This window comes from Centroberyx gerrardi, chromosome 6 (assembly GCF_048128805.1).
Source record: "Centroberyx gerrardi isolate f3 chromosome 6, fCenGer3.hap1.cur.20231027, whole genome shotgun sequence".
Taxonomy (NCBI): Eukaryota; Metazoa; Chordata; class Actinopteri; order Beryciformes; family Berycidae; genus Centroberyx; species Centroberyx gerrardi.
This window is the reverse complement of record NC_136002.1, coordinates 15,216,082-15,281,081: the sequence shown is the minus strand read 5'-3', so window position 1 is coordinate 15,281,081 and position 65,000 is coordinate 15,216,082. Positions and strand designations below refer to the sequence as shown.

The following is a 65,000-nucleotide window of genomic DNA, read 5'->3' as shown; positions in this document are numbered from 1 at the left end:
ATTCCATACCTACCACTTTTATTCTCATACCATGACATCTACACACACTCACCTAACACACAAATCATCCCACAAATATACACACACACAAAAACAAACACACACAAACGCACCTTGTCAGCAGGAGGCTGATGATGGACGGAGAACAGCGCTCCGATGATGATGTCACCAGGAATGTGCGCTACGACTCGCCGCTCATTGGACTGGGAAGAGTCAGCTTGGTCAGGCCCCACCCAGATGGGCAGAGCTAGCAGCAGCCAGAGCATTTTATTGGTCCGTTCAGGAAACACAGGAAGAGGAGATCTCGATGTTGCAGTTTAGAGCTGTCACAGAAAACTACTCGTCCCAGAAACACTGTTCCTTGCCATAGCAAGAGTTTGTAGCACACAAGAGATTTTGAAAATGGGTGACTTTACTCTTCCTTTCTTCTTACTTTTCTTCAAGAGTTCAAGGCGGGACCATCACTGCACCAACTGAGACAGGTGCTACAGTGCAACCTGGGAAATTCATAAGAAACTCTCATTGGCTGAAATAGCTGCTGGCTCCAGAGTTGGTCTCCATAGTAACAGGTGACAGAGGGTTCATATAACCTGTGAGCAGAAAAGAGTTTATTAGAGTTTGAACAACACCTGCGGAGCTGGTGCTAGATGCACAAGCACAATGATCGCCACAGAGGCTTGCACAATACCTTGGCCCATTTGCTTTTCTATTATCACCGTCTAGAGCCAGACACATACACTCGACCTCCTATCAGTATGTCTAGCCTTTATTATAACATGCAGTTTGACGGACCTTTAAGAACACATTCTTATTTATACACATTTATAAATGTATGCATTTATAAACCTTGATTAATAAAACTTGACATTAATTGAGTTCCTACATTAGCTCTATACCAGCTCCCAACCTGGCTGCCAAATGGGCACATTTTCACATGCCAGTGCTATTGTATTGTAGGCTTAACAGAGGTGTGATTGAGGCAATGCCACTATATATATCAGGATATGTTTAGTTTATGTATTGTACACTCCACTGCAGAATAGGAAAATCCTTGACTGATGACAGTAATTGTAGGACATTTATAACGTGGGCAAGTGAAGCCTATTCAGATGAAGTCAAGTGCAGGCACAAGGCTGTCTGCATACAGGTTTTTCACCTAAAGTGCTTTGTATACATCAGGTGGTTGTGCAATATTGAAAAGTCATTTTCAGTCAAGTTGACGATTAAATATATTTGGATAAATGGGAATCATTTCTTCTGTAATCCATTTCCTTAGCATAGCATTATGTTTTTCCAACTATTAGTATAGTTGTAAGGAGAAGTAAGGAGGAACTGGGTAATAAAAACCTGCTAGTATATCCTTCACTTCATGTGCATCCATTTCACAGCAGAAATTTTATGTCCCTCCTAGCAAACATGTTGTTGGGATGCAAAATAGTACAAATTAAAGCAACAACATGACCATTATAATGGCTAACATAATGACCAATTACCATTTTATCCAATTACCATTTTTTCAGAATGAAGTTTCATGTGATGACCAGACCAGTGACCCTAGACCAGTAGGCTTTACAAGCCCAGTTCTCCTCTGTGCCTCCTAGTGGCTCTAAGTGGCTCTAGGCTCTAAATCACGGGGACAAGGAAGGCTACTAGCCAGGCAAGGAACCATCAGTCACTACAATATCAATAACACAACCACCAACACCACATCACGCCTCACAGCATGGCTCCTGCTAGGAATAATTGGTCCTCTGACCAAGTATTTTACAGCACTCAGTCACGTGAAACCATGGCACCAACAAGATGGCTCTATTTTTTTCTCCTTTATTTCTTTTCTTTTTGGACTCAGAAGATAGACTCAGTTGTTAAAAAGCCATAATGAGCACCAAACATTCATTAGAATCTGTCAAGTCTCGGCCCCCAACTCCAACCAAATTAAACTTAATCTATTCAACCCTTTTCTCACACTGTTCTAACGGCATCCTTTTAATACGGACTTCTGGGGGTTCCCTCCAAACTGGGGGCCCCCCTGCATTGTTATCATTGCATTGTTTCAATTGTTTCAAAGATCGAAGCAGACAAAGAAGCCTCCTTCAGCAAAAAAACCTACATTCAGGGGTATTTTGTACTCCTTTTGTATTAGGAAAGCGGGTATTGCATGCGCCTTGTAAATTATGAAATCCATCCCTTTAATTAAGTGCAGAGGTAAAACTGAAGCATTCTCCTTGCAAAACGTGAGCAAATCAACCACTAAGTGTGTGATTAAAAAAGATTTGCAGCACACATCTAGATAGGAGAAATATACCGAGCAGACATCAGTTTCTTCCTCGTCCGTCAGCTACAAAACTTTCAAGTAACCATCCATGTGTTATGGACAAGTCTTCTAATTTGTTTAACCTCAAAGCTACACAAATACACTGCTTCACCACTATGGAGCAAATGAATTGACCCTAAACAGCAGGGGAGCTGGGACAGTTTAGACAGTAAAGGATGACAACCACCACAAACGGCTGACATCCACCGCTTATGCAAAACAGGATCAAGGTCATGGCAGGGATGATGGTGGTTAGCGGAGTGGGGGAAGGGGTGAGAGAGAAAGAGGAAGAGAGAGGTGGGAGATAGGGAGACGAAGGCAGAGATGGAGAGAGAGAAAACATATTAGAGAGGCAGAAGGAAGGAGGGAAGGGAACAGAGAGCAACAGAGAGGGACAGAGAGGGGAGACATGAAGAGAAAAGATGAAGGGAGAAGAAATGAGGAGAGAGAGAGGCGAGGGAAGAGAGGCACTGTAGCAAGAGAGAAAAAGAATGACAAAAAGGGAAGAGAGAGAGAGAGAGGGAGAGATAAGAAAGGAAAAAGACAAAGAGCGATAAAGAGAGACACAGAGAGACAGAGAAAGTCTCAGTGGACATAATTAACATGACAGTGTCACGGTGGTTACAAGGCCAACTGCTGCTCCAATAATGAACAAATCAGACAAAACTCAACTCTCTCTCTCTCTTTCACTGTCTCTCTCTGACTGTCTCTCTCTCACTGTCTCTCTCAATGACGCAAGGTTGTCTCTTACCTATCCTCTCTACCTCTGAGTAGTTTAGAATACAAACTATCCAGGTATATTGTCATTTGCAAACCATCCTCAAATATAATCCCGCTCTGAAATCCAGATATAAATTCAATTCAATTCAATTCAATTTAATTCAATTCAAGGTGCTTAACATGAACTTAACTCAACAATTAACATTCTCTCTCACCAAAAATCCTTTTACAACCCTGTTCTATCTCTCTAACACATGACACTCTCTTTCATTGGCAAACCTCATCTTTTTTTTATCTCTGTCTCTCTCTCTCTCTCTCTCTCTCAATTTCAACTTGCTTTATTGGCATGACAAGTACACTCCTGTGTTGCCAAAGCCAAAGGATGAAAAAGATAATCAATAAAAGACATTAAATAGATTTCAGGGAAAACAAAACTCTCTCTCTCTCTCACACACACACACACACACACACACACATACACACACTCTCTCTGTCGTGCTCCCTCTATGTCTTACTTGCTGTGTAGCTTTAGCTGAAAGGAAGAAAGAATCAAATCCTCATTCCCTAAACAAGCATCTAGCACACTCCATTAGGCGCTTATATCTCCAGTTCTATCAACACTTGGCACAAGAGCATTATACAACCTCCCACATCGACCTTCACTAGCAGAGACATAAACACACAACATAGGCATACGCAAACCTACTCACACTCTCTTTCTCTCTCTGTCTTTCTCTCTCTGTCACACGCACACATACACACAAACTCCCTCTGTCTTTCTCTTTCTCTGTCACACACACACACACAAAACACTGGGTTAACAGCTAATGATGGGGGCAGGGGGTAGCCTCTGCAGTCGTTAAAATGGATCGTATCCCCTCTTTTCATCATCAGAGCAGCTTAACTTTGACAGTAAAAACTTCACCGACTTCATAATTTGACTGGCGAAGAGTCAAACAGAGAAGGAAAGGAGCCGAAGACAGAGACACATAAGGACACGCATGCAGTACCTTCACCGCACACACACATTCACACGCACAGGCACACACTACGAACACTCTAACAGAAGCACATGCACACTGCATGACACACACACTAACAGATGCACATACACTCACTGGTGCACTCACACACTTATAAGAGTGAAGAGGCCACCAGCTCACTCTGCTATCACCAGTTTTTGCTCAGATCAACAACCATTGTCTCTAAGTGTGCACTTCTCTCAATGGTAGCCGATGCTAGCAGTAGACAATTTGAGGATATGTGTAATAACGACTATTCACACCTATATGGACATAACACAGTCTTTCTCTCGGCATGTAGAATATACACACATATTCCTCTGTGTATAATAGAGTACACTTACTTCTTTCTTTAGATATAATATAGAACATACCCACTCTCCTGTCGCTCTAATTACCATAAGCACATGTAATTTCCAACAAAAAGACACTATCAACAGATACCATATCATAGTGTTTCTGAAACTTTTTTTTGCTGAGAACTAAAATGAGGTCACAGGACTTTTTCTGGCATGTACCATTTTAGGAAAGCAGCAGTATTTTTTGGAACCTTCATTTATTCAGGGAAGGCTTTCGCTGAGTGTGCATGTGGCAATGTGTTTCCATGTGCCTTTTGATCCCCATAGGACAAAAGCACTGTTTTCATGCACCTGGGCCCCCGGAAAAAGAACACGTTTCGAAAAGTTTAAAGGTTTATCCTCACAGCCACCAATATGGTTCTAGTGAGGGTATTTGTCACTCTAGTGTGCGTGTGTGTGTGTGTGTGTGTGTGTGCGCGCTTGTTAGTACCGCTAGGAGCTGTCCCTGGTGCTCAGACCAATGACATCACTTAAAAGGCTGGTAGACGCCAACACTCACCACATTCAGGCCCAATTAGGCCGTCTCACACAAGGGTGAAAGATTTGTCCCTCCATATTGCTTGTCTGATAATGACATCTTGTTTAGTACATTTTTTCCTGTCTGCTACCGTCATTTTTTCTCCTCAGTTGGCCTGTCTGGTTAAATACGGGTCAGTAAATGGATGAAATATGGTGTTGGTCAACCTTAAGGGTTTGAACAGTTACAGTACAGGGCGTAAAGTTGTCAAACACCCCAAGAATCTGTCGACAATTTAGACCAATGACAGAACCAACACCTGCAACAGTACGATTAGGTCACTATAAACTCACTGTTGAGTAGCCTACCACAGACACACTAAGTCCCTATGGGAATATTATAGGAATACTGAAGGTCCCAGCACAGTGTCAGAAACGATACCTGCTGCAGCAGCGACTTCAAACAAGGTGTGATGAAGCAGTGCCTGCAGCCACAACTCCCCTAAAATATCTCTGACCAAAAAACACTAGGCTATGGTATTCATATAGTATTACTGTAATATTCCTATAGGGACTTACTGTATACTGTCTGTGGTACTCAGTAGTCAGTACGACCGTATTGTACAGTAGGGTACTTTATGATATTTTATCTACTATGGTATCGCCATGATATTCCCTTAATGTTCCTATAGGGACTTTGCAGAGCTATTTTTATAGTAACCCTCTAAAATGTATTATAGGATTGCTGTAGTTGTTGTCCGGTGACAAACACAACGTCTGGTCAATTGCCCCAAAAAACCCAGCGACAACAACAATGCTTGGCGCAGCGCTGCATACCCCATCACCCGCAATGGGAGATCAGAGTCCATCATTTGCACAGAACCAAACAGACACACAGACACGATATATAACGAGCGAATGGGGCAAAACATGACAGAGACACGGTCTGAAATAAGCATGGCTACAGCATGCACCGATGAAACCCCGGTTTCTGTTTCTTCTGTGTGTAAATGGCATGACTACTGTATATCAATGCCATATAGGCTGCCGTTACAAACTATAGAATCATATAGCACAATATATGTAAGGACAGCTACTATGCAAATATCACCGCAAAAAAGTCCGTACAGGAATTGTCTAGAAATATAATGGTAATATCACAGGAGATTCAAAAAAGAAATACCATAAAGTACGAGAAGGTCACTATAAACTGACTATAGAGTGCCACAGACACACTATAAGTCCCTATAGGAATATTATAGGAATACTACAGGAATATTATAAGAATGGTATATTTCTGCGAAATCTAACCAGTAAGTCTTACCTTATTGAAACCTATCTCTCTCTGACGTCACGGACACGGTCCCATTCGATAATTAGGTTGTAAGTTATTGTTGATATTAAGATAGCCTACTGATGGTGATGTAGGCTATAGTCCAATGTCAAATGTGCCGGAGCTGCCGCCGATTGCTGTGCAGCTTTACAGCTTCCTCCGTTTTCCAGTCACGCACACCTGAGCCTCTCACCAAACCCTCTCTCCTTCATCCCACCCCCTTTCCTCCTCTCCCGTCCTCTCCTCTCCTCCTCCACCCCCCCCCCCCCCCCCCCACTCCTCATCTCCTCTCCTCATCCCCTTCCCCTCCCCTCCTCTCATCTCCTTTTGCCCTCTTCCCCTCTCCTCTCCCCCCTTTCCTCCACTTCTCTCCTTACCTCACCCCTTCTCCTCCTCTCATCTCCCTTTGCCCTCTCATCCTCTTCTCCCCCCCTCCTCTCCTCCCCCCCTGTCATCCACATCCCTCCTTTCCCACCTATTTGACTGTTGTGTGTATATTTAGAGAATGGGCCTATACGTGCCGGGAAGGGGGGTGCTTTATTTTTATTTTTATTTTACCCTTTCTTCCACCTCCTCCTCCTCCTCTCTATCTCCCTCTCCTGTCTCTACCTCCTCTCCACTCCTTCGCCTTGTCGCCTCTGCATTGCTCTGCATGCAGCCTACCTGATGTGGTGACAAGAAGTGAAAACACAATTGGGAAAATCAGCCGTGCTTGGAAAACAAGTAAGCTAGTCTAGCCTAATAAAAAGGGGACATTAAAAACAATGGGTTTTGGCTGTATAATAGCCTTCAGGGTTTCCTAACGGGATACATAGCAAGACTATTGTGAAGGTGGATAATATTTGATTAATTGTTTTGCTCTTATTTCTTACCGTATCGGGATCATCAAGCCACATTGTCCCCATAGCCTACTGTCGTTCTAAGTCCTGTGATTTAGGCTATGTTGCTAGGTTAATTTAAAGAATACGCCACAAATGTTTAAAAAAAAAAAAAACTTTCACAGTAGGCTATGCGCCAGTTAAGTGGTGTTCTTCCGCCAAGCAATTGCCTAGGTCTAACAGTAGCTAAACAACATGGTTGCTAAGCGACACATAACCTAACTATGTAAGCTATACTGTATGCGGTATGAGTGTGGGTGATTGAGCGCGCATTAATTGCTGTCGCAGGTGTGCGTTTACTTTACAACGGTTTCGAACGTGACTCAGCCAATCAGAGATGAGGACTGGTTTATAAATGGACAGACTGTTGGGTCTTGGCGCGAGCTTTGCTGTCACTGCCCCATGAGCCTCGCTACATCCATCTAACTGCAAGGTGACTACCTCGTGTCCTTCTCTCTCTCTCTCTCTCTCTCCGTTCACACAGTCCGTGACCGCGCTTGTGTGTGTGTGTGTGTGTGTGTGCGTGTGTGTGTCCGAGAGGGAGAGAGGTGGAGAGAGAAAGACAGAGGGGGGAAGAGTGGAAAACAAAGACAAATTGATAGTAGAGAGAGACAACCGACAGAGGGAACAGCTAAGATAGAGACGCGGAGAGAGAGAGAGAGAGAGAGAGAGAGAGAGCGAAGAGAAACACTGGATGAGATAACGTGTGTCGGTGTCAAATAGAGCATATCGATCTGTGTGACTACCGTCTTTTTTTCTCTCTCGCCCTCTTTCCCCTCGCGTCCTTAGCTCTTTCTCTCTGTCTCTTTGACTCTATCTTTTGTCTCTACCTCATTTTTCTTTGCCCCCACCCCTCTCAATTTCAATTCACATATCATCCAGCAGGACATGAAAGGGACCAACAGGCTTTGTTGCAAATGTAATGTAATGCCCTATCAGTTGTTCCGTTCAATTCATTAGGCTATAATATCCTTCCTATAGGGCTAGATATGTAGGATGGACATGGGTGTCTGTCTCTCTCTCTCTCTCTCTCTCTCTCTCTCTCTCTCTCTGATCAAATATCAGACATCAGAGGTGATACTGTGGGCTGGAATAATGATGCCGTGGAGCAGGTCGATAACACTGAAGTTTCATAACGGTCACAGGAGTAAAGAGCCATTAACCTACAGCCTCGTCTAGCGTTCACCGAAGAGACCCACAAAGATCAAACCATTAAAGATTGATTAAAGTCAATACAAATCTAATGGAAACATACTGCGCCTCTACAAACGTCTCCAGCCATAACACTGCCACTAACTGCAATCGCAAGATATGACCGTCTGATATATTGATTACACTATAACAGCTTGTTTGGATTTTTTATGCACTGCAACAGAGTATGGTATTTATGGGCTGTTATTTTAAAGTATTAATTATAATATTTTATTTATATATGTTTTTGCTTTTTAAGCGAAATATTATGGACGCATGCGTAGCCTTGGGGAATTGTGGCATTAAAAGACTAATTCCGTGATGGCACAAATGATATAAACGGGCTTTGATGAGCTATTCATATTATCTGATATCAGCAAGCTCTCACTTCTCTCTTTCTTTCCCCCCTCTCTCTTTCTCAATGCTTTCAGTTCTCCATCTGCCAGTTGGGAAAAAGAAAGGAATGTGTTGGATGGTAAGGAAATGTGACTTTTATGACAGCGAATAGGTTACACCAAGAACTATCCCATTCCTATGCATTTTAGAAGGATGCCATAAATATCACAGCAAAACTATTAGTGACTACCGGAATATTATAGGAATGTTATTATGATACCATAGGCGATGAAAGATTAGGTCGCTATAACTCACTAGTGAGTACCACAGACACACCGCAAGTCCCCATAGGGATATTATGGGGATATTACAGTGATTTTTCGTTAGCCTACGGTTGATGTTCTCCTAAGTAGGCCTATGAGACGAAAAAGACAGGTTATCTGAGGTGGCGTCGCCCTTGCTGTCACTTTTAGATGCAGCCCCTCTGCGAACTTAAATGTCTTTTGGTAAAATGTGGGGAAATGTATTTATTTATTACCCTATCCTAATTTGAACGAATCCGCCCACGGCTGATAAAGAAGGGAAGTTGCAGTCACATACCTTTGCTTGCAGGACAGGTGAATGTTTTTGGAGAAACACAACATCCCTCACGCGTCCATCAGGGCATCATGCTGGCGGTGGTTAATCCACTTTTTCACCATGGCAACAAATGAACCCCCTCTCCTCTCTCTCCGCCGCGCCACAGCGCTCCAATAAGGAGGCTCCGTGCGCGTCACAGGTCATCCATCCTCTCTCTCTCTCTCTCTCTCTCTCTCTCTCTCTCTCTCTCTCTCTCTCTCTCTCTCTCTCTCTCTCAATATCACACCTACCTCCAAGATACCATCTGGAGATGGATACTGATAGAGAATAGCCTGAGAGAGAGAGAGAGAGAGAGAGAGAGAGGAGTATGGGATAGAAGGGGTTTTAAAGCTTGGCCATGACAAGGCTTGGATTAATTTGCCAGCCAAATGCATTTGGGATTAGTAGACCATTAAAAGAGTACACACACACACACACACACACACACACACACACACACACACACAACTGCACAAATTCACACACCCTGTTTCTCTCTCACACACGCACAGGTTTGATGCTCACAGCTTTAACTGATGCAGTGATAGCCTTACTAACCCTGACCTCTTTCTCTCTCTCTCTCTCTCTCTGTCTAGCTTGTATGATCTTGTTTTGACACGAGCAAATTAACACACGCAAACACACACGCAACATAAACAGTCTCCTACTCACAATTTAACCCCTTCTCTCTCTCTGTCTCTCTCTCTCGAGCTCAAGTTCCTCATATACTGTATGTATGTGTGTGTTGACAAAAAAATAGTGTGTTCAGGTGGCTTAAGTGGCCTCCTCCTCAGACTTCAGATAGAGAGCAATAAAACTTTCTGGACCTTAGAAGACTATAAAAAGACTAACTGGTGTGTAGCACATTTATTAACAAACAACCTTTCTCAATCACTAATTTTTCACAGTGCTGGTCATAAAATGTTTACACCATCTCACACTAGAAGATCATGCAGATTTTGTTCTGGTGAAAATCAAACTGTTATGATTTTATGAGAAAACGCAGGATGGCTCGAAACCTCGCGAAACAGCCATGAGTGACGAGCAGCTTTGGAGAGTAATTACATCACATCTACACTTTACACACTTTACAGTCCACTGGATTACACAAGTCTGAGCAATTTCGCTATTTACTCAGTCATACAAGGCTTTTTGATTGCCATCACACCAACAACTTAGTGTGCTGTTGTGTTTTTGAGTGTCATCAAAGTGTGCCATGGCTCTTAAAAGAAAGAGCATCGCAGGTTGAGTGTACACCCACACACACACACACACACACACACACATGCACACACACACCCACACACACAAAATACATGCTATAGCGTGGGATTTCAGCCTGAAACCAAAAGCACCAATACTTGGAACGCCTACAAGGATCGTCAACGCTTCACATGACACACAGATCTCAAAGGATCTCACCACATTGAAAGTTTTCTCCTTAGTAACTTTTATTATGGCACTTGTCTTCTCTTGTTTCATGCGGGACCCTGCCTGGGTTTGGCTATTTTTTAAGGCAGATTACACATGCAGACGTTAGTAAGGCGATAACAATGGGGCGACATCCTCTCACGCATGAATGTGTACAAAATAAATCTAGTGTGGCGTAAGTGTAGTGCAGGCGTCCATTACACGCTAAGATAAGGCTATGTGAATGTCACACGAAAATGAAGGACATCAGGCCAACACTGCACCTACTCTACATGTGCAAGTCTATGTAAATTCTTAATCTTGGAGGTTTGGTCAGATTTTACAGTCTTGATCGGACGTCAAGTATACGCATTCCAAGTGCTGGTTCTCTAGTATATTGGTGTGGCTCCCTCGTCATATTAAATGCATCCTTAAACACACACATTTCCAGGCATTTCTTCTTCACTCTCTCACACACACACACACACACACACACGCTGCATACCCACACTCCAATACACAGGAAGTTTCTGTCTCCTGTCACATCACATCTTATCCATGATTTCTAAATAGAGCTGTTTGGGCCAGAAGAAATGCCAGAATGATCTCCATGGTAACCATTCACAGCTGTTGTAGTAAAACGGAAAATTAACAAGCTGCCAATGGATCAGCTAAGCTCTATTTGTCCCCTCTGATGACAGTCAAACCTTCACACACACACACACCAGATTCCTCTCATTAATCACTATCAGGGACACTTGACGTTTGATTGATCCAAATTTGGATCAATAAGTGAATTAATTTAGATGGAGTTGAGCAGAATCCATGACATGTGATAGAGCAGGGTGAACAGGATCACAGGGAATTGGATTGGAAGGTTTGATACATCAAAAGTATCCAGTCATACTGTTTGTGCTTAATATCCAACTAGCATTGTCAAACAGAGTGTGTAGGCTTCAGTGGAGTGCAGCGCATACACAGATGGAAATATGAGTGTAGTGACATACAGTAACAATAGCTACAACAAGGACACCCTATGAAACACACCTGCGCGCGCACTCGAGTGTGTGTGTGTGTATCTGTGTTTAGTGTGTGTATACCTATGTACATGCGTGCAGCTGAAAACTGAGCAGCACGCACACATAGCCTAAACATCTATATGCTAAAATTTTCTTTTACACACACACTCCTCTGCAAATCACAAACACAACAGAGTCAGTGTCACAGTCTGCAAATCAATTATTCAACGGCATTTCAGAATAACATTGGATACCCACGGTTGCCATAGACACATAGCTGATTTACAGGGTTGTCACTTGTCTGTGATATTCTCACTCTAAGTAGGACAAATAGAGAAAAAACTACAACCACAAATGCCAACAGAGAAATGAGGACGTCAGTTATGAAACGTTCACTCTCATGTAATCTGATTCTCATTTCACTGAGCACACGTTGACCAGTTTTTTTGAATGCCACATATTTGTGTTTTAATTTTTTCCTGTATAAATAAATAATCTAAACTAAGCAAATAGCTTGGGACATGTAATAAGGAACATTAACTCTCTGGTATTCTAATCCTAATTAGCCTAATCAGCTTGATATCAACAAGCACATTTGCCAAACAGAAGTTTTCAATACTGGAAAACAATTTTGCTACAGTGGCTGGGGAACAATTTGGGTGTTTGTGCTGATGTCATCGTCATCAGAAGTAACATTTAGACTCTCTAACCCTTTTCATGAGAACTTACATTTACAAGTATGTGCATTTTAACACATCTTAACACATTTCATACTCAGTTTTAACATCTTATGTTTCCCAATTGGTTGAAATAATGTCATTAACTTCTAGATAAGTTAGTTTTTTCATGAGACATCTTGAGGTAGAGCAGATCATTCTACTAACTTCACTAAAATCAAGTGAAGATGTGAAGAAGTGAAGATAGAGATGGACATTATTTGCAGTGTTGGAACTCATTATTTTGCATTCCCACTGAAACACAATATGCAATGTACAGCAAACTCCTTCAGAAGATGAGCAGGAAGACAGCGCTGGAGCAGATGGAGGTTCAGTGTCTTTCTTAACTTTCAGCATGGGATGACAGGCTGTCACAGTGTGTCAAACCACCAGGACACCCTGCTGCTCTATTAGAGGGACAGAACACAAACTGTTGGATGCTACATCAGTATATGAAATATGAATATAGTCCTACAGCCAAGAAATCATAAAATTTGCACAATCTCAGTGAAAATTTAGGGCATTTCCATATAAAATAGACAAGACTGATTGATCTATCTATCTATCTGTCTGTCTCACTCTCTAACACAGATGAAGGGTGGAGCATTAGGTCAGAAGTCAGAGGTCATACCCTCTGACTCTTTCTGTGATTATGGAGCCTTCATGCCAAATCATGTCAGCCAGATCTATGAAGTACACCACACACACGCATACACACACACACACACACACACACACACACACACACAAACACAGGTTAAGGGTGAACACCTACGAACAACCCTTCTTCTGACCTGTGAGCCCCCTGGTAGTGAATGTCCAATATAAGACCAGGTCCGACTCAACATGTTTTCAACACTGGCCTGAAAAGCACCGTTTGCTCATTTGAAGCTACAGCTAAGAGACAAATCATCTCCTTGGGCATCACGATGCAAATTTTGGCTTTACTCTGTAGTGGAAATCAGGCAGATTTATCCTTCATCTGTGCAGGGAGTAGGGTAGTGTTTTTTTTAATGTGTAAAGCCTGCTTAAATGACAAAACCAACAAAGCACAGTCAAACAGCAGTAACAGGCAACAACAGCGTTTCAGACCATTAAGACTCTCCCTCCTCTCCTGCCTCATTACAACTGATGAGGAAACCTATTCTAATTGCATGCAATAACCATGCTGTGATAGGCAACTCGCCCTGTGGTGTCCTGCGGGCAAAACAGGTGTTTTATGCTATGAATGGGTTATACTGCCCTCTTGTGTTTCGTTGGATACATTTATGAGAAGGCCTCTATGGCTTCATTGTTGGAAATTGTTGTGTTTGTTGAAATATTCAGGAGGAGTTAGTGGGATGCACAGCTTGAAGTTGAACGTTTTTGGAACAGTTAAACGTCTGCAGAAACCAAGAGTTCAGAAAATACTCTCTCTCTCTCTCTCTCACACACACACACACACACACACACACACATTCTCTCTCAATTCAATTCAATTGGCTTTATTGGTGTGAAAGTTTAGAATATTGCCAAAGCATTGTGTGTGTGTGTGTGTGTGTGTGTGTGTGTGTGTGTGTGTGTGTGTGTGTGTGTGTGTGTGTGTGTGTGTGCTGGGTTGACAATCCACCATATGACTATCAACAGTCACAACAGTCTCTCTCTCTCTTTGTCTCTCTCTCTCTCTCCCTCAGGAGCCCTGTGGACTCGGTTTATCCTGTGATGGTCATTCCTGTGCGCTCCACTGCCTTCCTGCAGTGGGATAAGCTGCATCCCGTGCCCGGCTACGGTAGCATGTGACCGGCTTATGATCCCGAGGTTTGCGCAAATGACTCTCCGCCCTGGAGAACCCGACTGTACTATAGTCTAGGAAACCTGAGGCACTACAGCACATGATGAAACTCTCTCTCTCTCTCCCTCGTAGTTTCCACGTACTGTGCATTCTCCCCATTCATTGTTGTGTGCTTGTGATCAGTCACGCTGCTGCTGAGATGGAAGGATAAATGATAGAGAGCTTGGGTAACAATCAGGATACTCTGTCAAAGCCTTCTTGTAGTCTTAAGTTGTAATAAATATATATAAAAACATCTCATTGCATTTTGCATTATTTTAAAAATTGCTTTACAAATTTAATTTTTGTATGTAATTATTTCCCTTTAAGTGATTAGGTATGGCATTCATAAAAATCTAATTTAATTTATAAGTGAAGTTGCTCATAATTAGCTATAGCTCCAAACTAAAACCTTAGCCTCATCCCATTAAATGTGACATGGGTAGGGGAACTTCTCAGCCATACAAAACAATACAAAAACACAAAGTACAAGAGGCTCTTCAGCTGCCTAATGTCACGCCATAATCACCATTATATGTTAAACTAACCAGTTATGCTAATGAGGTCACCATGATGACATAATGGTGGGACATAAAAGAATTCAGAATACCAAATGCAGTTGTTAAGGTACCGAAAGCAGCACACATTCTGTAGTACACTGTCAGAAAAAAAGGTACACTCTTGTACTGTTATACTGTGATACTTTATTGATCCCCACAGGGAAATTCTCTTGTCCACACTTCTTCTTGTCCACATGACAGGGAGGTCAGAGGTCAGGCTCAGCAGAACAGCAGTCCTGGAGACCCCCTGCTGCTCACCCTTTTTGACTACATGGGACAGCCCCAGTGACCAAAAAACGTACAAAGGTGTAACTTTTGTTCTGACAGTACGAAGATGAAAGTTTAGAATTTTATCTTCAACATTTTAAAACCTGCAGTGACATCAAATGCTGCTTTGAGTGAGTGTAGAGCTATCAGTCATGGTTTATTCTGTCATTCAACTTGTGTTTGTTTCATTGTGTTGGTTTATATATGTGTCATATGTGTGTATGTGTCTATGTCTGTATTTGTGTTTGTTTCTCTCTTTGCATGTGCATCTGTCTATGTACATCTGATCGTTTTCTCAGTAATATTTACCCATCTTTCTGTGATGTAGTAAAATCAGAGGGATTTTTCTGTATCCTTTTCATTTATGTGGTGTGAAATGGAGTTTTAACCTATCAGCATGTACTACATGTAATGCCACTAAATCAAGTCTATAATGTGGACACGCTCAATTACTCTTGACAACGGTGAGCTGGTGTGTGGGAAGGCGGAGGTGTCCTCCCCTTAGTCAACACAAATTATAGCATGCATCCTCCTTATAGAAGAGAAAGATTAAGAGAATTCAACTCTTCCTCTCCACTATCGTTGTAGGTTTTTAACAAATTGTCCCATGTGTGTATAGCTTTTTTAACAAATTGACCACTGTGTCAATTGATGGAGGAATTTATACAGTTTCCAAAACATTATTGATCCAGCTTGTCCTATCCACTTTTAGATGCTATTTCACTCACTTCTACTCATTTGCTGTAAATGTATTGAAATGTATTGTATTGACTGAAACAATAACTGTCAACTCTCAACTTCCAGTCCTTAATCCGACCTAATAAAAAGGCAATCCCACCACAGAAAGCCAAAGCATGTGATTCGAGACATTTTTTCTGTTCATTCTCAAAGTACACAGACTTACACAATCTCAGCTGTGAACATAAGCTACAGCTAGGCTATATTTTGAAGTTTTATTTTTGAAGTTCCTATGCTATGGTCTATTAGCATAGCAAATATTCGTCAGCATGTCTGTTTTGTTTATACAGTACATTGCCTGATATGGCACCATGACTGATGTTTTTCAAAACCTCGGTATCCACAGACAGCACTGGTGTTCTAAAATGTCATTTATTGTGAAATATCAAAATGTTAGGGCCATGGCTGTCACTTCCCCATGAGGATCTGTGAACTAGTCAGCTGCCACGAATGGCTGCCCTTTAGTGATATAGTTGTTTTCATTTGTTTCCGTTAGTCTGAAAATCATTCCTCTTGCACATTAGTTGAGTGACATGTTCTGTGGTGCCTTTGTCATCATGTAATTTGGCTGTTTACGATGATCAAGGGTCTGGAAAAAGTCTGAATGCGAGTGGTGCATATGTATTCCGGAAGCAGCGAGTGTCCCTGTAGTTTTAAGGCCCATTCACATCTGCAACAATAACTATAAATATAACTATAAACTATAACGATACATTGTTGCTCAAGCATTCACACTACAATATCCGTGATCAGTTTCTCAGCAGATGAAGCTGATTGGTTGAAAATGTTGGTAACACTTTATTTTACAGCCCGCTAATTATGGTGTAACTAGTTTGTAATTATGGGGTACTAGTAAAATAACAATGCTGTAGTTACAGGGTAACAAAACAAGAAGTTTGGGAATTAAGTGGTAACAATTTTGTAATTATGAGAGATTTATAAGGTAATTATGGTGTAAGTATTTTTGTAATAACAGCATACTTAAAAAATAATTACAGGGTACAATAACGTAAGTAGGGGGGACAAAACAAATGTTATCGGTGCTTGTTCCCTGTAGTTATGGATTATGTATGTTCAATTAAGTCTGTCAGCTGATCTAGGGTCTCCTCTCCTAACATCGATTACCAGATGGACGTATGTGACTTTCTCTTAAACTGTATTTACTGTGGGGTTTCTTTTGGGTTTTTTTTACAGAAAACAAGTGGTATATTAAAAGCAAAATGGACTCTCAGTGAAAAAACAGCCACATTTAGAATAAATATTGATTATACTGTTAGTAATAGAGGTATAGAAAACATATATTTACTAATTCCATTACACTTTCACTGCTTTAGGCTACAGGTTACCCATAACTGCAGGAATAAAGGTGTGTTTTGAAGAAATGCGCAAAGACATTATAACAGTAGTGTGCAAATAAATGTATTCAAATAAAATGATTCAGTTGTTCAATTGTGTAAAGTGGATAGGAAGATGACAGGAGTTCAGAAGTGGACTGCAGATGAGAGGGTGTTCAAGCAGAGCTTTGGCTCTCCTGTTTGGCAGGTCTGTTGGAGCAACGTCTCTGCTGTTGCAGCCATGTTGTCAGCAGATTTCTTGTTCTTCCCCCGGAATATGCGGGATAGCCAAGAAAAGAAGCCACGCTTCTTCTTCTTCTTTGGTTTTGTCGACAGGCTTTGGCACGGGAACTCTGAGGTCCTGTAGGTTTGACCAGTTGGACGGGTGAACGTGTTTTTTCCAGGGTCAGACCGGACAGATCCTTGGTGTCCTTTACAGTTTCAACCACAAGGCTTGGTGGAGGTTTGACCTCAACCTGGATGGCTGGAGCCTGGGACTCCTGAAGGAGGTTGGTTGATCCTTCCTGAAGCAGGTGAATCAGGGTGTATTCAGCAGGACAGACGGGGAGAGCCTCCTCTGAGGTGGAGTTATTGTCAGGTCCAGCAGAGAGGACAGTGACTTTTGTTCCCTCACAACATTCAGGTTGATGCAGGACGGTGACAGAGCTTTCAGCAGCGGCCTCAGTCTGTGCACAAGGGCTGACTGTTTCACTCTTGATGATAAAAGGACATTGTTCTTCCTCCTTCTCCAAGTCCTGGAGGAACAGCATCAGTTTAGAATCAGCTTTGATGATTGGCTCCCATTCATCAAGATGATCTTGAGTAGGGGCATGGTGTGCAGCGCAGGCAGCCGTAAATGTAGAACTCACTGTTGAGGAAGCGTTCATGTGCTTTTCACCAAGTTCCTCCTCCTTCAGGAGGACTAAGAGGAACTGCATCAGGTGAGAATCATTGTTGCTGACAACAGGTTCCCATTTGTCAAGATGGTCCAGAGTCGGCCCATATTGTGGGGAGCAGTCAACTACAAATCTAGAGAGATGTGATGAAGTGTAGAGGAGCTCCTCACCAAATCCCTCCTTCTCCAAGTCAAAGTGGGATTTGACCGGTGGCTCCCACTCATCCAGGCAGCCCAGAGTGGATCCACAGGGTGAGCAGCAGTCAGCCACAAATCCAGAAATGTCACATGGGGGAGCATAGAGGTATCTCTTTCCAACTGCCTCCAGGTGGTAGTCATCATCAAAACCAAAGGGGGAGTTCTGAAGCAGCCTCAATCTCTCAATGATTTTGAAGTCATCAGTCATTGGAGCCTCATGGGATGGAGCCTCAACCAGGCGGAGCAGGTTGGATTGAGCCTCAACATGCTGAGCTGGGTGGATGGATGCTCCAGCATTACCTAACGCTGTGTCTTCGGTCATGAGAGGAGACTCTTTCTCTGTGGGAGGAAGGTCTCCTTTGTCCATATCCAAGAGAAGTTTGTATGCTGATGAAGCTGTGCTGGCTATTGGTTCCCATATATTGAGGCTCTCAAAACCACAAGCAGGTTTGGAGCCGAGACCAACAGCAGACTGAGGTGAAAGGTCACAGTCAAGCTCAGCAGGAACTCCAGAGAAACTAGAGGCTTCAGCATAAAGGTATTGCTCCTTATTCAGGACTTTCGCAAACATGCAGTTGATGTTTTCATGGCAATCGTCATTAAGGGCATTGAGTTGAGCGACCATTTGCATGGATGCTGAAAGAAATGCAATGGCAACATCTTAATGATCAAATAACCATGAGGCCACCTGATGTAGCTTCATTCAAGGTCAACATGCTTCATCATAGCTTCATCTTATGCCTCTCATCTGTAGTTTTATTTTGTGGAAGAACTGGACACAGATGCAAATCCTTCAGCACAAACAACTAGTCTATCCTGACTGTCTGTCTCTTGTTTGTCTGTTCAGCAAAATCCTCTGTACTCATCTTTTCCTGCTACATAATAAAATTATAAATACATGTGGCTTACTAAGATGGAAATCACTCTCCATGGTTTCCTTTCTAAAAGGTAGATATTGTTGATGTTTCTCCAAATGAATGCAATGTGAGTTTTCTGTCTCAATTTGCAGGTGAACACCGATCAGAGATGAAACTGTGAGTCTGAGAGTGTGTTAAGGACAATCGCTGCTTTATGACACTGACATTCTAAATTCTATTAACTCTGCTTCATTCTGTCCAGCAGCATTATGATTCATCAGATGAAGCTCAGGCCCCAAACTTTGATGACAGAGATGTCCCACTTCGTACATGGTTTATAAACCACACATGATTAAAAACACATAACTGAATATTTGGAATTTGTATTTAGATACAGAATTTATTTTTTCCAGAACAACCTGTGCATCAACCCATGTAGTTAATAGAAACATGGGTAGCACTTTACAATGGCCTTTTCCAGTGAATGAACCTTTAAGCACTGATAACATTTGTTTAGTCCCCCCCTAATTAAGTTATTGTACCCTGTAATTATTTTTTAAGTATGCAGTAATTACTTATAAATCTCTCATAATTACAAAATTGTTACCCCTTAATTCTCGGACTTCTTGTTTTGTTACCCTGTAACTACAGCATTGTTATTTTATTAGTACCCCATAATTACAAACTAGTTACACCGTAATTAACGGGCTGTAAAATAAAGCGTTACCAAATTTTTTTATTGTTGTCTCTGCATCCAAAAAAATGAACCAAAAATATAGTTATAGTTATAGTTTTGGATATAGTTATTGTGGTAGACATTTTATTTAATTATAGTGATCTTTATGGTTGTCGTTCTAGACGTGAATGGGGTACTATCAAAAAAGATTAAAGCAAAGTGAAACATTATTTTAAAGATACAAGAGACAAATTTATAGAAGATCAGTGCTCTTCAACCATGTGTGGCCCAAGAGTTTTTAGCTCAACGAGACACTACAGCAGCTGAATTCACTGATTAATTCAACTGTCTCTGGTTGGAGCTGTGCTCATCACTGTGTTTGTATTCAACTTTTCTAGCGTGCTCTCGGGTCACAATGGCACATGATTGAAGACTTGATTTAGATATACTGTTAATATACTGTGAGATATCAATTTTAAACTCCCTCTGTCTCTGTCTCTCTCAGAAACACACAACAACACTTGATCATGCACACATTCCAGGCCAAGCTTTGGGGAGGGGGGTGGTGTAGTGCACCCCCCCCACACACACACACACACACACACACACACACACAAACATTTCTGCCTGAGGTGTAGCAGAGCAGAGGTCAGCTGGTCTCGAGACAAAATGAAAGAGGAATCAGGAATATTATCCTGAGCATGTGATGGTGTGTGAGTGCATGTGTTTGTGTATGTGTGTGTGTGTATGTCTCACTGAGTGCGTGAGATCACAATGAGATCACACACTTTGTCAGAGGACTGCCCCTAAACCGCTCAGCGAGTGCAGACAGAGAGCAGGAGAGTCTTTGGGATGCTGGCTGTGTGTGAGAGCGAGTGTGTGGAGGGAGGTGTTTGTGGGTTAGATGGTACCATAGTGGGGTATTAGCATTGAGGACACTGGCTATTAACAGCACTTGAAACCTACAAACTGCAAATAAGACAAGGTAGTAAGTAGTAGCTCGTGGATAAAGCAATTACACAGGTACAGTGTCAAGTTATTTTTTGTGTTTGTTCTTCAAGTCTACTGCAGCACCCAGCTCCTGACCATAGCTGGTTGGATGTGCACTCCTCTATTTCTCTGCTTCTACAATTGGAACTGGCTTCTGTGCAGTGAATCTCATGTTGAACTCTGCTGTGTTGTTTTTGCTGAGTCTAACTCGCTCGTGTAAACTGCATTTTCTATGAAGGCATCAGGGTCTGCTGTGTAGAAGGCACAGGGAGAGGATTAGTAGTTTTGGAGTAAATAAATATTTAGGTGTTCCCTGGGACAATCAGTTAGTTAGTTAGTTTATCAGCTAAACAGTAGCTTGCCATCCATCTTTTCAGGAGTTTACTTTCCCCCTGAGATTGGAGAGGCTTTCACTGTGGTGACTTTGACTTCTAGTTCATCATGAGGAGCCTGTGTGTGTCTGTAACTCTGCTGCTGCAGCTCCTCGGGTCTTGTGTATGCCAATTCCCCCGACCATGTGCCAACTCCGAGGGGCTACGGACCAAAGAGTGTTGTCCGGTGTGGGATGTGGACGGCTCAGCCTGCGGAGCCCTGTCGGGCCGGGGTTTCTGCACAGAGGTGGAGGTCTCAGATGAGCCCCACGGGCCCCAGTACCCACACAGTGGAATCGATGACAGAGAGCGCTGGCCCTTAGCTTTCTTCAACCGAACGTGCCGCTGTGCCGGAAACTATGGCGGCTTCAACTGTGGCGAATGCCGGTTTGGCTACTGGGGTCCGGGCTGCGCTGAGTACCGGGAATCAGTGCGCCGGAACATCATGACACTGTCAGTCGCAGAGCAACAGAAGTTCATCTCCTACCTTAACCTGGCCAAGAACACCATCAGCCGTGACTATGTCATCTCCACGGCAACACGGGCTGAAATGGGTGAAAACGGTGAGAACCCCATGTTCTCCGACATTAGCGCCTATGACCTGTTCGTCTGGATGCATTACTACGTATCCCGGGACGCCTTCCTGGGCGGGCCGGGGAATGTATGGACGGACATTGACTTTGCCCACGAGTCTGCAGCCTTCCTGCCCTGGCACCGCGTCTACCTGCTTCACTGGGAGAACGAGATAAGGAAGTTGACGGGAGATTTTAACTTCACCATCCCATACTGGGATTGGAGGGACGCACAGGCCTGTGATGTGTGCACTGATGCTCTGATGGGCGGAAGCAGCCCCTTCAATCCCAACCTCATCAGCCCCGCTTCGGTCTTCTCTTCATGGAAGGCAAGAAAACTTGTGTATTTGTCTGTGTGTGTGTGTGTGTGTGTGTGTGTGTGTGTGTATGTGTGTGTGTGTGTGTGTGTGTGCGCGCGCGCATACATGTCTATGTATGAGCAAATCTCCCTTTTCCATTCTTTAGAAATTGACAAAAAGACTTGTATATTCCCACTTCATTCTGCAGGTCTGCACTCCTAAAGCTGCTTTAACCTGCTAATCCAAAAAGCTGAGAGATAGGGTGGAAACACACAACCAAATTTGTCACGATTTATCCTTAATTGATCCAGCCCACATAAATTAACAAGATCAGGGTGAAAATCCTACTTCAGAGGCTTTCTTCTCCACATCCCAGAAAAATTTTAGCTAAGACAGCAACTTTGTTCTTAATTAGATTGAGGAATCTGCCAGAAATCTTCTAGTCCTTTTCCACGCTTCACCCACCATTCACTTTCTCCTACTGGGTTTTAACATCATCCCATTTGTCTTCACTAAAACAAATGACACATGTACCCATGCGTACACTCAAAAAAAACAAAAAAACAATTCACATCTGCCTCTTAAGGCTGTACGTCATGATATATTGTCCAAATACATTACATTATAGATACATTGTCTGTAGTATAGGTTTTTTTTTTAAAAATACATTAACAGTGTTGCACTTCATTTCCATTTTATGCTCACTAGCACTTCCCTCTACTATTAATTTCAGTCCCTCACCCACTGTAATGGAACACAGCCATTTCTGTATGAAAGCCTGTTGATAGGTCTTTAAAAGACTCTATAGGCTCTTTAACCATAGTAGCTCACAATGTGTATGTGTGTGTGTGTGTGTGTGTGTGTGTGTAGGTGATCTGCACCCAACCAGAGGAGTACAACAGTCGAGAGGCATTGTGTAACGCTACAGGAGAGGGTCCACTGTTACGTAACCCCGGCAACCACGATCGAGGCCGTGTGACGCGACTCCCCACAACGGCCGATGTGGATTTTACAGTGGGTCTCACCGAGTACGAGTCGGGGCCCATGGATCGCTTCGCCAACCTGAGCTTCAGAAACGTCCTGGAGGGTAGGGGTGCTGCACACAGATCCATGCAAGAACACACACACACACACACACATTTGTATTACTATACTTGTGAGCACCTTATTTCCTTACATGTCTAACTTTAACACACACTTTTTGTCTATATAGTATTGCTAGTGTGTGTATGTGTATGTGTGTACACAGACACACACACACACAGATACACATGCACATAGACAGATGCACATGCAAAGACAGAAACAAACACTTATACAGACATACACACATATGACACATAAACCAACACATGCAGAAACAAACACAAGCAGAAATATTTTCACTCACAAAACACTCAAAATATACATCCAATTAAATTATCGCCTGTTTTAATCGCTCACGTGTAACTGAATACTTTCATTGTTTTCACTTGACAACATCAGTCAGTCACTTTTCCTTATGTAAAGTTATGACACTGCCAACACGTTGAGGCAATGATGATGGGCAATTTAACAAACAATCATGACAAAATTACATAATGATAATAATACTGTAATATTGCAAATTCCTGCGAACCAAATGTTGTCCACATTGGTTTGCGTATCAAATTCGTCAGACTTCAGCCCTCTTGGTTGAGTTACTTCAAAAGTTTGTTCCTGATTGAGAGTACGATTTAAACACAGGGAGTATATGCACATTTTCTCCCTTTTCCCTCTCACCCTTTTCTTGTCCCATCTCTCTCTCTCTACACCTCAATCCCTGTCACTCTTTCTTCCACTCCTTCTTTCTCTCTCCCTCATACCTCTCTCCTCTCTCCCTCCCTCCTGCAGGTTTTGCCAGTCCGGAGACAGGTATGGCAGTGGCAGGCCAGAGCACCATGCACAACGCCTTGCATGTCTTTATGAATGGCTCCATGTCCTCAGTGCAGGGCTCAGCCAATGACCCCATCTTCCTGTTGCACCACGCCTTCATAGACAGGTACAGTAACACACACATATGCCGGACACACACACACACACACACACAAAACACATACTGAAGCACTCACATACACATATGATTCACGTAGCACATATGAATCCTAACACAAACTGATACATGCACACAATATTGTTATAAAATGCTTTACACACATTTACTCAAGCCAGAATGGCAGAATGACAGAAATTAACCAAATATTTTGCCATTCTAAAGGCCAAAATCATTTGTAGTATTCAACAAAAATGCATGATTAGGAAATGAGGAAGAGGGCGGGAGGCAGTGACAGAAACCAAGAGAAGGGGGAGGGAGGGAAAAGAGAGAGAAGAAAGAGAGATAAAAGACAGTAAGAGAGGCAGGCAGCAGAAGACCGTCAGAGAGTAAGTGTGTGAATAGTGAGATAGACGGGGAAACAGAGAGACACAGAGAGCGACAATGGGGGAGGGAGACAAAGAGCAAGAATAAGTGAGACAATTACCAGTAATGGTCTCACACTCAACCTGGCAAGTTGCTGTGTAAATGCCAAAGCCATTCCTCTGTTTTATCTGTCTATTCAATCCCTCCCTGCAGGAGCAATACCCCTCTCCTCCCAGGAAAGGAGAGACAGAGATAAGCTTGTGGATATTTAGCAAAACCAATGCTGCCTTTGGGTATCAGTGAAATTAAAATAAGCTTTTCAGTGAAACAAATAGCTGTACATAGAGACGCCAAGACAAAATGTTTCTCCAAACCTTTCCATTTTCCAGTTTCAGGCAATTTGTGAGATCAGCCTCTAGATATTTATTAATAATTACAAATTGATTTTAAGGCCAAATGTTTCTAAAAAGCAGACAAGCTGGAGGACCTGTGCTTTTTTAATTAGCAGACAAAAACAACACATCTGCAAAACTGACTGTTACATTTCATCTTCATTTGAATTCAACCTCCGTCCATTCTTCCTTTCCCCCTTCCTCAATCCCTCCCTCTTTTCCTGTTCTCTTTCTCTACACTCCACTTTTCCATCTCATCCATCTCCTTCTCTCTCTCCTTTCCACCTTCCCTCTTCTCTCCCTCTTGTCCTGCTCCCTCATCCCCCTCCTGTTTCCTATATCTTCTTACTCCTTCTCTCCCTCTCTCCCATCTGTCCATCGCCTTCCCTCCATCTTTCCCCCCACTCTCTTCTTCTCCAGTATCTTTGAGCGCTGGCTGCGGGCCCACCAGCCAACCCGGACCCACTACCCACGTGCCAACGCTCCCATTGGCCACAACGACGGCTACTACATGGTGCCCTTCCTGCCTCTCTATAGAAACGGAGACTACTTCCTCTCCGACAAGGCTCTGGGATATGAGTACGCCTATCTGTTGGACCCCGGTCAGTACAAAAAGACACATCCAGTGAATGAGATGTTCTTCGACTTTTTCTTCATATATCAAAACAGCTCATCCTCTCTGTCTCCACCCCAGGCCAGAGGTTTGTCCAGGAGTTCCTGACGCCCTACCTGCAGCAAGCCCAGCAGATCTGGCAGTGGCTCCTGGGGGCCGGGCTCCTCGGGGCGCTGCTCGCCACCGTCGTCGCTGCGCTGGTCGTTGCTCTGATAAGGAGGCGGAAACGCAACCAGAGGAGGAAGAGGGCGTCAAGCTACGGAGAGAGACAGCCGCTGTTGCAGAGCAGCTCAGAGGAAGGGTCGGCTTCGTATCAGACCACACTGTAACATACACAGATGCATACACATGAATGAACACAATATCAGGGACTCTTACTCTTTTCATGAAGTGCACTGAAGAGGTGAATCCAGGTAAAAGCCATTATCCCTTATTGATTTCTCTTATTAAATCTCTATCAATCACAAAGGAGGAGATGGAGATATAGAAAAGCAGCCAAGTTAGAGGAGGATTTTTAAGCTTTGAGACATATCAGGAAGACGTCCCTAATATTTTGTACATTCAGTGTATACATACATACACAACCATGTGTGCCTGACACTTATATGCAAGTACACACAAACAATCAGTCGCACATATGCGTGAGCACACACACACACACACACACACACACATTTCGCAAAGACATTCCAACACAAGTTAGATCAAACAATAAATCCAGATCAAATCCAATAAATCCAATGGTCCTGAATGCAACAGACATTCAGGATCATTTTGTATTCATTAATACACTGCAACACCTGACAATGTTCAAAACTACAACATACACTACACAGATCCAATAGCTCACCATGGGCTTTATTCATATTCACATGATATGAGCCACTCTGCAGACAGTGACAGAAGGGCTGTTGTGACCTTTCTCCTTCCTTGGCAACTTTTCCTTGACTTTCCTCAATGATCTGGAACACAACTGTATTTATGTAATTTATTTTTTAATTGTGTGTTTATAGGATAGACCTGTAAATAAGAGCATTTAAAAAAAATTTACTTAAAGGGTAACTTCGGTATTTTTCAACCCTATTTCCCCATCTTTTTGTATCTAAGTGACTAAAGGGGACAACAATTTTTGAAATTGGTCCAGTACTGAGCGAGATCGCATCGCCGGTAGCCGCGAAACGAGCTGCAATGTAATCTGACGGGGCAAATCGCACCGTCGATGTACGTCCATTAAAAGTGCTTGTTTTTGCCACTGACAGGCTCAGATTGTTATTATAAGTGTCTGACAACATTATGGAAAGGACCCTACAGAGAAACGAAACGTTTTTCTTTACCTTTCGCTTGATCTGGTCTGTGTGTAACTTTCTGCAACAACTCAACTCTCGCGAGACTTGAGCGAGACTTGGTTACACACAAACCGGATCAAGCGAAAGGTAAAGAAAAACGTTTCATTTCTCTGTAGGGTCCTTTCCATAATGTTGTCAGACACTTATAATAACAATCTGAGCCTGTCAGTGGCAAAAACAAGCACTTTTAGTGGACGTACACTGACGGTTCACATTTGCCCCGTCGGATTACATTGCAGCTCGTTTCGCGGCTGCCGGCTGCCGCGATCTCGCTCAATACTGGACTAATTTCAAAAATTGTTGTCCCCATTAGTTACTTAGACACAAAAAGTTGGGAAAATATGGTTCAAACAGGTTGAAAAATACCGAAGTTACCCTTTAAGTGAGTTGAGTGAGTTAAAATGACACAAGTTCAGTAAAATAAAGCTCAATTGAACTGACTTTTGCTCAAGGAAAAGTGGCAAGGGAAGGGAAGTGTTTTACTCTGTTTGAATCCAGGCCAGGTCTGTTCGGGCTGTAGTGTCATAACCTGCTGTTCCAGTCGGCGCTGTCTCAGGTTCAAACCAAATCACATAATCTGCTGCCTCGTGCTGAATAAACCAGTGTTGGAGCAAAACCCTCCACTCCCTGATTCCCTCTGTTTCTCCCTAAGGAAAGACACATTATTTCAAGATTTCTAGGATTAACAAAAACTGCTATTCCAGATATAATTTCAAGATCAGGATTGTTCTGAAAAAGCTGTGGCGAAAAACTACAATGGATTTATATCAATTTGTTCTAATTTTGCATAAAATGGCCTAAGCAGGGCTGCATCTTTTCAAAATCTGTTAGTGTGAATTGGCAATGAGTTTCTAGCTCTTCCTTTCATCCCCTCATCCCTTTCCCTCTCTTAAATCCACTTATGTGCCTTATTTGGGACAATTTGTGGCTTTCAGCACAAAAACTGTACCCCGTTTTCTAAATGTGGACACGTACCCTTTGACCCACCAACCTCCAACACACTCTGCTGTGTGTTGTCACTGGTGCTACAGAGCCACTGTGTACTGTAATGACTGTGATCATTTCACTAAGCAAAGAAAATATGGGTGGCGTCATGTTACCACAGAAAGAATGATAATATGAGTTTGTATATGGTGCATTAAAATCAGACTTGATCCAAAGTGTCCCTGTGATTTTTTTCATTCCTTTAACCATGAATGTTGACTAAGAACACATTTCCAGGTGAGTCGTTGCAGCCAGTGATATATTGGAAACTAAACTCAATTCAATTCAAACTCATTTTTTTCATTTGAATTAATGTCAGTTTTTCTATTCTCTATCACCAGTTGATACCACACAATAGTGATTCAACCCAGTTTATACCCAGTCTATAGGCTACCCAGTTCATGAAAGCATTTACATGTGCTGTATAAACACCCAGTACCAGGTAGATCAGTTTGTGAACTGAACTGAAAAAAGACTGTACCTACAGGACCTCAAACTTCATCTACAAAAGAATAAAATGTATCGCTCAGAGGAAGGCAAGCCTGATAAAATGGAAAACGGTCTTGGCCAAAACTACAGTGAACATCAGCATTGCCTTTCCAAGATGAAAAGCAGTCCAAGAGAGGACTTATGTTGCCTAAGTTGCAGCTTTTTATATCTATATAGCTAGCTAATGTTAGCTTGCCCAACTCGACTCCTGATAGCTATTTTAGTCTCTTTAGTCAAATTTCTATTATGATTTAATGTCATAAACATTAAACTTACAAAAACGTTGCTTTTGCTGACGTGGGGTAACGTGGGGTAGCATTAGCTCTATCATATCTAGCTAACAATGGTGTAGCCAACTTTTGAAAGACAACTTGATTTTTGTTGTCATGTTTGGCTCAGTTTTTTAAGTTCAGTGATAGCTCGAGCAGGTTAAAAGACCTACTAATGTAGATCTGCTGCTAACGTTACTGCTGTCTTTTGTCGATATAACGTTAATGCTATCAGTTGAGTATCTGCTTGCGACAACTGAATGCATTATGCAGTGATAAAGTAACTAAACAGTTATCCCATCAATTTATAAAACGTGTTTGTTAAAGTGTAGACACCGTTTTGTAGACATGGTCGCTTTTAGGCACCGGCTGAAATTCAGCCTTTCAGTTACTTGTAGAGCTTCATACTCTCAGTACAGCTCATTCCTGTTTGGGTGGGAGCTGCTGTCAATCAGTGATGTCAGTGCGGTACAAAACACAAAGAAAATGGCCACTTAAAACCAACGGTGTTGCCAAAATCAATAAAAACAAGAATGTTGCAGATTATCACGTACATTTTTTCCCCCCAGATAATAATCAAATCTTTCCCATCTAAATTCAGAAGCTACATTGTAGTAGAAAGCAAGACACTGACGCAAGTTGCATATGAAACATAATTTTTACTCTTCTGAAAAGACACAAATATGTATTTTGTCTTTTGGTGGTTAACTATAGTTCACTTTTTTATTTAGCGCTCTGTCATTGGTTGCATGGGGAGAAAAACATTTCTGGTTTGTCTGGATACCTGATCATTTTAACATTAGACAGCCCATCACTGTAGCCTACATATCTACAATAAATAATGTGATTGTAACATCCCAATTACTACATGCAAGTAGTCAAAATATAATAAATAGAAAATCTCTTTTATTTCAGGTTGTGCTTTGCTCTCACAATCCTGTAAATAGACATAAAATATCGAATTAGAAAAACATTTAAATACACATTTGAATTGCTAAATAAATGGTTGTTATTTATGATTTGGTAGAGACTAAGGTTGTTCACAAGATCTGAAACATCAAGATATTGGTGCTTTGAAGAAACCTTGTATTTCCAGTTTTGTCATTTATGGGTTTTGTTGTAATCAATAGCTGGCATTGTCCCAGTGTGTAGAAAATGTTGACAATGTATTGTTAAATCTTACAAATTAATTGTCAAAAATGGGAAAATCCACAATTTTTTAGAAGAAATTTGTAGGACACTGACTTTGTGGAGAAATGGCCAAAGACCTGCAGAAAATATCACATATAATATACAAATAATTTTAAACAATATAAATAAATTGAAATACCGACTAACTAGAAATACTGGCTTGAGGTGTAGTGTAGATTTGATTTGAACTTTTTAGACTCAAGTGGACATTCCACAGATGGGGAGGTGGGAGAGTGAAAACGAAGACTGAATGAAGTTTCTATTGTATGTCCATTTTCGTTCCACTCCTCTCCTCTGTTGAAAGCGAATCACCTCACAGATCCAGGTGAGTGACAGTCTCAGGGACCAATCAAATCCTTAGTTCTGGTTCTGCTCTCCCACCTCCCAGTTTGGTACCAAGTTGAGAATAAAGTTGAGCCAAGTTTTACAGGAGTAAACCAAGTAAACTACCTTATTTCCGTCCATTCTGTTTGTTTGAAGTTTGAATAAAAACAGCTTGGCTGGTCCCTGCATGAAGGATTTTCAGTTTCAGCCTTCGTCCACTGAAAGATCAGTTTCATCTGTGTGATATCTTTGTCTAGTTGTCCTCTTTTTGGCCTTGGGTTTGGTGTATTTTCAAGATTTTGAGAAGGTTGTGCCTTACTTACTCTCGTATTAGACTCCAACCCAAATAATGACATTTAATCTAAAGAGCGGTGCTTCAGAGTGGGAGAGAGAGGACAACCAACTCCAACTGAGGTGAGACAGAGCAACAGATGAGTGGAGAATCAGTGCAGTGAGCTGGTCTCTTCCCACTGGGTTGGACTGTCTGGTTTCTCTCACTGTCCCAGAGGCCAATCAGATGCCTAATTCTGGATATTTCTGAAGCTTCTGGAGCAGAGGTTGACCATGGGCAGGGATGCATATGCAATACAAATATAATCCATATATATTCCAATTTCTTACATTTATAACTTATTGCATAATTGGCCAAAGGATTCATAGAAGTATACAGTATTTCAAGTAACCAAAATTGGTAAAATATATTTGGAAATGTCCTTCAAATATAGGAAATTTGCCCAAAAATATACAGAAATACATGTTGTTGTTTTTTTATATGGCCATGAGGTGTAAAGGGCCAGGTCTGAGGTCTGAGGTCTGATCTGGTCTCAGCTGAAGGATTCCTTGTTGAATTCGAAGGTGGTTCCAGAGTAGCGGGCTGAGTTACACAGTCTGTGGAGAGTCCTGGAGATGCCCTTAGGTCCGCAGCAGAACACCCCGACTCGATTACTGACACCACACACACACACACACACACAGAGAGAGACAGTAACATATTAGTGCAATATTAATAGTATTAATAGTATCAATAGATCAGTAGTAATCTTGGTACCGGTTAAACATGTGATGACATCCTCTAACATACTTTGAGTATCACATCTATTTATTCCATCCTGTCTGCCTGTATCTGTCCTATAGCCTCGCAAATAAGGAAAGAAGGATGGAAGAAGGAAAACAAATAAAAGCCAAACATAGAACAATAATCATCAGATAATCTATTCAAACAGGAAGATTTTTACTAGCCCATAAGGTCAAGGTTAGCCTTTTTCTGACCAAGCCAGTGTAAAACTATCCTCACTAGCCAGAATTTAAAAGGGGCTGATAGGATATACACTGAATGTTCAAAATATTATGGACATCTTCCTGATATTGAATTGCAGCACCTGTTGACCACATCTAAATCCTTCTCTAACTCTCTGCTTCTCCTTATCTACATCTCTTCCTCTGTATTTGGTATAGATTTCATAAGGGAAATCAATAAAGGATAATGGCTTTTACCTGGATTCACCTCATCAGTGTACTTCATGAAAAAAGTAAGTGTCCCTAATATTTTGTACATTTAGTGTAGTAGACCCACCAGGCTGCTGCCCAAACTCTCTACACTCCAACCCTGGATGTCCCCATCGTACTCACTGCTTATTGGTCTTCCCAATCTCATCAAACAGTAACTTCCACCTGGGTCGACCAACCAGGAGCCTCGAGCTGAGTGGGCGGTACTTCTCCTCAGACATGCTCTGGGAAAGGGGAGAAGGAAACAGCAATGTCAGCATTTAAAACAAACACCAAAAAAATGAAAATCTGAATTACACTCAACAAAGAGATTTCAGCCTTGCAAAGAAAGAAGTAGTCACTTATAGACTCACTGAAGACTGTGATTGTGGAAGCATATAATAAAGGCACATGTAATTGTAACATGTAAGTGGAAAAACTACCAATCAAGTCAAGAATAATACCAGGAAGTCCCATATCTAATTTTCAAAATTTCCATTGATTTAAAATAAGAGTCAAAAGTCAATCAGAACCACTGTAATCACCAAGGAGACTTGCATGTACCAAGAATTACCAAGACCCAGCCTACCAGCACAGTTAAATTGCAGTGCTGTTTTATATCAAAGCAATCCTCCAGAGTAAAACTGATGATAAAGGGAGCGAGAGTTAATCTACATCTGGCAAAAAATATCCAATTGCATGTCTGCAATTCAACAAACTGAAGGTCAGTGTTCTCTTGTTCAAGTTCTCATCTGTTTCATGCAGAATGAAGAAACAACATCAGTGTCTGATATAAATCTCATATCTCTTTTACAAGAAAGATCTGGCCAAGACCGCAGCAGCATTAAGTTTCAGATGGAAAGTTTTCTCAGCATGTGGTATTATGGTTTTGACCAAGTCTCTTTTGTAAAAGAGATAATAAACTAATTAAAATATATCCAAAATGTCACAGATAGAGGAAGATTGCTTGATTTTCCCCTTGATGCCCATGTAGGTTTGACATTTGAAATATGCTATCGTGAGTTTGGCTCGATCTCAAGGTCATGAAACATCTCATACACATTGGAGGAAGTCAACTGTCAATTACGGTTAAAAATCTAAAATTTGAGATTTCATTATTGATAAACAACACTTAATAAGATCAGCGTTAGCATTATGAATTGAATTGTTTTATAGCTCTCTGTTATGTCTTTTCTTTACTTTTTAAGTGACTGTATGATAGCAAGTAAGCATTTCTATGAGCACATGGCAAATAAATATCTTGATTCTTGTTTCCTACACTTTCAAATCTATGGACGGTGGTTCAGAATGAGGGAAATAGCTCTGATCCTTTGATCCTTTTCAATAGACTAATTAATCCAAATGGAAATTTCCCATATACTCAGCAAATGATGAGAGTTTGTAATGTTTGTAGAGGACAGCAGAAATAAATAACACTGTAAAAGATTCTTCTTCTTGTCTCTATCGGCTGTTTCCTCTGCAGAGCTACCAAAGCTAGCGAAGGTGAAGAGAGTTTGAACACAAAGCAGTGGATTAGAGCATGGAGGAGCGTGGATGGAAACACTATTCAGATGCTGGACAGCAGTCTCAAGGCTGGACGAGCTAAACAGAGAGAGTCCATGCACTAAAGAATGTAGTTTATATCAATATACACTCAATTACATTATACATATATGCCTGCGCACACACACACACACACACACACACAATACAGACAGAAGTTCTATACCGAAGACAGAAATAGACAGCGAGACAGAAACACTGACAGACAGAGAGACCAGGGGAGTGACAGCATGGCCCATATGAGGCAGTGTGTATGGGTGTTAGCTAGCGTGGGGGCGCTGCAAATGACGGCACACCTTGACAGCTGAAGACAACCTGCTGAGAGAGAGACAGTGTTTGCATGCAAGACGGAGCGAGACAGAGGGAATTTTGAGCAAGTTTTGTCCTTGACTGTATTATGAATTCAGCTGCAAGGCGACACAGCAGCATCCCGTCAGCAGCTTGCCCTGTGACCGGCCCGACACTGTCATCCTGTCCTGTGACTGCCCCGACACTGTCATATTAATTATGAGAAGAAGAGCAGGAAACAGAGAGGGGGGGAGAGAAAGAGAGATAGAGAGATAGGACTTCGCTCCCCAGTTTGTGGTGTTTTCTCTGGTGTGCACTGCCCTCTAGTGGATACAGTTTTAAAAGACTGACGGAAGGATGGATGAATGGATGAAGTTGATGGATGAACAGACAAATGAACAGATCACAGACAGACAGAAAAACAGAGAGGTTAGCAGGTAGACGGATGGATAGGGTGAGTGTGTGTGTGTGTGTGTGTGTGTGTGTGTGTGTGTGCGTGTGTGTGTGTTTTACTAACCTGCAGGTTGTCCGTCTGACTGACATACAGTTTCAGATTCAGGTAGTCCGGTCTGTTCTCCCGCCACAGCTAAGTGACAAACACAAACATTAGAAAATTTTAGTTTTTACTGATGTTGGCTATAGTTTCTCTTGCTGTTTCTCTTCTCTGTGTCCTAACGCAACACATAATTCATTTTTCAAGTATAGGGAATGTGGTCTGAATACAGTTGCCTGATTGGTTGGTTGGTTAGTTGGTTGATTCATTCATTAATTTGTTCAATCTTGATTGATGATAAAGTTCAGTTTACTAAAAGCATCAAACTACAACTAAAATGCTATTATATATAATAACATGTTATTGGAGTGAACAGGCACTTTGCAGGTGCAAGAGAGAGTTATTGAAACCTAGTATTAAGTTAACTTTTATGTATGTATGTATGTATGTATCTATCTATCTATCTGTCTGTCTGTCTGTCTGTCCGTCTGTCTATGTATCTGTCTATCTATCTATCGAACAGCCACAAGATGGCGACACGTAACCTAAACAGTGATAAGTGGATCAGAGCAGGGCCAGTGTGCATCAGGTCTCTGCAGGAACCAGCAGGGACGTTGATGTGTGTTTTCATTTTACTCCTTTCATTATGAAAACCGAGTCTAAACATTGTACATTAAACACATTATGTTCACATAAGACAAAGTAATCTCAGCTAATATGTCTTTCTGTGTCCATGGTCCTTCTCTCAGAGAATTCATTTATGTGGGGAAAAAGCCAATGTTTCATGAAACATTGCTCCCCCCGTCCTTGTTTTTTTTAAGAAAATCTTTAAAACTGAGGGTTTTGTGAAACCAGGTGCCAGGACTTTAAATGCACAGGTGCCACAGCAGCATTTCCTCTGCTCATCTGTGGTCCTTCACCCTCTTAACCTCTGACCTTCCCCTTAAAATCCAGAAAACTTTCTCTGACCTTGTGACTGAGGGAACACACACAGAAATGGAAAATTTGCTAGCCTGCTGGCCTGTGGAGAGTAGATTAGCCTTACTGGTAAATAGTCTTGACTTACCATCATTTGAATAAGGGGTAATGGAGAAGATGACCAGCTGATCATTTTAAGACATTATCCACCTTGTTCCAATGGCACAAACAAACTTCTACCTTTTCCATGTGAATCGAGACTGCTAGATATTCATTGTTTTATCTTATCTCGTGACATTTCATGTTTTTGTTTTAGAAATTATTTTATATCATATTCTTTGAAAGCATCGCCGGAAATTCTAGGATGAAACCCAAGTAAGAAATCTTCTGACCCAAACCCAAAGTTTTAAGATGCTGGTCCCAAAATCTTCCACAATGATGTAGTTTAATTCACAAATGTTCTGATTAATTTAGGTTAATTTCTGATATTTGTGTTGTGCTTGATTGTTTTCTCATTACTGTCTTGACCTGATTCAACATATAAAGTTCATCCTGACCTTGTGATGCAGGGCGCACAACAGCTCAGCAAACCAGTAGAAGGACTGGAGCTCCCTGCAGACCCACACAAAGTACAACCGCCTCAACCTGAAACCCATCCAACCGTCACTGGATATATGGATGGAGAGAAAGGGAGAGAAGAAAGGAAGAAAGAAAAAAAGAAAGAACAAAAGAAAGAAAGAAAGAAAGAAAGAAAATAGTCAGTGTATAATAATAATGTATCATAAATCTACAGTTCATGTGCAGCAGCGAAGAATCTCTGGATCTACAGGTGGGATCGGGGGATGATTGACAGGGCAAACAGCCACTCACAGCAGAGCGTGCAGCACGCAGGCGAATGGCGTCACTCCAATTCCCCCCGCCACACAAAGACTGACCTCGTAGTTAAACACCTCCTCTGATGGACTGCCAAACGGGCCGTCCACGTACAGCCTGCACACAACAAGGGACAGGAGCACCAAACTCAGTTAGCCAATTATAATGCAGCTGGATAAAAACAAGATCACACACACACACACATGCTGGGGCGGAGGGGATTAGAATAGTTTCCTCTGGGTCAAACACACATAAGCAGATAAACATACGACATCCTGCATCTGAAATCCCACAGCCTGGGTGGAGGGGGGGTGGGGGTGAGAGGGGTAGAGGGAGAGAAAGAAGAGAGAGAGAGAGAGAGAGAGAGAGGCAGGAAAGGAAGCGATTGAGACAGAGAGAGAGATGGATAGAGAGAGAAAGAAAGAAAGAAGGAGAGACAGACAGATAGGGGAAGACACAAAGTCAAGAGCACCCCCCGTCATCTCTGCAGCAGCTGCTCAAACACTTGTCTTGTCCAGGATACACACACAGGATACACACACTCATATAACACACACACACCCACACACACATGCACACTCTCACACACACAATTACAAAGTTACCGAACATAGCCAAACCCAATCAAAATGTTTCTCTGCATTAAAACCTAAAACTATGTCTGTAAGATTGTTCAGCCAAAACTACAGTAACCATGAAATTCACTCAGTGGATGAGATTAACATCCAATCCAATGTTAACATTAACATTAAGCTGTATAATGATATGCTCACTTTTCCACTACAGGGTCAAGTGAGGCTTGGCCCAACATTAATATCACATAATCACAGGCACTCATTACAAATCCCCTGAGAGGGAATCTCTCTTGGCAACAACACGAAAAAACGTGAATGTATAAAAGTAAAATATTGTTTTGAGTTATAAAAAGGTTGAAACCAGGCGCCAGGACTTTAAGTGCACATATTGTTGCTCTTGGCAACAATATGATGAACCAACAACAGAGCATTTTTTTGAGGTAGAGTGTAAGTGAACAAAATGGCTCAATCAAGGAGTGGTGAGTAACACCACCTGAGTACTGAGTTCACCCACCATTTTATTTGTGAGACAGAGTTTACTATATGTAGCTTTTTATTTGTGAAGTTATTTGTCTTTTCTCCCCTCTTTAAACTGACATACATTCTTTTGTTTGGGGAGAAATCTGAATGGATGAACCATGAGTGGGCGCTGTTGTCCACTAGAGAGAGAGAGAGAGAGAGAGAGAGAGAGAGAGACAGAGAGAGAGAGAGAGAGAGATGGGGGTTGCTTCAACTCTGCCTTACTGTCTTAAAACAAACTCTCCATCCCCCCCTGACCCCACAGCTCTCTCTCTATCTGTGTCTATCTCTTTCCCCAATACAGAGCAGGAAGAGCGTGAGGTCAAAGGTCAGGGGGTCATGACCTCTGACCCTTCTGTGATTCTGGGCCTTCGTGGGAAATCATGTCAGGCCACTGAAGATATGCATAGACACACACACACACACACACACACACACACACACACACACATACACAAACACAAAAAAAACCCAAGCTATATGTTTAAAGTTTATTTAGTGGTTTGTTTCACCCCCACCCCACCATACACACACACACACACACACACAGTTTAATTTCACCACTGATTGTGTTTAGCTAGACCTAGCTAGACACATTCTCTGTAAAGTCCTCTGAGACATGCTTGTGATGAAGGGCTATATAAATAAACTTGACTTGACCAATCTGAGAAAAAAACATCAAAGCCTCAGTTCACATTGACTCACTAGCAAATTCCATTCTCTCCCCTCTCTCTCTTTCACAGATGTACTGTATATATGCACACACAACCGTCACTACACACACAAGGAACATCTAGTTCAGACACACTCACACACACACACACTCACACACACACACAGGTTAAGGGCCTACTTGGGGTATCTTCTCTGTTGCACCATGGGGAGGATCTCCGACTCCATCCCTGGTTCAGGAAGTAACAGTTCTGTGAACCGCTCTGAGGAGAGGAGAGAAGAGAAGAGAAGAGAAGAGAAGAGAGGAGAAGAGAAGAGAAGAGAAGAGAAGAGAAGAGAAGAAAAGAGAAGAGAGGAGAAGAGAAGAGAAGAGAAGAGAAGAGAAGAGAAGAGAAGAGAAGAGAAGAGAAGAGTGGGTTATGGTTATAGTTGGGTTTGTTTGTGATGCATTATTTTACCTAAGATTGTATGTCAGCCATCTTTTCTGTACAGAGGATATCACCTTACACAACGAAGTGCTGTGATTTCCGGTGTTTCCTTGCGGTATGAAGTCATGGCAGATTAGGGCGCCAACACAAACAGACACACATCCCTTTACTGTATTCTGACAGCCGTGTGTGTGTACGTGTGTGTGTGTGTGTGCAGCAGGAATAGGAATGAGTAAATGGGACTGAATGAATGTTGGTAACATAGCAGACTTTAGGAAACAAAACCATTATGAACAAAAAAAAATCTACAGCATTGTGTGCAAAAGTTTCATAAACCTCAGGTAGCAAACTGTGCAACATGAGCTCACTTAGTTCTACAAATTGAGTAGTGTGTGTTTCATTAGTTCTGTAAATCACATAGTGTGTATGTGTTTGTGTGCCCACCAATGGAAAACACTCTCATGGGAAATGGAGTTCCCCAGCCAGACAATAACACTGTGAGAGCCATGCTAGCCTCCAGGCACACACACACACACACACACACACACACATACACTGATACACGTACAAAATGCAGTCCTTGGGAAATGGGTCCTCCCCAGAGAGGAGAGAGGATGAGGAGGACAAAACAAAATTACTTCCATTCTGTCGACTTTGATATGGAACAGACCGTGTGTGTGTGTGTGTGTGTGTGTGTGTGTGTCTGTCTTTCTGTCTGTTTCTGCATGTGTGTTTCTCAGCTTCCTTGTCTTGTGTATGCAGCTGTGGGTGTGTGTGCATGTGTGTGTGCGCATGTGTATGTGTGTGTGTGCGCGTGTGTGTGTGTGGACTCACCAGTCCAGTCTCCCACGACTCGGAGATGGATGCCAAACGTTTCCTTGTTCTCTGTGGGACACTGCAAGTTAGAGGGCAGACAATGAGTCACAAAGAAACACACACACACACATGCACACACACACACACACACACACACTGATACACAGAAATACATACACTTAAACACACTCACAATTGCTGGAGTACATGCACACACACATATACTTGCAACTGACACAAACACACAGGCATGCACACAAACATAATCCAATTCTGCAAAAATGCTATGCATTACATTCACATACATAAAGCTGACAAACAACATAGCAATGCACACAACTACACACGGGCGAACAAACACACACACACACACACACTCATGGACACACACCCACAGCCTTCCTGTTGGCAGACAGCGTTACTAGCCTCAGGGGTCTGTCTGCTCTCTGTCAGTGTGATTCTCTGCCCTCCTCCTCAAAGCACTCCTAAAACACCAGGCATAGGCATGCACACAGTGTGTGTCTGTGTCTGAATGTGTGTGTGTGTGGGTGTGTGTGTGTGTGGGTGTGTGTGTGTGTGTGTGTGTGTGTGTTCGCACGCATGAGTGTGTGTCTATCTGGGAATGTGTGCTCACTGTGAAGTTTAAAGCATTTCTTTGTCTTCTGTTTTTTTCTCACACAATCTGGACTAAATCTGGTGGCATTCTGCTAGGTAAACTATAAAATAAAAGCTACAACACTAACAAAACAATGTGAGATATGATATTACTGGAAGAGCCAGCTGTCAATCAAATGCCAGCCAGTAGTATAGGGGGCGGGACGTTGAGAGAGACAAAGAACTGCATGTTCTTTGCCAGAGGGGAGAAAGTTTAAGATACTGTAAAAACATATGTGCGTGCTTTGCGTATGTGTGTGTGTGTGTGTGTGTGTGTGTGTGTGTGTACATGTATATGTGTGTTTGCATTGTGTCATGAGCGAGGAATGTGTTGGAGCGAGCTGGAGAGTTGCATAAAGTCTTACTGTTGTTAGCGTGAAGGGATGGTTCTCAAACGAAGAGACACCTGGACAGTTAAGAACAATATACTGAGAAAAAGAGGGACAGGAAAAGAGATGGAAAGAGAGAGAGAGGACAGAGAGAGAAGAGAGAGAGGGGAGAGAGAGGAGAGGAGAGGGTTAGAGAGGGAGAGAAAAGGGAGAGAGGGAAACAAAAGAGAAACAGCAGAGATTAATTCTTTAACTTGTGATGTACACTCTTCAAGGATTTCTCAGTTCATTGCATCCTTACTAAAGCCTGTCTGCCTTGTTGCATGTTGTTCCTGGCACAGTGCTAAAACAAAGCCTGGCTACACGTGACTACTTCACCCCCTGCGATCTAACATCAAATCTCATCAGAACCTCGTCTCGTGGGTTTCTCCTGCTGTAATGTCACCATAAAAATAGTTACAGCAGTGGCATTTTCATTCTGCTTGGAAACATAATAACAACATCAAATAAATAGTAAACTTGCAGAGGTTTAACCAAAACAAAAGAAAAAAATCTAGGGATGAAGGTTTGTCCCGTCACTCACCTGCCCTGGATGGGCCTTGAAGTCCCTCTTCAGCATGCGCAGCTCGATGACATCACAGGGGTGCCTGATGACCGTCACTATGGTAACGGGGTCACTGCTCCGGATGTAGCGGTAGAGACGCTCGGCGCAGTACAGACAGAGAGGACCGGACACCCACAGCCACGTCTACAGAACACGCACACACACACACACACACACACACACACCCACACACACACACACACAATTAACATAATTCATCTATTTTAACAGCAAAACAAGGAATAAAGGATGTGAACAATAAAGAAGAGCATACATAGAAGAAAACACACAAGATACATATGCAGGCATGCACACGCACAAACACACACACACACCACACACACCGGTGCCTCATTCACTCACACACACACACACAGAGAGAGGGAGAGAGAGAGAGAGAGAGAGAGAGAGAGAGGCAATTCAGCACAACTTTTACCAAAAATCAGCAAGAATTTTACCAAAACTACACTTTGGGATCAATAAACAATTTATGTTGATAGTTCATCACACAAAAGTTTCCAATGCAAACAAGGTAATTATATTGTGTGTGCATGTGCATATATGTTTGTGAGTGTGTATCCTCCATTTTGACTTCCAAGTAAATCCCAAAATAAAAAAAATACTCCTAAAAGCAGATGGGATCTATCTATCTATCTATCTATAAATATATATATCTGTCTATCTATCTATCTACAGTATCTATCTATCCATCCATCCATCCATCCTTGAGACTGTTCTCACTCTTGCTAAGACGCTGTATGTTTCTGTTTCCTTTCTTCAGGCAGTTACCTGCAGCAGACTAATTGCTCACAGCTCCGGTAAAGCCTGGGGAGCACAATCAGGTTTAAGGGGGATTTTATGGAACCACTCCGTCGCTTAACGACCATGTGCAAACACATAATCACACACGCAGGAAGAAGTGCACGCACACACACACACACACATACACACACACAAACACAGGCCTTGATGTGTAGAGAGAGGATGCCTGCCCCTCCCTAACAGCACTACACCTCTAATAAACAGGGCCAACTCCCTATAACACTTCCGAAAAACTCACACACACACACACACACACACACACGTACACACACACTGAAAAACCAACGCAAACATGCATGAGTGATGAGTGTGCACTGCATTTGTACCCACACAATCACATATCTACTCCCAACACACACACACGCACACACACACACACACACACACAAAGCACAAGCACATACTTAGACGTGCACCGCCCACACTCACCCACACACACCCACACACACACACACTCCCACACACACCCACACACACACTCCCACACACAGACCTGGGGGTAGTGGGGTTGGAAGCGAGCCTCCTCTCTGCATCTCCTCTCTTCATCCTCACCCTGCTCTAGCTCCTCCCCTTGCTGTTCTGGGCTGCTCTGATTGGCTCTGAGGCAGCCAGGGGGGTGGGCCTCGATGTTGGTCTGATACTTCAGAGCTCCACTGTTGGAAAAGAAAAGAATTAAGTTCCTGCTACTTTGGTCATTTCAGAGGAGCTGATTTTACTGCTGAGGTACTGATGCTGCAAATGGAGTCACACTGGTACATATGAATGTGTTTAAATTATACAATAGGATGATTTTGATTGTCTTTTTTAATTCCCGCTTGCAGGCGTGCTAATGTGAAAAACATAAGACAGAACGGATGGGTCACAAAGCAAACTTTATATTGTGTTAGTGGCATACCATGCTGTGATGGTAGTATACTGACATTTGCATTATAATGCAGCATTTCTTTCCTTTTTAAATTACAGTGTGCATTATAGAGTATTACCTAACAACAACGTGTAATCCAAACTGAGAAAATTCAAAAAAAAAAATTCTGCAATATGACAAGATAGGCACACCAGCATAACCAGACCTTTTGACTGCAGGTGCACTGAATCAAGTTTCAGAAAGTAAGTAAAGGGAGTCCTGCACACTGCTTTTGCAATACAAACCTTTCTAAGGGTGTAAGTCATTAATATGACATTTGTTTGCTTGCTCATGAAATGCAGATGTACATTCTACATGTACATTCTAGAAAATGCATAATTATTACATTTCTACAAGTGAGGGTTACAAAGTTGATAATATAAAGCTGAAGATGTCTCCAGCTGTAATGGGAGTCTCCAACATTTGCTGACATTTCACAAGTGAAGCAAACACATATCTTATCTACTGGAGCTACTGATTGAGATGGAGAGCAATAGTACACTACAATAACACAAATACAGTCTAAGGGAGCACAGAAACAAAAACTCTAACTCACTCTGACACACACACACACACACACACACACACACACACACATTTAGTGCTGTATCAGTGACCTACCCGACCATGTGCACCATAAGGATGATGTAGAAGACAATGAAGAGGTTGTGTGTGTACCAGAAGATCTCGTAGTTGGACACCCTGAAAAGGAACACACACACACACACACACACACAAAATGAAGCCAGACAATCAGCCAATAGACTATAGCAACAATACATGCCATTATTTTCAAAAACCCTCTTACTTTACATCAAATTATATGGAAACCAAATGAGATAAGGAGAGTTCAAAAAGAGGGAAGAAAGTCAGACAGAGGAATACAAAGGGCATTTTGAGAGAGAGAAAAAGACAAAAAAAAAAAAGTGCAGCGAGAGAACAAAAGAAAGAAGATGAGTGAAAAAGAGAGAGAGAAAGAGAGTCCAGAGTTTGTTCAGGACCAGACCATCAGACTCCCAGCTCAGAGCCTGAGTAAGCAGGCCATGGGAGGTCAATATTAAAGGGGTCATTACACACAACGACCCCCCATAAACACTGCAAACAATGAACACCATCAAACCCTGTATTCAACCTCTTTAGAAGTCTATCCTTTCTTCTTTCATCTTTTCTTTGTTTTCTTTAAGCATACCCTGCTCCTATAGAAGGACTCCACAAAGACTGGGCAACATAATTCATTTTAAATGAACTAGGATGTGTGAGTTCATCCCTGTTAGTTAGTCACCGCCTCACAAGTCTATGTAGAGATATTACAGCCCCACCTGCATGGGAATATGAATTGGAAAGGGACAACACTGAGGATCATGGGAGGGAGGATGGTAAATAAAGGAAGAGCATGGTGAAGGAGTGAGTTAGTTAACCTCAGTCACATTGAAGTGCCTGAACAAATTCAACATATTCTCTGGGAAAACATGCCAAGGAAAGAAAAAGAAAGAAAACCACAAGTGTAGTGAGATTTTCCCAACCTAGGAGAAAAGCCTTTGATTAAGGTCCCTTTGGTCTATTGGCAAAAAATCCATAAGAATGATTTAAGTTTTTGTCATTTTTGGTTTTCAGCATTATGATTGAAGAGAACCATTATGGACTTTAAGAGATTTAAAATTACTAAGACCATGGACAATTGAAATTACTTGTGTAGATTTCAACTTTATTTTGAAATTGTAGCATACTCGCCACATGCCCTTTGCCAATGAACTGTGGTATTGCTGTGTTTTCTGCTTGTACAGGAGTACAGGAGCTTGTACTTGGACTGATTATTTTTCCTCAGCTTGGCCTTGAGCTGGGCTTGCAGGCTAAACAAAGCCCCTTCCTTCAACATTAGAACTCCATATCCATATGGACAATAATTAGCAAGGATGCTTTCATCAGGAAAAAAAATGGATACAGAGTATTGTAATTTACCAATGATGTTAATAACATTGTCAGCTTTTATGTATTCTAGTAACCACACTTATGCATCATTGTGAATGTATAGCAAAAACAAACCCACCGCCACTCCAAACACTAACCCAAACCCTTATCTAAGGCCTTTAGTGGCCTGGAAAAGCCTTGGATCCTCTGTCAATTACAGAAGAGAGCAAGAAGAGCACATGCACACACACATACACACACACATGCACACTACTCTCTCTCTCTCACACATGCACACATTGACACACACACACACACACACACACACACACACACACACACACGCACACACACACAGTTAGTGACCTACTATGACCTGAGTAATGACAGAGTGATGTGTGGAGCACTCAAAGGGGATTTGCTCTGTAACAGAGCTCTATTAGCATGTCTCCTTATCGTCTCCATCTTTCCTCACATACACACACACGCACACACAGACACACACACACACACATACACACATACACACATAGACAAGGTCAGACAGACACATGCATCCAGTCACACAGAAGGACAAAGGCACACAGACATGAACAGACAGACAGACAAAGAGACATGCACACAGAGGGACAGTGGCACATTTATGTACGCATGTGCACACACACACACACACACACACACACACACACACACACACACACACACACACACACAGTAGCATTTTTCAGCATCTCCAAACTGTCTAAGCAACCAGTATCTATCCTGAAGGGGTAGTTACAGTCACAGTATTATGAGTATTAGGTAACAAATCAGACTGTCAGTTTGTGATTATAGGTCTTTATTAGCCTCCATGCTACAATATGCTAAAAAACGACAACAGCAATAAAGACCTCCTTTAGCTTCGGTCCTGTAACTTATGTTTCAGACTGTATTTCTATGACGGAGGATAACAGTTCTGTTGACTCACCGTATGCAGTGGGAGGAGGCTGTAAACATCAGGAAGAGGATGAGAACCAATATGACACCGGTGACCCCTGGGACTAAAACAAATCAGCCAATCAGAGAACAGAGACACAGTCATCAAGTTATTTGACATCCAAGGTGAAACACCTGTAATTAACACATAATGATATGACATTTATGATTATGACGGTATGATTTTGAATAAATGCTTCGAACCGATTATTACAATCGCTCAGAGATTAAAGAACACAGAAAAATTGGACAGAAAGAAAACCCAGAAATGAGAGTGTAGTGCAAGTACAGTGGCATGTTTCAGGAATAGAGAAGCTTTCAATCTCTCCGTAGCACCAGCCAAAATCAAAAGTTACATATGAAAAAGAAAGGTCTGCTCACAATGCTCACAAATCTGCATTTTATTCAATAAACTGAGGAAGAAAAAAGGAACTTTAGCACACCTAAAAGTCTTTTAGTGACAGGTGCGTAGGACAAAAACCAAAGAGGCAGTTACTGAAAAAGAAATATACTCCCACACACTGTCTACACTAGCATGATGCTTTATTGCGACCGAAATCTTTCTTTTTCAGTTCAATAAACTGACACATTAAAACTGTGAGCGAGCAGCCCTGTTTTTCAACAGTTTTACCCACTAAGACGGCAAAAAAGAAAAAGACAGAGAAAGAGACTTTCAAAGAGAGAGAGAGAGAGAGAGAGAGAGGGAGGGAGAGAGAGAGAGAGAGAGAGGGGGGGAGAGAGAGAGAGAGAGAGAGAGAGAGAGAGAGAGGCTAAAAGGGGCAGACACACACAGCATGATTTCCTCTCCTCTCCTTGGCATAAAGCCACTCTAATCTGTAACACATTCACCAGCTCATTGTTACCTTGGTTACACAAGTAAAAACATACCAGCACACACACACACACACACACACACACACACACACATACACCTTGGTCTATATAGTATACACTATACTGTGTAATGCTGGGTAGTCCTCCTCACCTGTCGTCAAAATGATCAGCCTGGGGTCCTGGGAAAACAAAAGAGAACAGGATTAAGTGTGTGTGTGTGTGTGTGTGTGAGTGTGTGTGTGTGTGTGTGTGTGTGTGTGTGTGTGTGTGTGTGTGTGTCTCACCTCTCCTCTGTAGTGGGCCACATTGAGAGCAGGGAAGTCGTCAGAGTAGCTAACACTGAAGTTGACAACGTTCACCAGGTGGGCAGAAACATGCACAACTAGAGAAGAAGAGAGAGGGTTATGAAATAACTATATAGGTTATAGGACAGTTTGTGTTACTTTTTAATACAACATATGTTAATAACAACATGTCTTGTGTTAATATGTTATGTGTGTTATGTTATGAACAAATGTTGTATTGAAAAGTAATACAAATACAGCATGTCATCCCAAACTAGACACACAGATGCATTGAAAATGACACAACCATTGAAGAGTATACACAGACAAGCAGATACACACACACACACACACACACACATACAAACACACTGAATTTCTCTTGGTGTCTGTCTCTCTCTCACACACACACACAAACACAGACACACACACAGACACACACACACATAATTACGCAGGTCACAACAAACTGCAAGCGGACACACGTACAAACATTTCTTTGTCTATTCAGCGGAAAGTCAGCAAAACATCTTCCTGACTCACTGGCACACACACACACACACACACACACACACACACACACACACACACACATACACACACACACACGCCTCCTTGACATCATAGCCTAACCACGCAGCCGTTGGACAGCTGATAGAATTAGAGGGTGTAATCATGAGACACAAGGGTCCTTTTTCCTCTCCCATATCCTTTCTCACTCCTTTTGTTTCCCCCTCTCTCTCTCTCTCTCTCTCTCTCTCTCTCTCTCTCTCTCTCTTCCCTCCCCCCCTTCTCCCCCTCCTTCTCTCTCTTTCTCCTCTCTGTCTATCGCTCTCTCTCCAATCCCTGCTCCCCGCTCCGTCTTCATTGTTATTGGTTGTCTCAGAACTTTGGAACTCCGCTATTAGAACATGAGAACTTAGCCCAAGGGGAGAGATGTGTGTGTGTGTGTGTGTGTGTGTGTGTGTGTGTGTGTGTTGATGGGTTGAGAAGTGAATGGCAATGGTGAAAAGAGTGCCAAGAGTCGATGTAATAGTGAACAGCAGGTACTCACAACCACTTCTGAAGGGAGTTTCTATTGCTTGGTTAAACTTTGTCTCCCAGACTGACCTGGTGGTACAGATCTGGTTCATCAGCCTCACTATCATCATGTCATCCCCTGTTTTCTCTCACTCTCCATTCTGTGCTATCCAATGGAGCAGAAACACTTAGGTTTTTCTGTCGCTGAAAAGTCAGAGTCAGAGGTCCATGTGCAAATTTTTCACTTATTGGCATCCTTGGCCGAATGCAAAGCTATTTGTTTTGCCTACAGGCCACACTGGCTGGTAAATCCCCAAATTCACCAGCCACTTTCACAATTTTACTAGTCAACTAGATCTTTACACAACAGCATATGGCTAGGTGGCTAGTGTTGACTTCCCACGCTGGTCCCTGATGGGGAAAAGGGTGGGAAAAAAACACGGTGTGGAAGCAGGTTTCCCCCAAATCCCCAAACTACTGAATAAGAATATGAAGTAAGAAGCCAGTGCTGTAAAGAGTCCCAGCAGACACACAGCCGCTAGGAGCTCCCATGATGTCATGAGAGGAGACACACACACACACACTAAACAAAGGCAACACACACCACCAGCTGGAAATCCATCACAGCTGGTACCCCAGGAATGCTGAGCCAGCCTAGGTCAATTTCTCCACACTACACCCACAACACACACACACACACACACACCGACACACACTCATTAATGGTGAATGTATACACATGCAGACATATGAGATGTAGGCATAATTCAGTTTTCCTAGTTACCAGAGAAGATGCAGATGGCTACTCCACACGCCACATGAAAGGTCTTGCTCTTGTCCAGCAGTCTGCGTGTCCTTCTGCTCGATACCTGCATGAGTGTGTGTGTGTGTGTGTGTGTGTGTGTGTGTGTGTGTGTGTGTGTGTTGAAAGACAGACAACAGTGTTAACTCTAAGTCTGGGATTCAACAGAAACAAAACTTTGCTTCTCCAAGTTCCTCCAACACCATATCACACCCTCGCTCCACTCATCCATGCTTCTACCCACTCTTCCATCCCTCCTTCCCTCCCTCCTATACCATGTGTATTCCTCAGACGTGTCCCTCTCTCCTTCCTTCCTTTCATCCCTCCTTTCCTTCTACCCCAAGATGAGCTGAGACTGAAAGATGAGTAGCAGCACCAGGCTTTAAGTCACAATGAAATGAAAAATGTTTGTTTTTTTCACCTTGTTATCTGATTCTCCATATCATAACGTACATCTATTTAACAATAACTGCCAAAACAATCACCAACATTTTCTTTTATTTTTAATTCCAGGAAAATTCCAAACCTGTAACACCATCACAGATTTTTGTACAAACCTCACTTCGCCTCTCCCATCATAAAATCGGCAACTTTCAAAGTGACACAAGTGGCAACATGATACAGCGGTGCTTTTTTGACTGTTCACCCCCGAAAAAACAGTTTCCTTTTCCTAAGACATAGCTGCGTCCCGGTGACTGGAATGTATTCATTTTGAAGAATCTGAAATTTGTGAGAGCTCAAGATTATGCGCAAAGCATGTTTGAACTTGAACTGTCCCTCTTCGCGTTATGTCCCGCCCCAACATCCTATTTCAAATTACGGAAGAAAGACCCTATCGAAAATGTTGTTTCCTTGTGACTTTATATTCATCTCTACAGCATGTATATTGCTTTTAGGTGAGTGTGACATTGATACATCCCTCCCTCACTTTCATCTCTTCCTCCCTTCTTCTCACCAGTTCTTCCCTCAACCCCTCCACCCCTCCCTCCGTCCACCCCCCACCTCTTCCGTACCGTGTGTGTTCCTCGGAGGTAGGTGAGTAGGGAGCGGCACATGGGCAACAGCACCAGGCTGCAGTTGAGGTTCAGCACCGACGCAGACGCCCTGCTGATGCACAGCCCAAGCTGGAAAACACACACACACACACACATCGTTATATAGGTTGCTGAAATAGAGCCTGATTCAGACTACGTAAAGTGATATGGGTCCGGTGGACTGAGATACACACATTTGAGTTGTTCCTATTCAAACCTGGACTATTCAGTGTGCACACTGAGGATATGGGGAGCGCCTTTTCTTCAGCACAGGTTTATTCAAAACCTTCTTTGTCCTTCTCATCAGTATGGAGGAAAACCGGACCATGGACAGTTCACCTTTGCATGTCTCTCTGCTGAGGCATTGTCTTTAAATACCTGCACCTTTAATTCAGTTTTGTAAGGACAACGGCACACAAAGATTGAATTGAAAACATTCCCTTGGATTAATAAAATAAAGTATAAAAATAAAATTTAAAAATACTGTATACCTTACAAGACCTGAAATGATTTAGGTTATTCCGCATGTTGCCTAAAAGAAATCACCGAAAAGTTTTGTTTTATATTCAAAAATAAGTTTTAGATTGCAAGATGAGATGATGTTTCTTTATTACTACTGCTTTCTACACAAGCCACTCTCCAACTGCGCTGTTTCAGTGCATTGAAACTTTACGCAAACACTTGTTATGGCCACAGCTGCATCAGATACCTACTGAATGTCAGTTGGTCTTTTCCTATTCCTATGAATTAGATCTTGTGCACTCTGATGGTCACATGCATACAGTTGATGGCACAGACGTCATTTGTAAAGCCCATAACACGCTGGAATCTGTCCTTGATCATGGGTGCTTACACATCAGTGTCTGGCCAATACATATACACTGAGTGGACAAAACTGTTTCTATAAAACAGACTGAGCAGGTGAATCCAGGTGAAAGCTGCAATCCTGTATTGATTTCACTGATCAAATCAGCATCAGTCATGAAGGGGAGATGGAGATGAAGCTGAGCAGAGGGTTTTAATCCTCTTTACAATCAAGATTGTGCAAAATGGGATGCAACTCAACAGTAGGAAGGAGTTTTCTATTTTGTACACTGTGTACTTCTCTACACTGTAGGTAGTCATCAATAAAATTACATTCTCTTTTATTACATACATTCTTTCATTGTGAGATATTTCACAAGTATTGGTGAAATTAAACTGACATTTAAACACTTTCTTGGCATCATCTGTGCTCCCTGCTTGTGCCGTCTCTTCTGATTATCCCTTAAAAACTGAACCAATTTGTGAGAGAGATGAAGCTGTGCATGAGTGTGTCAGAGTGCGGGTCAGAGGAATTAGGAATTAGGGGGTAAAAGTACATTCCGTGCTTTACATGATGGATTTAATGAGCTGAGATCATTATGATTGTGTTTTTCAACCTTTAGTTCATTTTAAAGGACCAATACGTAACATATTTACTGTACTAAATCATAAAATGACCATGATATGTCATCAGAGATTAAGGAAACATGCTAAATTGAAATACTGGCTTCTCCGACAACAAATACAGCCAGTATGTTCTCCTTTGAAATTCCCGTTCCGGAGCGGAACGTCTGTTTGTGTTTTGGCCTGTGTGATCCCGCCCACTGCCCATTTCGACACCCCAGGTTGCCAGATATGAAACAAATTGGCACGCAAACACAGCGTACTGCAGCCATGGAAGCAAGCAAACGAACTGGATCAAGTGAGATGGAGTCTACCCGACCTAAAAAGCCTCGTCCTCTTTCGAAAAAGCTCCATGACCAGAGCCGTGGCAAAATACGGGTAAATATTGGAGATGCATTTGAAATATGGAGACTGTGAACATATCTTATCCAACATTTACTATTCTGATGCTACGAGCTGCAGCTAATGGAAAATGCTACCGCTAACAAACTTGACTAAACACAAATCAAGTAACATAATCGGAGTATGGAGTTGTATTAAATGTGGCGATTACGGCCGATCAAGCTGGCAGAAGGCGGGACACATGAACCGGACACAGGACGTCGGAACCAGACGCCAAATGCGGACTAAACGACGCGATTACAACCTGCACACACACTGGATATGAGGAACACCATGGTCTGCTGACTAATGTAAGTCACTATGATAGTTTCATTCCCTTCTGTACCCCCACTCTCTGTCGGCAGCAGGCTATGTACCGACAAAGTGAAGCTAATTTGCTAGGCTAGGTTACATACCGTAGCTTTGTAGCTGTACAGGAGCCTGACCGGAGTTTCCGGTCTGCCGTGTTGCAGGGGGCCGGGGAACGGGAACTTCAAGCCGAACGATCCGCGGGGCTCCCGGGAGCTCCGGGTGTTGCGCTCCCCTCCCTCTCCCTCTTAGCTCTTTTAGCCTCGTCTGTTATAGGCTTCTTGTTTTGTTTTGGTGCAGAAGTTCCAGCAGTCAGAGTCCTGTCTTCCATGTTACCACTATCTACTATACTGATTAGCTTCACGCTCTTCAATCTATGAAAATGGAAACTGCGTCTGTTTTCTTTCTGTTTTCACCTGGCAACCCGCGTGAGCTTCGGGTCTGGGGAGGAGGGGGCGGGGGGAGACAACTCTCTCCAATATTTTGAATTTGGACTGCAGTACCCATTTTAAACGCTGGGTGTCATTGTTACATATAGGTCCTTTAATGATATTGGATATCGCTTCAAGTATGCAGACTTGTTGTTTTACATTATGGAAAAGATGGGAGCGCTAGACATACTGCTGGGTTTCGCTCCCTCACACACAATGTGCAGGCACACACAAACTTCACACACACACTCAACAGAGCATACCATGCAGCATAAAAGCAGCTGACAGCAAAACCACAGTAGAAGCAGGAGATCTGATATCCTTCTTGCTGTACACAACCCCCCACCCACCCACCCACCCACACACACACACACACACACACACACAACAAACCATACAGGTGAATGAGATAAGATGCTTTTTGTATTTCTCTAAATCCCCATCAGCAGCATTAAAGCACTGAAATACATCCTCCTGTCTTGCACACATGTACACGCACACACACACACACACACACACACACACACACACACACACACGCATACACACTTAAGCCCTCTGGCAAGGCATTCAGTCAGAGCCAGTGGCGTGCCCACACTTGCCCCTCTCTCCCCTGTGTCTCCACAGTACAGAGGGAGCATGAATAGCTCACACATGCCACATGCTGCTTGCTGCCAGATCTTATTTTTCACTTATTTCATACTGCATACATTTCTTATTCTTTTTTTTTTTTGTTGGAGTATATTTTCATATTGTACATACTTTCATCACTTTTTTCATTGTCTAACTATATACTCTACTACAGTTATTTTACACACCACAAAACTTTTCATTCATACATTTCTACCTAATATATCCTGAACATGTTGGAATTGTCAGCTTGTGTTACGTTTAATACATCCCACTTGATATATTATTCAATTCTAATTTTCTGTGCTGTATCATTAAAGAGATTGTTAACATTACATCTTATCTTCTTACGTTGGCTAAAGAGACGACCCAAATACAGTGAAGAAGAATTTAAAGTTTTCTTCTAATTTACAAGATGTTGGCATGATACATGAAACTCCTCACATGATCCCTGGACCAAAATCATCTGACTGTGTATTTGGGGGTCCTTGGCAAGAAAAAGTTTAAGAATCCATAAACGTCCACACAGATGCACAGCCTATTACACAACAGGTTGTTTCATCCAAGCAATCTTATTGGTCAGACACACGTTCCAACTGTGCTGACACGTGTTGATAACCGTTGTATCAAAACATGTGACTGTTATCAATGTATGTGTGCTGACAGAAAAGTTTTCTAAACATTCATAAGAATAAAAACCAGGAGAAAATAATTTTACTATTACTACTACTCCGGCTACCATAAGGTTGGCATAGCGACTAATAAAGCATGACTAGATGAGCGTTATGGGAATTATCAGCACAGAACACGTCTTTGACCAATCAGATTGCTTGCTTGGCTGAAATGACCCATTGTATAATAGTAACCATGAATGTAACAAACTAGATGCAAACACAAGTCTTTCACATGAAGGACCAAATGATTACAATCTGTCAAAGGAGAATCCTCTGGGCAAGGGAGATATGCGGGCTTACAAGGTCTCAGATTACAGGCCAATAATGTCAGTGGCTTTTGCATGATTTTCTCAGAAGACAAGGGTCTGTTTCACTGGCATAAACTCACATCAAGAACACACACACACACACACACACACACACACCAACACTAACTTGTGACAACAATTACACCGATGCTCACATGGGTAAGCAAGCGTCACATTCCAGACTGACTGTGTGTGTGTGTGTGTGTGTGTGTGTGTGTGTGTGTGTGTGTGTGTGTGTGTGTGTCCATGCACATGCCAGCTAGTCAGCTAGACTGGTCAGGCAGAGAGAACACACACACGTGGCCGATGGCTGTCTCAGAGTTTATAGTCATAACTCAGACTCATTAAACCTGCGTGTAACAGATGGCCATCCATCACAAAACCCCCTCCAATGATATAAATAGCCTGAAATCACCAAATACAGTATCAACAGGTTTCTTGAACATTTTCAGCCTGCAAGTCAAAGGGGGATTCAGTCCCTATGCTGATGAAACACACACAGGACTACTCTCTGCTCATCTGGGGATCCACTAGAAGGAGGTACATCAGCCATTTTGGGGTCCTGCAACATAATATGAGAAACTAGGATGCAACCAATGGAAATTCAGTGTATATCCTGCCCCTCTGTTATAAAAACACACTGTTGAAGTGACTTGGAGCTAGTTGGGCCCTACTGATGGAGAACTTTTGGATATGATATCTTCAAAGAGGCAATTACCAATCACTGATTATGAACAACTGAAGAGGCAAAATTTTGAGACGACACGATGCATTAATGGTTGATTTATTCCATTTCAACAATAGCCTAAATGTATGCGTTTTACTTCTTTGTAAACAATTAGCATCTAGATTAATATGTTTCTATATGACATTATTGAAATCTACAAGCCTGTGTGGATGAGTCAATGCAGATCGTAAGAAGCACAAAAAATGTAAACACCATCTGACAATGTCAGCGTCCAAAGCGTCTGGTCCTGATAACTAGCTCCTTGGTGGATTAAATAGCTGGTAGAGTGTCACCAGAAACATGTATCTACTGATCTAGGCTATCTAATCTTTAGATACAAGGGTTTGAATGTTGCTGCTGCAGGGAAGCTGTACTAATGCAATTCATGGGTGTGCAAGTACCAAGGAATGGATATTACTGCCAGCCTCAGCTGAACTGGACTCTGGTACATTAACTCTTAGATTATGGGCTGCAGGTCTGTGCTGTGAGGCATAGGCCAGATCCTAATGAGCCTGGGACCCAGGGCAAGACTACACTTATACATTTTGGGTCCTGGGTTAAAAAAAAAAAAAACTTTTCTACAGTGGTTCCACAGTCACAGCATTATATTAGATTAAGTGTTCAACCTTATTCATTTCAAGGGAGAACATATAGATATTCATTAGGCTATGAACACCCATTTGATAAGATTTTGTCCCACATACTTCCTATCTGACAGATTTTTATTGCAATGGCAGCCTATAGAATTACATAACTGACTACAACAACGGAGAGACTGAAACTTAAAATCAGCATAGACATTATTTTAGACATTTCCAGCTTCAGTTTGTTCAAATTCAGCATGGGGGATCCTGACAGAGCAAAGCAATGTTTTCTGCTTTTCTCTAAAATACTGTAAGTGGGATGCATGTCAGTGTTTGTTTTAACAGGGAGGATGCCATTTCTTTTATTCCCTCCTCAAACTTCTTCCTGGCCTCTGTGTAACTGCTACAGAATTAGAGAAAAAGAAAACAATAAATAAATGTGACATATCCTTGTGGAGATGTCTCAGTGTCAGGTCTTACCCCCAGCATCTTGTAGAGGTAGTGATACTGCTGTCCAGTGGAGTAGAGCAGGAAAGTCCTGAGGAACAGCCAGGTGTTAGCTCCCAACCACAGGACCTATACACACACACACACACACACACACACACACACACACACACACACACACACACACACAGCGTAGCATCAAAGACCCCATTCACAGGCAGCATAGTATCAACTGTAGGCTGCTGCTTTGTGCTTATCAGCAGGCTGTCATCAATAAATAAAATAGAAAAAAGGCATCTTTTCTATTTCAGCTGGGTCACATTTTCCTCACAGAAACATCGCCTAAATTCGTAACCGTAAGCAAAACCGTAAGTCCCTGTAGAGTATTATAGGAATATTATAGTGATACCATAGGAGATTAAAAAAATAAAATAAATAAAGATAAGGCCACTGTAAACTCACAACTGAGTACGACTGACAAGATAAAGAGTCCATTTATGAATATTAAGAGCAAATTAAAGTGATTTTTCTTAAGGGTGGTTAATAAAAAAAAAAAAAGATGTAGCCGGTACAGAACTTTTGAAACAAGTTTTCTGTGGCGCTGTCTTACAGCAAAGTCGGTGCAATGGGTTATTGTTAACCCATTAATAAATAAATATTACTCCCGTATTGAGTACTACTTTCTAAAGTCAGTAATTTTGCTTTTACTTAAGTCCGTTTTTGCTGAAGTAAGAAGAGAAGAGTACGCTGGCTTCACTTTGTTTGTGCACTTTATTGTGTATTTTTTTTTTTATTTTTATTTTTTTCAATTAAAAGAATCTAGTTTGAACTCTGTAGGCTACTCTCATCCTTGTAGAATTGCATAGAAAAGATCACATCTAATAATGCTTTCTTTTCTAAAAGGTAACTCAATAGCTTTTACTATTTTAAATGAGCTACTTTACTTTTAAGTAGATTTTTACACCGGTAGTTTAACTTCTACTCAAGTCAAATTTCAGCAACATAACAGTGCTTCTACATGAGCAGGATGATTTAGGTCTCGATCTGTCAGATAAGTTTCCCCACCAGGACCAAGTGCTTTCCTCCCTCGTTGGCGACCCAGCTCCGCACCGACACAACCATGATGCCTCCACCGAAGTTTTCACCAAAGCCCCGTCTGGCAGAGAGGGAAACCCCCGGTGTCCCCGCAGCTGTCCGTCTGTCTCTCTGCCTCTGCTCCGTCCGCAGACAGGTCCGCTGGCTCTCAGTCTCACACTCCCGTTAGGTCGCCATTCCCTTCACCCTGGGGTCCTCCTCTGTGGGTCATTTCTTATTTCCATCCGCCCGGCGTCCCAGCGGTGAAGAGCTCACTCTGCCTGCCCGGTGAAACTACATCTCTCTCTCTCTCTCTCTCTCTCTCTCTCTCTCTCTCTCTCTCTCCCCCCCCTCTCTCCCCTCTCCATTTCAAATCACCTCAATTCAGTATGCTTTGTTAGCCTGAAAAGTTAGGTGACCAATTTTACCAAAGCGTCTAAGCACAATGGAATAGAAATACTAAAAATAAACAACCAGCACATAACAATGCATGTCTCTCTACCACCGCACTGCACCGCTGTACTCTGTCAGTAGAGGGCGCCACCACACTTACATCTGAGGTTTCTTGCCTGTGGGAAATTTGTCCCAATGACACTTTACTTTACAGGTGCGCCTAAGGAGCCTCTGCCTGTAGCTTTCGTAAAAAGTAGACAACAAAGTTTCATCACCGCTTCAGAGGAGGAAATGCTCTTTACAAAGTCTGACATGTTGTGCTGATCTGCTGTATGTTACAGAAATAGACCAAGGTCTTGTAGTCTAATAGACAGTCAAAATGGGGCGTACAATTTGCAGAATTATGCTTATAACCTGCTTAATTTGGGGAAATGAGCTATATCTGCAAGTTTAAACATAGACTTTCACATTTTAGAGAGCAGACCTATAAATGATATGCCATCCTGTGGAGTATCAGTGCCATCTTGTGTCTTTAAGAACAAAATGCAGCTTAGGCTATGTAAGAGAAGGTTTCCCTCAGCACTTTGTCTACTGGTACAAAAAAAATAAAAATTAAAAGGAAAAATTAAATTAACAACCCAGATCTGGTCTTCAGATCCCTTCATCAGGACCATGTTGCCATGAGAATTTAAGGCTGTTTGATTTCTCTACTTGCAGCCAGAATGCATTGGGTTTTTCCAAATTTTTGAACTGAGTCACAGATCCCAGCAGCAGGTTTTTCTCCTGGGATCTTCTCGCTCCACTCTACACACTGCATTCTCATTGTTTTAGATTTGTGAGTAGGATGAGTCTCTCATGTAATTATTATCTATAGAAGATTATCTATAGATGATTATCGAGCAATCTATGCATAGGGTTCAGTGGAAATATTTGCCTTAATTTTTAGACAGAAAAGTAAAAATGAACATGCTATTCCTGTGATCTTGGACATTTCGGTCCTTGAAAACAAATCAGTCCCAAAGGTCAAAACCAGAGAACAAAGGCTCTTATCATTGATAAGGGTCATCAACAGACACAACTTGGAGGTGCTCTGTTGGTGATGCATTGGGGACGTTGTGGACTCATAAAATGGTTGCTTGCACTTTTACATCTAAATGAGCTTTATTTAATTGCAATGCTAATAGGTATGAACAAGAAAATGTGTCTCCCCAGTCACGCCGTGTGCTGTAAAGACATTCTCCCTTTCATTGTCAGAGGAGTCACTCTAAGATTTGTCTGTTGATGACATCCTCAATGTGGGTATACTCCACTTGGCCAGAGGAAGTGCTGAATATATATATATATATATATATATATTTATGAGTTTGGCATACTCTATTGCCCATATGCCTGCATACTCTCAATTACATAACTGGCATTGCCTCAAATAAATGCTATAGAAGTATAGTTAAAAAAAATAATAATTAAAGTATGCCCATCCACATATTCAGCCAGGTGTTGGGATAAGGCAACAAATGGAACAAACAAAGCAAGATACCTGCACACTGGATTTCTGCTCCCTTATCAATGTATTAGTGGCGATGTTTTCGACCAGAGTAGGTCTTCCTCAGGTAAATGTTGACAGTGTTTATAGGGAGGACAATTTGTTTTAGTCTCTACAGGAAAACTTAGCCAAATTTTGTTTGTCTCAGATAACAGTCCCAGTTTGTCTCAGATAACACAATAGTTTATAGGTTTAGTGGCAACGTTTCGACCAGAGAGGGCCTTCCTCAGGCAAACATTAGCCTGAGGAAGGCCTACTTTGGTCGAAACGTCACCACTAATAAACTGATAAGGGAGCAGAGATCCAGTGTGCAGGTATCTTGTTTTGTTTGTTCCATAGAAGTCCAGTTTCCCAGCCTGGCAAAGTAGGCCTCCTTTCTGAAATATCTTGCAAGGAAAGGCTTAATCTATCATTACACCAAGTCATACCTATCTCCTAAATGCCTTTGGTAAATAATTTGAATGCAGCAGGTGGTGACTGATGTCCAGCTGGCGTATCGGGGCGATCGAAGCGGCCAAACAACATCAACAAGCATGTGCCACAAATGCTCAGTTCAAAATGGGGATGATCCAATTAGATCAAAATCAACCTCCTCATTACTGGCCTCGACTGTTGGCTTTATCAAAGTATCTTCCCAGTCTCTTTGGTAAACCAGGGTGGTGGGGCGAGGGTGGGCTGCACCCCCGTCCTCTCCTGCATTCCAGAGGGCCGGGAGCCTCCTGCCTGCTTCACGCTCCAGCCCACCGCATGAAAGAGCCGTCCTCTGCCCCGCACAGCTGTTCACAGAGCCATAAGGGGTCAAGCGCGACCAAGGCCTGTCCTAGAGTGTGGGAAAATATGTCTGACTATTTATAGCAATATAGGGCTGTAACATAAGTTTAGGCCTATAGGCAAAGCTAGACAAAATGAGAGGAGTAGATGAATGGCTGAATTGATTGAATGAACGTGAACTGCACTAAGCCCTGGTGGACTGATACATTTTGACACCAGGACTTCTTCGGTTTCCACTTTTCTCTCATCCCCACACCACCATTATTCCATCTATGTCTACCCAACTCAAACATACCTTCACATATTTATTTACTGATCAATTATCGGACACATCCGTTAACCGACTGTCATATCCATACCTTTACCACTAGTCTCTGTTCAAAATCTGTTTATAGGGCGGACTATTTTGTTTTAGTCTGCACAGGAAAACCTAGACAAATATTATTCCTGCTTGTTCCAGTGTGTCTCAGATAACACAATAGTTTATATAGCCTTATATAGACTGATACTGGAATAAATAAGCCTAAACACATTATCTTAATATTCAGGTAACAATTTCCCACAATCATTTAGCACTAAGATCACCTTTAATCTAGTGATTTACAATTGAATGATTGACACTAAGGTCACATTTACACCTGGTATAAAAACCCCAGAGAAGATAGAAGATGTATCAGTATATATTATATGAGTAGCTGTATAAATACACCCTTCTGCCTCTATTAAAGTGTGGTTTGATTCCCATTCTAGGCTCCTTCTATATCCAGGTGTGAGATTTTAATGTCAAGTTACCATGAATCTAAGGAGTAGAATCAGATTTTCCCAAACTACTTTCATAGGTTGTTGAGGAATTTAAATTTCCAGTCCTTCTTATACAGTAAGTACATACAACACATTTGCATTTAAATATGATTTGGTGCCCCGTCAAGTCAGTGTCAGTGTGCATTAGGATTTTATTACCAAAGGTGTATTCATCATTCTTCTAAAATAAATAGCTCTGTTTCCAATTATAAAATCTCCAACAAGCTTGCTGCACTTTCTTTCAGCCAATATCCCATTATAGAGACTATATATTCATTAGAGCCGAACATGGTCATGCTTTATTCTAGCATGCAAATACAAGACTCCTGGTTCATACAATTGAGCCTTCAAAGAGAATAGGAGAGCAGTAGATGTAACTGTTGCTCCTGTGCTTTTCTGCAGAGACTTGGCCTAGACACTAGACTCACATCTGCTATTTAATACCAGGTTTAATTAAGATGCATTTGAGGAAACTGTCCACTGATCAGGTTCAAAACCTTCTCTGCCATCTAGACGCATGTTGAGCAACACTGAGCCAGCACTGGAGCGGTCAAGGTGCACTTAAGGCCAGAATGCTTTTTTTTTTCACTCACTGCCTCTCTCTTGCCAGACAATGACTCTCGCCTACACCCCCCATCCCCCCCTCTCTCTCTCTCTCTCACTCTCTCACTCTCTCTCACTCTATCTCTCTCTGCTCCCCGCTCTGCACTACTTAAACAAATTCCTCTCTATCTCTGCCAGCGTGTACTGCAGTGTCAGTCGTGCCGGTGTGTGATCCACTAAGCCACTGGGACCGCTTCAAAATGCGAAAGGAGAGCAGGCTAATTCGGTGGATCTGGTGGATTGTGGTTATAACAGCGTTTTTCCTGGTGGGGTTCATCATAGGTAAGCTGCTATTATAACATCACACAACTTAAACTGGGCAGAAATGTAATTCTGTAGCTCACTGAAAGTTCTCTCAATGGCATCGTTGCTCTATATGTCTGTTTTTGAAAGAAAAGTCCCTCATTTATCAACATTAGAACAATGATAATAATGTGAATGTATAAATCATTGACAGAAGTTGGAAATTGTTTGTCTACTGTATGAATGAAAATAAAGAGGAGTAATATTCCTAATTTGCAGTCATCCTGGTGAAGGCACCGAGTTGCTGAAACATCAGTTCACACATAAAGAGTTACACAACATAAGGAGAAATAATAGTTTAGTTTTCATAGGAGTTCATTTTCTTAATCTGTAGCCTAATAGACTGTCTAGTCCACTCGTTGTTTAATGGGAATGTTGATGACGATGCATTTCATATTGTTCCTTTGCTATTATATTGTCTGATGTCAGAGCCACAGAGCCCTTGGGGGTATTTTCTGTGGGGTATGAGGAGGGAAAGACAATGAGGGACATATGCCCTGTATACATGTACTGTATATGATGCTATGTAAAGCCCTTTGAGACATGCTTGTGATAAAGGGCTATATAAATAGACTAGACTAGACTAGAATGCCCCAAACCGTGTGACTGTTTTCCTGACTCATTTCTATCTTTCTTTCATTTTTTTTATCCAAGAAGATCTCTCTTCCTTTTTATCTTTCATCCACTGTTTGTGTGTGGATATGAGCCTTGATGCATCTGTGTTTTTCCGTGACCTGTGGCTTGTGGTTTGTCACTAGTCTGCCAGATTTCACATCTGTATGCTCACAGCAGGTTACACATGCTGTCCATAGCCACATCTCCATTTCTGTCATAATTTCAGTATGACACCTCATTTGGCGACGTGGCGAAGTGAAGTGACCATCTTAATTGTCTATTAAGACCTACCACAATTAAGTATCAAGCAGAAAAGGGGGATGTCGTAGTTTTTATGTGCTTAGTCTGTCGATTTCCATCTGCTTTGTCTATCTTGGATGAATTTGTTATTAGAAAAAGTATACTTTCACACATCGAAGTCATGTGATGACGACATTGTTATTGAACGCTTCACTGGCCCTGACTGACTGCCTGTATTGTGTGCCGTAGGCTGGTTTGCGAGGCCCACACATTCAAACTCTCCAAACGACGGTGCCTCCAGCCAGTATCTGAGGGAGTTCCTGGATGAAATGCGACCTGACCAGATCAGAAAGCATCTCAGGTACAAAACACTACCAACACACTGAACCTGTCCTCTCCATTAGTGTGAGTATTCAAAAGCAAATGAGGGAATGTAGTTGGGCAACTTTTCCTAAAACCACATAGGCTTTATTCCAGTGAAGAAGTTTGATCTCTACAGCAGGCAAGCTGGGCCATTTCCCTTACCTCAAAAAGCTGCCCATGTATTATTATCTTTAGCGAAGGTCCACATACTTCAGTGTTTTCCTTTTGTCCATAGCCATAAGTATTATGCTGTGTTGAAATACTAGTGGGAAAGTCTGACATCTGGCATTTCCAAATATGCTGCAACTCACATTGCATTGCAATCAAACCCAGAAGAGAAATAATACAACAAACATAAACCGTTATGGGGGCTGCAATTTTGAAAGTTGGACAATTATTCAGCGTTGGCTGAGATTTGCGCTCTACCGAGTGTCTTCTAGTTTTAACCTTTATTTATCCAGGGAAGGATGACTGTGGATGCTTACTCTTTTCCAGCAATTCACACAGTTAAAAACATTTACCTGGGAGCTGCCCAGTACAACCACAATCTTCTACTGTTGACCACCATGCAGCTGGAGGTTAAGTGCCTCGCTCAAGGGCACATTGATGGTAGATGTTGAGGGAAAGGAGAGCGTTACTCATTCACTTTCCCCATCCACATTTTCCCAGCCAATCTGGAGATTTAAACTGGCCACTTTCCAGTCACAAACTCACTTCTCTAACCTGTAGGCTGCTGCCGCCCCCTGTCACTACCTGTTGCTGTCCTCTCCACAGGAAGTTTACACGGCTCCCCCACCTGGCTGGTACTGAGCAGAACCGGGTTTATGCTGAGCAGATCAAGGAGGATTGGCTGAGCTTTGGACTGGACACAGTGGAGATGGTGCCATACGATGTCCTGCTGTCCTATCCCAACAAATCACAACCAAATTACATCTCCATCGTCGATCAGCTAGGCAAAGAGGTACATGCACACGGAATACGTACTCAAGATGAACGAAAATCTACACACATGCATACAGTCAAACACTTACACGCATGTTGAATGCACACATATGAACACAGAGAAGCACGAAACAAATACACAATCATGTACACACACACACCCTCAGGAAGAAGATACACACAAAGTAAATGGACTGAACAAACCCACACAAGCACAAACACCCACAGCACACAACAGCATATCAAAAAGATTAACTAGCAAGCAAAACATTCTTATGCCCACACATAATTTCAGTCTGCATGTCTATCAAATACCTGACTGGCAAAAGCCCCTATACTTGTTTCTGAGGACTTAGAGTGTAGTATTGTTATTATTGTTTGCTCCCATCTATTATAGTCTTAGATGGCACTTTTACCCTCTGAGGACAGCAATATTCCAATACTCATCTACTAGCTAAATTATTTAAATGACCATGTACATGCCTTGTATTCACAGTGTGAAACCAATTTTAAAATGTTTCTTTTTTGCAACGATTGCAGAACAATTTTTGTTATTAATCTATTTTAACACACGAAGTAGTATAGTAAAGTACTTGCTTCTCCACAGCACTTGCCCTGCTGTGACAGAAACTTCAAAGTGATTGTGATTTTCTTATGCATATGAACAGTAACACTAATCCAGTCCAACCCTCTGACTACTTTTCAGTCAGGGTGGGGAGATAACAGAGCTGCAGCCTGCATGTGAGCGTGTACAGTGCAGTGAAAATACAGCCACATGCTGCGCTCGGCCATCTCTCCCACACCGCTATTCTTCACTATGAAAACTGCAAGGCAGCTCATTCAAGTCCAAGGTCCTTCTATAGCCTTACAGAGAGATAAGAGCATAGTCACCCCAGTGTGTGTGTGTGTGTGTGTGTGTGTGTGTGTGTGTGTGTGTGTGTGTGTGCATGTGTCTTATGAGTGAGATAATGTTATGACACAGAAGCAAAAAACAGTCCAGGGTTTATCTCAGTGTAGAATGCTGTTGTTTTGCCACAACAGTGGGCAATGCCTACATGCAGTTTGGGATGCATTTAGGACCTTATGCACCAACAGGATTTTTGAAAATAAAAACTAGAATTTCAGCTAATAACACTTCCTGAACACTCACTGAACAGCAAGCTTGTTGCCAAGCAACAGACCCCCTCTCTGGCTGATGTCTTTGGTGATGGCAGGTCAGTCCGAGACAGTCCTCCCAGCCAGAGAGAGGGACAGACACTCAAGTCAAGTCAAGTTTATTTCTAGTCCTTCATCACAAGCATGTCTCAAAGGACTTTACAGAGAACGAGTCTACCTAGATCTAACTCATCAACAATCAGTCACTAAACAAAATGATGCAATACAATATGCAACAAAATAAAACACAAGGAAACAAAACAGAGCACAAAATAGCATGTTGGAAACACATAACAGGCCGACCTAACCTACCTAGCTGAGACTAGCTTACCTGAGACCACCAACCTTAGTGAAGTGAAGACAAGGAAAACTCCCAGGTTCATCAGGTCAGAGGCTCCCCAGGACAAGCACAGTAGATACTGAAAGCCCTTCATAAACCCACCTCTGGCAGACCAAGGTGAAGTAGCAAATAATTTTTAGTATTTGTTTTGACTTGCTTGGCATACAGATGCGTGGTATATGGGATCCGTAATGTGAAACTTTGTTCTGAAACTTTGTACTTTGTACAGTGATTCCACTCTGTTTCTCTTCACAACCAATGAAGAAGAGCTGGAGTTGGGTTGGATACAATACAAATTTCAAATAATTCAGATAGTGAAGTGCTATCTCATCTCACCTCACCTCACCTCACCTCACCTCACCTCACCTCATCTCACCTCACCTCACCTCACCTCATCTCACCTCATCTCATCTCATCTCATCTCATCTCATCTCTCTTTCTCAGGTTTTTAACACTTCCTTGGCTGAGCCGGTTCCTGAAGGTTATGAGAATGTGCCTGACATTGTACCTCCATACAGCGCCTTCTCTCCCAAGGGACAACCTGAGGTATGCACATACACATAAATACACATGCACACACACACACACACATACACACACACACACACACACACAAGTAGAAAAGCAAATGTCCACCATCCTAAATTGAGAAGACACATAAGAAAGCTGTAACTTTGTTTTGAAAGGTGCTTTATGACTTACATTTATCTTTTCCCATGCTGCAGCGCAGAGTATCCAAACATCCACATCCTCTTGTCAGTGTGGAAATGCTGAGTTGCCCTTTAAGCTGTGTGATTGGTCAATCCAGAAGACTAAGTGCTTTACAAAGGATAAAAAGAGAATATAGGATAAAGAACAAAGTGCTGTGCACAGAGTAAAATAAAAAATCTGCAAAGCAATGTGAGAAATATACTGTAAAATGAGACAAGAATCATAAAAGCAAAAACAAAATAGAAGGTTTTTATATAAAAGCAAGTCTATAAAAATGGGAATTTAAAAGATGAGACCGATGTGGCCAGCCTGAGCTCCTCAGACAGGCCGTCCCACAGCCTAGAAGCCCTGATGGCAAAGGCCCGACCGCCTCTTAATAGGAGCAATAGGAGCAGAACCGTCAATAGGAGCTGGCCTGAGGACCACAGGCCAATTGGCTAAAATTGGAATTATATGATCTGTTTTTTCAGTTCTAGTTAAAATCCTAGCTGCAGCATTCTGAA

The 65,000-nt window shown here is 42.1% G+C and overlaps 4 protein-coding genes across 4 annotated transcripts in view; 2 read left to right on the top strand and 2 right to left on the bottom strand.

Annotated features, from left to right (window-relative positions):
* The window catches only part of grm5b (glutamate receptor, metabotropic 5b), a 55,743-nt gene extending 55,477 nt beyond the window's left edge, over positions 1-266 (bottom strand). Inside the window, exon 1 of the mRNA XM_071925808.2 lies at positions 114-266. Within this exon, the coding sequence (XP_071781909.1) occupies positions 114-266 (153 nt within the window). The remainder of the gene's footprint in view (positions 1-113) is intronic.
* A 20,872-nt stretch (positions 267-21,138) lies between these two features.
* Positions 21,139-25,650, top strand: tyr (tyrosinase). Its single transcript, XM_071925359.2, has 5 exons — positions 21,139-21,969; positions 22,810-23,026; positions 23,812-23,959; positions 25,129-25,310; positions 25,403-25,650. Exons 1-5 carry the CDS (start codon positions 21,139-21,141, stop codon positions 25,648-25,650), a joined length of 1,626 nt encoding a protein of 541 aa, XP_071781460.2.
* A 3,429-nt stretch (positions 25,651-29,079) lies between these two features.
* Positions 29,080-55,765, bottom strand: nox4 (NADPH oxidase 4). Its single transcript, XM_071925370.2, has 18 exons — positions 55,709-55,765; positions 54,677-54,772; positions 48,704-48,814; positions 47,673-47,757; positions 45,869-45,966; positions 45,736-45,763; positions 44,743-44,815; positions 42,489-42,569; positions 41,457-41,616; positions 40,121-40,285; positions 39,574-39,636; positions 38,573-38,633; positions 37,492-37,573; positions 35,542-35,661; positions 35,229-35,337; positions 33,778-33,846; positions 31,554-31,654; positions 29,080-30,869 (listed from the first exon to the last, which is right to left on the bottom strand). The coding sequence occupies exons 1-18, from the start codon at positions 55,763-55,765 to the stop codon at positions 30,749-30,751; spliced, it is 1,680 nt and encodes a 559-aa protein (XP_071781471.2). The 3' UTR covers positions 29,080-30,748.
* A 4,224-nt stretch (positions 55,766-59,989) lies between these two features.
* The window catches only part of naalad2 (N-acetylated alpha-linked acidic dipeptidase 2), a 14,696-nt gene continuing 9,685 nt past the window's right edge, over positions 59,990-65,000 (top strand). Inside the window, exons 1-4 of the mRNA XM_071925392.2 lie at positions 59,990-60,110; positions 61,236-61,347; positions 62,124-62,310; positions 64,231-64,332. Of these exons, the coding sequence (XP_071781493.2) occupies positions 60,029-60,110; positions 61,236-61,347; positions 62,124-62,310; positions 64,231-64,332 (483 nt within the window). The 5' untranslated portion in view covers positions 59,990-60,028. The remainder of the gene's footprint in view (positions 60,111-61,235; positions 61,348-62,123; positions 62,311-64,230; positions 64,333-65,000) is intronic.

Bases quoted from the DNA above. Each gene is read 5' to 3' on its own strand.
- nox4 (XM_071925370.2), bottom strand. From the start codon at position 55,765: ATGGTTGTGTCGGTGCGGAGCTGGGTCGCCAACGAGGGAGGAAAGCAC. The intron at 54,773-55,708 runs GTGGGGAAACTT...GTGTGTGTATAG, and splicing joins GAGGAAAGCACTTGGTCCTG to GTCCTGTGGTTGGGAGCTAA. The intron at 39,637-40,120 runs GTGAGTGACGGG...TCTTTTTCTCAG, and splicing joins TCAAGGCCCATCCAGGGCAG to TATATTGTTCTTAACTGTCC.
- tyr (XM_071925359.2), top strand. From the start codon at position 21,139: ATGAGGAGCCTGTGTGTGTCTGTAACTCTGCTGCTGCAGCTCCTCGGG. The intron at 23,027-23,811 runs GTAGGGGTGCTG...TCCCTCCTGCAG, and splicing joins CTTCAGAAACGTCCTGGAGG to GTTTTGCCAGTCCGGAGACA. The intron at 25,311-25,402 runs GTCAGTACAAAA...TCTCCACCCCAG, and splicing joins CGCCTATCTGTTGGACCCCG to GCCAGAGGTTTGTCCAGGAG.